Source organism: Molossus molossus, unplaced genomic scaffold, assembly GCF_014108415.1.
Source record: "Molossus molossus isolate mMolMol1 unplaced genomic scaffold, mMolMol1.p scaffold_m16_p_4, whole genome shotgun sequence".
Lineage (NCBI taxonomy): Eukaryota > Metazoa > Chordata > Mammalia > Chiroptera > Molossidae > Molossus > Molossus molossus.
The window spans coordinates 4,486,432-4,556,805 of NW_023425377.1; the positions used below are offsets into that span (position 1 = coordinate 4,486,432).

The following is a 70,374-nucleotide window of genomic DNA, read 5'->3' on the forward strand; positions in this document are numbered from 1 at the left end:
ACTGAATAACTGAAGTCCTCGTGGAAAACCGTGCCTTCAGGGGTGTTGGCAGATAAGCTACTTAAAGCTCCTACTATGTGCCAAATGGTCTTCTGGGAGCTAGACACACAGTGGTCAACAGACACAGGCAGGACCTGTGACCTCCTGAGCGGACGGGGGCCAGGAAACCACAGACAACTACACATTACCACCACGCCAGCGGCTTCTGGGGACAGTTCTGGGGCTGTGCGTCAGGCTGGCCTAATGGGGGGGGCTTCCTCAAGAAGTGCTCTTCCAGGGGCTGAGATGTTGTGACCTAAAGAGCATTTCGAGTCATGGAAACACTTTGTGCATGGCTGTGGGTGGACTAAACAGTGGGCCGTGCGGTGGATGGTTTCCCCCAGGTGCGACATGACCAGGCATTCGCACTGTGGCTGTGGGTGGAGCGTGGGTGGAGGGAGGCAGTGCGGAAGCCATTTCAGTGGTCCCGATGGAGGGGGTGGCAGCGGGATGGAGATGACTGGGCTGGTGGAGAGGACGCCAAGACTGACCCTCGGCCCTTGGAGTCTGAGAAGGGGAAGCCCGGGAGAGCAGCAGGCGCTGGGAGAAGGTCAAGGGGCAGTGTGGACATGGCAGAAGCGGTGCCTTTGAAACACCCAGGTGGAGGCGTCGGGAAGGCAGCAGTGGGCGGAAAGCTCCCAGAGAGCCTGGGCTCCGGGTGCAGGTCTGGGAATGAGCTGCCGAGAGATAACTCTCCGGCTAACTTCAGTTTCAAGGGTGTAGCTGAGGCCGCGAGGGAGAGAAGTCACTGGGAGAAGAGGAGGCGCGGGACGCAGCCACAGGGATGGCTGGGAGAAGACAGGGAGCTGCAAGAGGGACTGAAGGGCACGGGTAGGCAGGAAGGGGACACCAGGAGGGGGTCTTGGAATGAGGGGAAGAGCAGGCTCAGGAAGGGCAGTGGTCCACGAGGAGAGTCCATGGCCACCTTCACCTCTCTGGAGTTGTCACCACCCTGTAAATAGGACAGGTTACCCCAGGACAGAGGAGTAGAGATGCTCAGAGGGGACCCCTGCCTCACCCAAGGTTATGCATCCCAGCAGAGGATGCTGCGGGGTCAGCTTCCCTACTCATGTCTGCTGCATCCTCCCAACCTCCGCCTTCCCTCCCTGGCGTTGGCACACTTTCCCCAGCAAGTGCACTCGTGCTGCAGCATAAGGGCCCTCCCAGACCACGGTCTGAGCTTCACGGAATGGGCTCAGTCAGGAAATACCGTGGCCTCTCTCCCAGGAGGCAGGTAGTGTTGTGTGGACAGCATGGGCTTGTGGCCTGGCTCTTCACCCCTCCTCCCGTTCGTTGGTTCATTCATTCATTCCTTCGACGACTATTTTTCTAGTGCCTCCTATGAGCCAGACACACGTTCTAGTGGAGCGGCCCTCAGTTTCCACCTCTGTAGAGGAGGGACAGTGATCCTTGTTGCAGGTGATGAAGATTATGGGAGCTCATGCAGGCGAAGTACCTCGCACACAGTCGGTGTTCATTAAAGGCTAGTGTTCTCCTTCCCTGCCCTTCCCTGCCCTCTGTCCTGCAGAACCCACAGGCAGCGAGAGGCTAGTGCTGTAGGGCAACACCCTCTGCTGTGCTCAGAGGGCACGTTCACATTCGTGCACACACATGCGCACACATCCCCAATGTCCCCCCATCTCTGCTCAGGACTCGGGGTCAGCACCAACGCGAGCTTGGGACTCAGCCTGTCTGGGAACGCTGAGCACAGACAGGCTGTTCCGCCCCAGGCCCGAGGACCCTCGCACCCCACTGGGTGCTCCGGGAACCCCTAGACTCAGGCTAGGGTCACTCCTTGGTGGCTTTGGGGGCTGCCGGGCCCTTAGTGGCTCTAGGAGTCACATTTTGTGACCAGGAGCAGTATCTTCAGTGTCCTGGGGCCGGGTCTAGACAGCCTGGGAGGGCGGTGTCCTCAGTGGCTGCTCCTCCGAGGGGCCTCCCACGTGTCTCTGGAGGAACCGAAGTCCCCACAGACTCTTGCAGCAGCTCAGAAGGTTGCTGGAGCACTCGGTGCAGGACAGCTTGGGCTTCCTGAGGAGACACAAGCACAGGTGAGGGCTGAGGGCTCCCCAGGGCCTAGCCTCTGGCCTTTGCTTCTTCTACACCAGGAAAGGTGGGGTGGGAGGGGGGCTGACTTCCCATGGACAACGGGAACTTCTTCCCTCAGCCCACAGTGGGGAGCATTCTGGAGACCTGCTTTCAAATCCCACGTCTGCTTCTAACATGCTGTGCGCCCTTGGCCAAGTGCCTTGGCCCCTCTGAGCCTCATATGGAGGTGTGTGAGGTTAACTACTTCCAGGAAATAATATGTATACATATATATATCTCCTTTATAGAAATACCTTTTCAGTTCTTGAAAGGATTAAGTGTTCTACAGTCTGGCTCATAGTCAGAAACCAATTGATGTTTGCTATTTCTGAACCCTAATGAAACGATTTTTGAGCACCTACAGCACTGCTTGCATGAGTTGGGGAAGGTTGAAGGAAGACGACGCAAATATTGAGTCAGGCTTGCATCCAAGTCGGTTGTGAACAACTCCGTCTTTCCAGTGGAGTGTGTGTTCCCGAGGGCCAGGCCCTTGCCTTTCAAACGCCTGCAGTGTGGCCAGCACTTAGGTCACCAGCTAATGTCAGTCTGATCGAAGGAGAGGCCAGCGAAGGTGCGAAAGCCAAACTCTTGGCAGGACATTTTTGTCGCAAAGTATTTGACGTACATTTTCAGAAAGCGGAGGATTTCCCTCACTTCTGGGCATATAAAGCTTCTTCGCCCTGCTGCCTGCTTTTCCTTCAGCCACTGATTCCTTCCTCATCCGTATTGCAAGTCCCTGAGGTCGGAGGGAAAGGCTCAGGAATAGCTTCTGTATTTCAGCATCTAACACCTGCACCTGCCTTTGCAACAGAGCAGGATACGGGCTGACGGCTTTACCCCGGCAACTGGATCTGGCCAAACTGACAGCATTGTTTTGTGTCATTGCATCTTATGCTCACGAGTACCTCTATTTACCACAAGTGATACTGCATTTCCATTTATGATGATGATAAGAAGTTTTTAAATAAACGTCTCTCAGTGAAAACAGGGAGTTGGCTTAGACCTTTAAGTGCACATAATGCAGGCTGGGGAGAACAACGCGCCGGACAGGGAGAGGGCTTACAAGCGACTGCGGTTTGGGGAGTGCCGTCACAGCCCTCGGCCCGTCCCAGCTCGCCTTTAGCTCAAACACAGGAGAAGCTGGGGATGACATCATGTCCCCAGAGACACTGTCAAGTGGATCTGCTGCTCTGGGGCAAAACAAGATCTGGCTTCAACTCTAAGGCCATCCGTTCTGCCTCGTTTCTCACCGCCCTGCCAGGCTGGAGTGGTAGCTCTCCTTGTCCACGCTCAGCCTGGGAGCCATCCATCACTTGGTCCTGAGACCCACTGAGTTCCTCTGGATGACCCATGACGCTCATTCGGCCTCAGCTCCAGCCGTTATCCGTGAAGCCACCAGGGGGATCAAGCTCACTGTTCCTTCTTCCTTCCCTGTAGAGAGGGAGACCTCCCCCTCAGGGTCCCTGGGATGGGACCTGTAGATTTGGACGCTTGACTTCGCAAGGCTTTGTGAAGGACACAGCCAACAGCCACAGCCAACACCAATGGGTCCTTTAATGCTGGAGGCCCCAGCTCTCTCTCCCCAGAAGACCCAGCCTCGCAGAACTCAAGGTCATGCCTCTGGCACTCCAGAGGCTCGGGTCCTTCTCTGTGCTAGCTGTGTACATATTTGACCAAGCAGGCGGTATCTACCCTTGGGTTAACGTTCCAGACGGAGCCGGTAGCTCTGATAAAGTGACTCTCACCGAAATGAGGGGAATTGTCAAAGAAAAACCTAGTTCTAAGCTAGGAAATAATTACTTCCCTTTTCCGAAAGGGTTGAAAAATCACTTAAAATAAGATTATTATGGAAACAATCACATGTTCAAAGTAAAAAAATTTAGAACATAGAAATTAACAAAACAAAGAAAACAAACATCTCAAATAACTCCTCTACTCAGACATGTAGATTTCATCATTAAATATTTGTTTGTTTGTTTGTTTTATATTTTGTTCAGATAGAGTGGGGGGAAGAGAGAGAGAGAGAGAGAGAGAAGCATCGATGTGAAAGGGACACATCAAGTGGTTGCCACCCTCACAACCCAACCAGGGCCGGTGACAAACTGCAACCAAGGTACGTGCCCTTAGCGGGAACCAAACCCAGGTCTCTCTGGACTGCAGGCCGACGCTCTAACTGCTGAGCCAAACCGGCCAGGGCCATCATTAAATATTTTTAAAGGAAACACATTCATACGTCCAGAGACTATAAAAAGACATATGTATGGTTTAAAGAAAACTGAAAAATATTAAATGGATGCAGGTATAACCACCTCAGGCTAAGAAACAGACCTTCACTAGCCCCCGACTTGGTTCAGCAAGTATTTATTTATTTATTTTAACCTCACCCGAGGACATTTTTTGATATTTTGTTCAGATAGAGTAGGAGGGAGAGAGAGAGAAACATCAACATGAAAGGGACACATCAAGTGGCTGCCACTCACACGACCCATCCAGGGCCGGGGACAAACTGCAACTGAGGTACATGCCCTTAGCGGGAATCGAACCCAGGTCTCTCCAGACTGTAGGCCAATGCTCCAACCACTGAGCCAAACTGGCCAGGGCCAGCAAGTATTTATGTATCCCTAAATGATATATTGTGTTGTTCTGGCTGCATTTTACTTTTACAGAAGTGCAATCATGTTTCATGACTTTTTCTGTAGCTACCTTGGTGGTGGTCGTCGTTTAACGTTATATTTATGAGATTAGACCGTGTCACATGTGAATCTGGAGTTCATTTTCACTGTTGTAGAGGATCCCGTTACGAGGATATGCTCCAGTTTATCCATCCACTGCCCTGTTGACGGACATCTGAGCTGTCTCTGGTTTTTTATCATTTCCCTTCTCATGCTCGCTTTGGCCTCATCACATAAATGGCTGAGTTGCCCTTTTTCCTCCTCTGACAGAATTTCTCAGGACTGGGACAAGCCGCTCCTTGAGGGTTGGATGGAACTGCTTTCTGAAGCCAGGTGCTGCCGGTATTCCATTGGTTTCATCTGTTACTAATGCTCGGCGGATCCATCGGATTTTCTGTTTCTTAAGTTAGGTTTGGCAAGTCCTGTTTTTCTAGGAATTTGTTCACAGTGTTTGAGTTTTCCCTTTTTTGGGGCATAAAATTGATCTTATCATTCTTAATCTCTGCAACATCTTTAATAATATTACCCTTTCATTTATTTTTTATTTTTTTGCATTTATCTTCAGATAGAGCAGGAGGGAGAGAGGGGGGAAGAGAGAGAGAGAGGAACATGGATGTAGAGACACATCAACTGGTCACCACCCACACGATCCCAACCGAGGCCGGAGACAAACTGCAACTGAGGTACATGCCCTTAGGGGGAACCGAACCCAGGACTCTCCGGTCCGCGGGCCAACCTTCTAACCACTGAGCCAAACCGGCCAGGGCCAGAATTATTTTGGTTAGTATTCTCCTAGTTTATTTTATTTTTCCTTCCTTATACTTTCAAAATTTTCGCTTCTTTTGCCTAGCTCTTGTTAAAAAATATATATTTGGATATAAAAATCACATCTTACCATCTTCATTTTCTTTCATTGACCAGTATGTTCCATTGACATGTGTTATGACTACTGATCTATTCTGACGAATGTCTTCTGTGTGCTTTTGTGTTTTATATTTGCTTCACCTATTCTGAAATTTCCCCTGTGTTTTCTTGCTTTGTCTGGAGTTGCCTTTTGTTCTCATCCTCTTTCCTCCTTACCATATGGAATCTTACCCTGTTATAAACATTTTGTAACACCACATTTGACACTATTTAACTTAGTGTTGACGCTAATGGAGCTCCTCTGTGACTAAGCTCGCGTCCCTGCCGAGCGAGCGCTGGGAGGAGACACGGCGCTGGCTTCCCACCCGGTGTGGGCTCTGTCACATCATGCACTCAGAGAGGTACTAGTAGGTCATATCACTGGACCCCTCATGGCCCCATGGCCCATCTTTGCCCTGACCCCTCACATGTAAAGCTAAGGGATTTTAATGGGGTTCTAGGAGAGCACAGAATACAGTGTCTGCCCCTCGGTATGTGCCTTGTGGCACGTCACTTTCACTCCCCATCGCCAGCCCCCTCCCCTTGGGAACAGCACCTCGGTTTTCCTTTGGGATTCAAACTACCCTACTCTTTGTCTATGAGGAAGGGTTGACTGCCTGTTCTTTGCCCTGGCTCCAGGTGTGGGTCGGAAAGTATACACATGACCCAGCCAGGGAAACGTAAGCCTGTAGGAAAGGGACATGATTTCCACGGGACCATTAAGACGGTAAAATGTCAGCTTGGCAGGCTGGTGGCACCCTGAGGAGACACAAACTGAGGATGAAGTCAACTCAGTGTGAAATTGAGTTGAAAGCTGGAGAAAGACACATTTCTAATAACATTTAAGCATTTGGATCCAGTCATGCTCGAAGCTGCTCTTGGACTCTTCAGGTCTATGAGCCGATTCTTTTTCTCTACCAATCCCAGCTTCTTTTTTCTTTTTTTAATCCTTACCCAAGGATATTTTTCCATTGATTTTCAGATAGAGTGGGAGAGAGGGAGAGAGAGAGGAACATATGTGAGAGAGACACATCGATTGGTTGCCTCCAGCACGACCCCGACCAGGGCTGGGAACTGAACTGCAAATAAGGTTCGTGCCCTTGACCGGAATCGAACCCATGACTCTGGTCCACAGGCTGACACTCTAACTGCTGAGCCAAACAGGCCAGGGCCCAGCTTCTGCCCCCTTCCCCCCTTTTAAGTCCCAAGTTCTTTTTAACTGGCTTTCTGCAAAGGGCAGTTCACAGTGTCCTGACTACTAATATCCCTAAATAAATGTTCTTTGAGTCTGAATAGCATCTTTTCACATTGAGGGTGTTATAATACGTCCACCAGGGGGCGGGACCCAGTTTCGGTGCTGCTCTGTAGGAGAAGCCTCTCTGAGCCTGGGTTTTCTCATCTGGGAAATGAGTTAGTAAGAGCAATCTCATGGGACTGCTGTAAGGACCACAGATAATGACCACCAGTGCCCTTTTCATTACCCTGTAGTACTGATGTACAGATTCTCACACATAAGTGCTGGACGCACAAGTTCCTCTGCGCTTTCTTGTCTTTGCGCCTCGGCACATGCTGTTCCCATCCCTGGGAAGTCCTGTACTTATTTATTTTCTTCTGGGCTGTTTCACAATTCTGTTCAGGTATCAGCTCCTCTGGGCAGCTGTCTCTGGGGTCTCCCAGGGATACTGATTCCCTCCCAGCTCCTCAGCCCCTCTCTAAGGCGCTTACCTCCTTGGGTTAACCATCAGTTTGTCTATCTCCCAGACGAAAGGCAGGCCTTGGGTCTTTTGTCTTCTCCCCACTATCCAGGTTTATAGTCGGTGTTCAATCATGTGAACTAGTGAATGAAAAACCCGGTAAATCTCAGTTCAGAGAGAGCTCTTCCTGTCTCTGACTTCCTCAATTCCCAGATTGGTGGAAGCAGAGGTCCTCCCCTGGTGGTCTCTGGCAGCCCTCACTCCTGTGAGTTTGTCTTGTGCTGGCTTTATTCCCACAGCTACCTTCCCGCCGCTGCTGGCCTGGAGAGCCAACACCTTGTGTACCAGCCAGGGGCTGGGATGAGGGGGAGATTTCCCAGCTGTGGGTCTCAGATACCTCCATCTCCCTTCCCAAGCCCTCTCCTCATCTGTAAAATGGGGGTAATTCCAGGGAAAGGGCTGTTGAAACCATGAGATGAGATGGGAGAATGAAGTGTTTTGAAATTCTAAGAGAGTCTCCTCTACTGCCCCCTCCCTTGTGTCCTGCGGTGGGCACAGCCATCAGCCGCTCTGCCCCGGAGAGTCACCAAGAACTGGTGATTGAGGGACGGTGTTGAAGTTCTGGGCTGGCCCCTGAACCCTGGCTTGTCCCATACTCAACAACATGGGAGAACCACCACAGCCACAGAGTCAGTTTCGCTAGCACCCTGGGAATGAGGTTACTGGAAAGGTCCCGTCCTCTAGGAGGAAGTGGAAGTGGAGGACATAGAAGGGGAAGTGGCCCTCTGCTGTCCTGCGAGCCAGCCGTGACCCATCAGAGGCCTTTCCTCTTGCCTTAAGCTTTTCCCAAAATCTGGGGTGGCCCTCTTCTCCAGGCCAAATCTAATTTCTGGTTGTTTTAAAATAAGCTATGGGGTGAAAATTTCAGGACACCAAGTGAGCCCAATCATAGTGTTATCTTTATAGACTGTTGTTTTCTACCACAAGCCAATATTGTCCAATACACAGAAATGATCAAACGTCACTCCTCTGGTCATGGAAGACATTATTTCTTCAAGGCTTTCTCATTATTGTCTGGAAGTAAACACAGGGTTTGCCTGTGCCAGAGTCTGTTTTGAAGGGGTGGGCCATGGACAGGTATGAAGGGCAGGGACATCAGCCAATTGTTAAGTCCATAAGGTGGAGCTCTCTTTCTGTCCTTCAGTAGCAAGGGTCAGAGCAACCTGGGCACACTTCCTGCAGGGCCTTTGCAAACACTGTTTATGCACATGACAGAGAAGGTGCCATTTATCTAGAAAAGGCACCCCAAAACTCCCTGGGACTTAGCAGAGAACAGTGGGTAACAGTCACAAATCAATGATCCCCTTTTTGTCTTCTCCCTATGACACAGGAAATCTAGGTGAGGATCAGGGTGCTCCTAAAAGGAATCTAGATTGGGGACCTCCCAGGGCACACATCCCTGAACACTGGTGGGTCACAGCCTAGGACCAGCCTGGGAGCTCATGGAGGAAGGGGTTGGTGGTGACTCTAATAGCCCCCCTGGGCCCTGCACATAGCTGGCATCCGTGAATTGTGCCGGTGAATGAATGAATGATCGGCCGGTACTAGTAATTACTGAGCGCTTCCATGCTAGGTCCTGAGGGTGTGTTTTGCATCCTTTTTCTAGTGAACCCTCCCAGTGATGCTCTAAGGCAAGCACAGGTGTCCCCATTGCACAGACCAGGAAACTGAGGCTCTGGCGGGTGAGTGATGCCCTGAGTCACTCAGTAGCAAAGTTCAAATTTGAACCCCCAGCAATTGCCTCCCAAGTGCACCCCCTTCCCACTGTGGCATGCTCCTTACTGGACGATGAGTCTGACAGAGTGGGACCGGGAGCTAAGCTGAGAGCTGTGGAGATGGTCAGGGCAGGATCTCCGGTCTCAAGTGACTCATGGGTGAGCTGGGTGCAAAAGTGTGTGTGGGTGGGTGGGTATGTGCATGTATGAGTGAGTGTACTTTGGTGTGCATGGTCAGGGCCATGTGGCACAGAAGCCATTTCTGCCCCTGGAATCAGGGGAGGCTCCATGGAGCAGGTGGCTTTTGAGTTGGACCTGGGGCAATGGGTGGAAATTGAGCAGGGGTGTTGGGGGTGGGGTCTGCTGGCTGGGGGGGGGGGGCAGCATCGCTGTGGGTCGTGCTCTGAGACAGGAGAAGAAGCCTGGGATGCAGCCAAGAGGAGAGCAGACAGCGAGTCAGTAGCCAGAACAGGACAGTCTCCGTGAATAGTTTGCATGTGATCTGGCAGCCCGGGAGTGGCCAAAGACTTCGGAACTGAGGAATGTCAGGAACTGACCGAAAAGTGGTCTCAGCTTGTGGCCTGGACTGGCCCTTCTCCAAGATTTTACGACTGCATGGGTCAGTGAGATTGTACCTGCCGGTGGCAGTGCGTGCCAGGGGGTGGAGGATGAGAGTGTGCCCCTCCGGCGAGGAGTGTGCCCCTGCCACTGGGAGAGCCCGGGCTGCGGGGCGTGGGGAGGCCGTTTCCATGGCTGTCCTCTCGACCGCCCTCAGCCAGCAGGCAGGCTGCACCTACTGTGTGCTTGCTCTGCCAGGTGGGCACTGCTGCCCACACTTTTACACGAGGGGACCAGCTTTTCATGGGGTTAATGACCTGACCAAGTCACGCTGCCGGTGGTTAGAGGAACAGGGCTCTGTGCCACGTCTGCTAGTCCAAAGCCTGTGCTCTGAGCCCCAAGAGCAACTAGGTGACAGCCACTATCCACTGAGCTCCTGCTGCATGCCTAGCCCGGCTCTAAGCATGCTCCGTTAATGCACACATATTATTCTCCTTATTTGATGGAGGAGGAAAGTAAGGCACAGAGAGGTTAGGAAACTTGCCTAAGGTCACACAGCCCATGTTACATGTTACGGCACCTTGAACTTGTTATTTGAAGAAGTGAAGGCATGGGGAGCCCTACTCCCACTCAACCCCTCCCCCGCCTCCCTTTCACCTAATGCCTGCTGTTGAACTGGGTTTTGCAGACTAATAAAATGATGAGCATGCTCATGAGTTAGACACTTGGCACTGCACTTTCACAACACCTGTGTGATACATGCTGCATAGTTATTATATTCTTATCTCCAGCAGATGAGGGAGTCTGAGCCCAAAGAACATCACTCACTCACCCAGGGACTCACAGCAAGCAAGTGTAGAATCTCGAGAGACCCCCTGCGCACCCCCCCTTTCAACAGCCAGGGAATTGAGGTCACACTCAGATCTCCCCAGTCCTGGTTTGAACCCTCCAGCCGCCTCTGTTTGAGACTGGCCAGCTTGCCCAACCCCTCTTTGAAACTGGAATGTCTTAAAACTGAAGGAAACAGTAAAGCCTCTGCTTCCTCCTACCAGTGGGTGCTCAAGGGGGAAGAGCCCGCAGTGCCCAAGGCAACCCCGAGAGCCTATTCCTGTCACTCCATCCCACCCCTGGGTGGCAGGTGAAGTGTCACACTCATTTTCCAGAAGGGGAAACTGAGGCGCAGGAGGCCTGCCATTTGCCCGCCTATCAGGCTCCGCATTGCCAGGCCCTTCTCTGATTTGAGACTTATTTGCTCTCGTCTCTGAATGAACATGAGTCTTGCCTTTCTCCGGACCACAGGCCGACGCTCTAACCGCTGAGCCAAACTGGCCAGGGCGAGTCTTGCCTTTCTGATGGTTCCTCCTCAGTCCCTTCAGAGACTCTTCTCCTGTTCCCTGTCCCTTCTGTCCACCCTTAAATGTCAGTGGCCCCGTCTCCTTGCCGGCTACATCCTCTTCCCTCGTCAGCACCCACAACACTTCCAGGGCCCACCGCTATGTGGCTTTGAGGAAGCGATCCTTCCCACGTGGCTGGCGGCAGGGGAACCAGTAGCCTGGAAGTGATCCTTCCCACGTGGCTGGCGGCAGGGGAACCAGTAGCCTGCTTGGAAAGCAGTTAGGCAAAGTGTAGCAAAAGCCCTAAAATATCTCTCCTTTGACCAGTAATTCTAGGAACTTTGTTTCTAGGGAAATGATCAGAAAGAAACAAAATGTTCCCTGCGTGGAGCTGTCACAGCAGGGTCGCTTGGAATAGCAAAAATGTGGAGACCGTAGCAAAGCACAATAAAACATTTCAGACAATTCCGAAGCGTCTCGTGCCCCCCTCCCCCACCAGCGACCTGCCATGGGCTGGTGTCAGACACCGTTCTCAGGCCTGAGTATTTATTCTCTCCTTTAATCCTTACAACCACCAGGTACTAGTAACATCCCCATTTTACAGACCAAGAAACCGAGGCACGGAGAGGTTAAATAATGTGCTCAAGGTCAGCCAGCTCCTAGGCAGTCTGACTCCACCAGGCACAACCATTCCCAGAGCAGTGGTAGTCATTAGTTACCATCACCAAGTGGTGATGCTGTCTCAGGTGGGGTGGGACAGGACACTGTTCTGAGACATGGAGGGGTTGCTGTGTCTCCTCACTCATGTGTGTCTCCATCTCCAGGGCACTCCTGCCCCACAGTATTCAGGCAGCAACTGCAGGTGAGGGCAGAGGCCATTTAGTAAGCCTCAGAGAGAAACCCTGGGGAGAGCGCCCGAGGGCATGTGGTTTTCCAGCCTGCGAGAGCAGTTTCCACCACCCAGAGAGGAGGCAGAGCCGCTGGGGGCTGGCAGGAGGCTGGGAGTCAGGTGCCAGTGTGGGCCCTGCCCCTGCCCCTCTCTTTGGGGATGAAAACCCTGACTGGGGGTGAGGTGGAGGCCACTGAGGCTGGGGGGGTCTGAAAGCACAGGGGCTGTGCCCTCCCAGCTGGAAAGCAGGACGGGGGGGGGTGGGGGGCGGCTACAGACATGGCAGTACGAGGCATCATGTAGCCTCCGTACCCCAATTCCTCTGCTCCCACAGGGGGTGTAGGAGGTCCCTAAACTCTCCCAGACTTACAGTGAGCCCCAGAATGAGACTGGGCGTTGGGGCCTGCCTGCTGGGGGGGTTCCGGGAGGCTGGGGGCCTGCAGCAGAGGCTCAAGCCAGGGCAGGATGTGGCTGGTCCTGGGCAGTGTCAGAGAGAGCCCAGGAGCAGGCAGTGTGTCCCCTGGGCCCGGGCACGGCGCGGGCGTTGTGGGTGGAGGCCCGCAGGACAGAGGTAGAGAGTGGTCCAGAGGATGCCGCAGGGGCCAGGCAGCCTGGGGAACTTAGCTTGTGGGGGGAGCAGTGAGATAATCTCATATCGACGGGGTTCAAGTTCCAAAGTCACTGTGTTTACAAGGGAAACTGACTGAGCTCCCCTGACCTGTGCATTGTTTTGGTCTGTGGGTGCCTGAGCAGATGAAACAAAGAATCTTATGCCCGGGCTGTGCTCTAAGCTTCTGTCCAGACACAGGCATTGATGTCTTTGGTCCTTCCCCTAGCCCTGGGAGAGAGGTGCTGTCAGCACCATCGCCTGACTTTTCAGATGGGGACAAAGTTTTAGAGAAGGAAGTACTTGCCCAAGGTCACCCGGCCGACAGCACGGGGAGGTCGGCCTTCAGAGTTCTCCCAACAGACCAGGCACTAATGACTCCTCACTGCCTGTGAGTCCTCCCCCCTCGCCCAGCCTTCACATGCTGTTGCTTTGCCTGGAAATACACCTCCATCCTCTGCCCCTCAGCAAAGAAAAGTCCTAGTGTCCTTCAGAGTCAATTGAGACATCACCTTTCCCAGGAGGGAGGGCCCCAGGCCCTCTCGGCCCCACACCAGCCTTGTCCGAGCTCGGCACACGTATTTGTACCCCTCCCTGCTCAGTCTGGTGCCTCCATTAACATCCCCCTTCCCATGCACACCTCGTGGGAATGGCGCAAAGGATGAGTGAGTAGGACTCTGTGAGACTCAGCTGCCCCAGCACTGGAGACATGTGCCTGCTTAGGAATTCCACGTGGCTCTTCTGGTTGCCCAGTTAAAGCCCCATGTGCTCCCGAAGGACAGGGAGGGAGTGCGGGGGTTCAGGGGTCATGGACCTTGACAACGGGAATAGGGTTTCTCTTTGACTTCCCCTTTCAATGTTCCATTGCAGCAGTTGGTCAGTACTTATAAGTATTCTGTGTCTCCCGAGTCAGAGTGGGGAGGCGAAGTCTCCCGAATCCTCTGGCACTGCCCTGCTGCTGACCCCAAAGGTTGTGATGACAGGTGCTCAGCCCTGGAATGAGGATGGCCTGAGTCTCTTCCATGGGCCTGTGATGCCCAAAGCCTGCGACCCTCCCTGCACACTACAGCCTTCTGCCTGATCTGAGCCGGACAAACAGACCTACTGATGCTTTGTAGAGCCGTCTGCCACTTTTTGGCAGCAGGGACAAACTCCCTCAGCACCCCCCACCCCCCACCCAGCCACTTCCTATCTCTGGGCAGGCAGGGAGTGGTCCTCATACCCCAGGGGAGCCTCAGGGGGCTGTGGGCACCCCGCAGTGCCCAGCAGGGTCTCGGGCACACCCCATCCCTGTCCCTCTACATTGCCACAAACAGCCCTTGTGGGTTTCCTGAACACCGGCGTCACCCCAAAGCAGAGAGACTGTGTGACTCATTGCTGTTTCTCCAGGGGCAGTGACTGCCACTCAAGTCTCAGCTCTTTGAGAGATAAGGAAGCTGAGCTCAGAGAGGGAGGTGGTCTTCTCAAGGCCACACAGTTAGTGAGTTACAGAGGTGGTGAGAAGCCCAGGTCCCAGCTACCGGGCCGGGCTCTCTTGGCAACCCTGTCTTGCACCTAGTCTGTGCCCCACCTGCTGCTGGTCCCCTGTATTCACAGCTCAGGTTGTGACGGGGACATATTCTACTGAATTTGCCTCCACACTCAGAACGACTCATTAGTATTAAAAACATGTTCTTCACTGCCCTTGCCAGAAGATTCTTGTCACAAGCACAGTTAGGGGCTTGGCATAATTTCCCTCTCTTGCTCGGCATTTATATATAATTAGTGTTGGAATGGTCTCTTGGGACCGATCCAAGCTCCGCACTTTTATTTTTTTTTTAATTATTATTATTTTTTTTTATCCTCACCCGAGGACATTTTTCCATTCTTTGTTCAGGTAGAGTGGGAGGGAGAGAGAGGAACAGAGAGAGAGAGAAACATCGACGCGAAAGGAACACATCGAGTGGCTGCCACCCATACAACCCACCAGGGCCGGGGACAAACTGCAACCGAGGCACGCGCCCTTAGCGGGAACCGAACCCGGGTCTCTCAGGACCGCAGACCGACGCTCTAACCGCTGAGCCAAACCGGCCAGGTCCCAAGCTCCGCACTTTTAGACGAGGGACACCAGGCTCAGGGTCAGGGCCTCGCGCTTTGCACAAACTGTTGCTAAGCTCACTGCAGTTCTCGCAGCGAGGCCTCTCTATTCTCATTTTGTAGATGAACAAGCTAAGGCTTGGCGAAGGCAAGCCACCGGCCCAAAGCCACAAAGCCAGCAAGTGCTGGGGCTGGAACTGGCACCTATTCCTTTCCTTTATCCCAGGGGTTGGCAGACGAGAGCCTGTCTGTGGGCCAAATCCAGCCCACCTCCTGTTTTTTTATTTCTTAAATGGTAGCGAAGGAAATGAATAGAAGAATAACATCTTGTGGCTGGTGAAAGCGATAATGGAATTCAGATTTCAGTGTCCGTGTGTGAAGTTTTAATGGAACACGGCCACTCCCATCCGCTTTCTCACTGGCTGGTGTAAGGGCAGGGCTCAGTGGTTGTGACAGGTTACGTATGAGCTGCAAGTCTGAAATATTTGCCACCTGGCCCTTGGCAGAAAAGGTCCGCTGACGCCTGCCCTACACCAGGCCATCTCCCATGGGGCCTGGAGGGTCTGCAGCCTGTGCTCTGCACAAGGGTTTCAGGACTGCAAACCAGAGCTGCTTCTGCTGGCTAACCGGGTGCGCTGGGTCCGGGTTCCCCGGATCAAGGGCCTTCTCCTAATTTGTTCACCTGGAGTGCACTTACCTTATGGGTACAAAGCTACTAGCAGTGGCCTGAAAGCAAAGCTCCCCTCCCTCCCCATCGCAGCTCCACAGCAGGTCCCGGATCTGAGTCAGAAGGTGTCTGTGGAAAGGGCAGGCCTAAGGGAGGAGGGGGCTGGCTTCAAAGGCACCATCACCCAGGGGGTAAATGAGGCGTTCTGTACCTTTCAGGTGACTCCTGGGGTGTCATGATTTATTCAACTTGACTTTTGAGGCTATAAAGGGCTTTCTACCTGCTCTCGCTCTGCTCCCCTCCCCCTGACTTCCTTAGTTGGGGGAGGGGGTGCTGTTCTGGGCGCCTCTGCAAAGAAATGCTGAAACCAGTGTGCCAGGGGGTCAGACTCTGTAAGAACCCAATGGCAGCAGTAAACAAGTTTGGGCTCTTGAAGGGGTGATTACGGGAGACTTCTTTCTGAGAAACAGCTGCTGCTTTTCCCTCCTGTGGTGGTGGGTGCCAAAGCCTCGTGGCCTCATCCGCCTCCTAGACTGAACTTACAGCAGAAGCGAAGGCAGCTCCACCCTCCCCGGCCCCGGCCTCTGGCTCCACCAGGCTGTGCAGTCACGGTGAACGGTGTCTGGGTTGTCGGGGGTCCCGCCTCAACTAGGAGCGTTTCCTGTGCTTTTGACCCAGGTTTCCTCACCTGCCTGGGCTCCGCTGTGACACAGCGAGGGAAGAGGCCTCTTCCTCCTCTAAGACCCTAACACTGAGTCTCGGCCAGCGTCGGGTTCTTCTGTGAGGCCTGCCCCTGGTGCCAGTAATTTGGAGGGAGGACTATTGTGACATCCGATTTAGAAAAGGGGAACCAGTATTTCTGAACTCCCACTAGGTTCCTGGAACTTTCCTCTTTGACACTTGGTTTCTTGATCTCTAAAGTAGGGGCAGTATTACTCACTTCTCAGTGCTCTAGGGGACCTAGAACAAGGTATTCATTCATTCATTCATTCATTCATTCATTCATTCATTCAAGAAATGTCTCATGCCGGGCACAGTGCTAGGCGCTAGGGACACAGCAGTCAATGTTACAGACTCCGTCCTGCCCTCAGAGAGCTCCCCGTCTGGGGGAGCAGACATTAAACATGTAGGATGTGCTAAGACAGGTAAGAAGATGGTCTGGGCTGGCGGCAGGGCCTCGGTGGTCAGGATAAGACTCGGTATTTTATTCCACATGCACCCAGGAGGGGCAGCCATAATCCCATTTACGCTGGGAAATGCTCTCTCTGGCTGCAGAAGGAAGAAGAGCAGACAGAGGGGAGAGCTGGCAGGTGGGGTGGAGGACTCCTTGCCTCCCTTTCAACCTCTTCTCCCGAGGTCTTTCTTAAGCCCTGACTCCAGTCTCTAGGCCCCAAGAGTATCACAGCTGCAGGCACAGGGGCTCTGTGGGAATGAGGAAGTGCCACACCCCACAGAGACTCCTGATATTCCTGGAGTTTGTGCATATTATGTCCCTGCCTTGGGAGGTTGCCCAGGGCCAGCAGGTGCTGGGAGAAGGACCCAAGAGTCCCTGGCAGTGGTCCAGGGACACAGGGGCTTGGAGTCCCTCTGGAGCTTGCTGTGGACCTCAGGTCACTTGCCTCCCTGTGCCTTAGTTTCCCATCTGGTACCTGAGTCTGGACTAAACTCAAGTCTAGGCAGCATTCCATCATGGAAAGAGCCCAGGCTTTGGACCAGACCGCTTAGGCCGAAGTCCCAGCTCTGCCACGGATGAGGCTGTGGGGCCTGCTGCTGGCATCTTCGCTGGCCAGGGGCCACACTTCGAGAACCACTGCTCTCGAACCACGCCCCTCAGAGAAGAGGCCTCTGCTCTGCTCACTGCTGTGCCCCGGACAGTACAGCATAGAGCAAAGCCTCGGTGAGTGCTTGTGAAGTCACGCACTCCGAGTGGTTTGAGTGGCAGGGGCAGAACAGGGGGAGGGGGCTGGGAGTGGTAGCAGGAAGTGGCCAGGGACCAAGTCATGGAGGGCCCCCCATGACAGGCTAAGGAACTGGGACTTGGGGTAGCTGAACATGGCCCCCCAGACAGGTCCACATCCAAATCACCGGAGCCTGAGAATGTTACTTTATATGGAGAAGGGCTCGGCAGATATTATTAAATGCAGGAATTTAGGATGGGAGATTATTATGGATTATGCCAGGGGCCCTAAATATAACCACAAATTCTCTACTGTAAGAGGGAGGGAGAGGGAGACTTGGCTACAGAGGAGAAATGTGAGGACGGAGGCAAGAGGTTGAGGGATGTGAGGAAGGGGCCACAAGCCAAGGAGTGGGGGGAGGGGTGCCCGAGGTTGGAAAAGGCCAGGAAACGGATTCGAGCTGGGGCCTCCAGAGGAGCCAGCCCTGCCGACACCTTGGTCTCAGACTCCATCCAGGCCTCCTGAACCATGGGAGAAGAGATTTGCGTGTTTTCAGCCTCCAGGGTCACAGCTGTGGTTACAGCAGCCCTCGGAAACTCACGCAGCCTCTGTCCAGTAGAAGGCCAGGGTACTGAGCAGGGGCTGGAGCAGGGGCAGAGACTGGGCATCGGAGAGGAGGCAGGTGAGGCTGCCCAGGGCAGAGGTGATGGGAGTGGGGTGAAGGAGGCCAGCTGGGGTCAGGGAGGGGCAGACAGCACATCCTGTGGGGGAGGTGGCTGCCGTCTGACCACAAGCTGGGTCTCTCTCACTCCTGAGTCTCCCCTTGGCTGACCCTGCCGCCACCCCAAGGGCAGGCCCAGATCAGTCCCTTGGAGTTCTGGGCTCAAGCAGACAGCCCCACCCCCTCAGAAGTGATAAGGGTTCTCAGTCAGGTCAACACTGGTTTTTGTCCCCAGATCAACAGCTGGAAGGACATTCTGTTGGCATCAGGGAAGCTGGGAGCTGACCTTAGGGACGGTCATTCAAGGTCCCGATTGCCCTGGCAGCCTCGGTGGGAAAATCCACCTGTCTGTCCTTGGCCTCCCATCCCCCCATCCCCCACCCCCTCACCTTGTGTGAGGTCCTTCAACTGGTTTCCCATCCCCCTCTGCCCCAGCCCCGGGTCTAGTGCACTGCTTCCCTGGGCTGCTGACTAGCCACTGTGCATGACTCAGGCCGGCTCGGCCTTTCAGGGGCCTCGCTGCCTTCCTCGCCCCCCACCCCCGGTGGCTGTGAGCATCAGAAGAGCAGGTGGACACCCACACCCCTCAGCGTGCCCGGCATTCACAGGGCAGTCAGGAGTGGGGGCTGCCATATGTGTCGTTGCTCAGATCTTGGCTTTGGCTGACTCACTAGCTTGTGTCACTTGGGCAATTTAATTAACTTCCCTGAGCCTCAGTTTTCCCATCTGTAAAGTCATGCGGAGAATGAAATGAGGCCACGAGTTGGAAGGGTCCGCCACCATCCCGGATGAACGGGTCTTTCCCATCTGCGTGCAAGGCTCAGCTCACAGGTCTGCCCCCTGGGACAGGCTGCCTGGTGCTCAGTGCATGACGTTTCCATCCTTGGCACGTGCTGCACTGAACCATGACTGGTCTGCTCCTTGTGTACACCCCGAGCAGCTACAGGTGGCGGAGTGGTGGCATGGTGGGGGTCTCGCTGTATCTCCCTCTGCACCCTTAGCTCGGGATAGGATGCCCTCAAGAATGATCAGCACACAGAAACAATGGCAAGGTTGTAAAACCGGCAGCTAGTGGCGCCCTGTGCGGCCAGCGCTTCTTAGTGCTTGCTGAATGTCTCCCTAGGGGCCAGGGGTAAAGCGGACTACTCATCCGGAGACCCCTCAGGTGAGAGCAGGAGGAAGTGTGCGTGACCACACCGAATCCGGCTGGCACCTTCTCGGGAGGCCACACCCCGGATTTGTTCTTTGTTTGCTTTCTGAACTAAATTAGCTTTGCTCTCAAAGCTGCTTCCTGAATGAGGGAGTGTGGCCGGACACGGGTGGGCATTTTACCCACCAGAGCCGGGAGTGACGTCTCCAGATCTGCATGATGGAGAGACACCTTCGGGTGGCTTGGGGGACGGATTTGAGAGGGAGGCTAGAGGCCAGGAGGTTAGCAGTGGAGGGCCCAGGACCCGAGTCTGTGAGGGGACACTCCACACCTGGCGCTGCAAGGGCCAGAGGGGACATGCGGCCAAGTCGTCCAGTTGGATAGCCTTCCCCCACAATGATCCGCAGAGACCAGAACCCAGAGGGTGTGGCTCTGTGGTGCCCAGCCAAGCTTTTCTTGAGACTGACACTCAGGGCCTGAGAAGGAACTAGTATCCACAGGGGTGGCAGAGCCTGCTGGCACCCCTTAACTTGCGTACCCTTCTGACAGCTCTGGGAGGGGAGCAGGGCAGGCCGCATGAGGACGCTCGATGGGATGAGGCAACTGAGACAGGAACTTGCTCAAGCCAGAGTGAGTGAGGGCTGAGCTGAGAAATACCCCACATGCCATTTCTACATTTGCTCAGCACGGTTCACAGCCCATGATGGGAAGCTGATCAATGTTTGTGGGTGAATGAATGGGTCAGTCACACAGACCAGCATGCTAGGGTCAAAGGCATGGTCTGGGGAAGAGAAAGGAAGGTGACACTTACTGAGCCCATCTGTGCACCAGGTGTTCTACCCACATCCCGTCACTCAGTGCTCTCCCAGCTCACCCAGACCCTCCTCTCCACGCCGTGCGGGTCTCAGCACCCCTCAAGTCTTTGGTGCAGCTTCCCATTAAACACCTGCATTGGCTTTGTCACCGGTGGATTGGTCTTAGTCTCGTTCTGATCCTGTTTCCTGGATACTCCTTGGAGATGAATCATGGGGCATCCTTCCCCTTAAATCTCCTGCACCCCAAACATCCAGTGTTCCCAAGCCTATTTATTCCATAGCCTCCTAGATTCTGCACTGTTCTCTTCTCCTCTCTCACAGACCAGTGCCACAGCCCCCGTCACCGATGTCCCATCTCATCTTTCTTATCCACATCTTAGGGGACAACCCGAGCCCTCTTTCCAAAGCACAGAGCTGCCTGTGCTTCTAACCCATTCATCTTCCCCTAAGACCAGTGGTACAGTGTCCAAGCCCCTGCCTTTCCGACTTGGCCGGTCCTCTTTCTCCTCTGACCTGAGTGCCCCCAGCGTAAGAGCTGATGCGTAATAGGTGCTCAGTGGATGAGCTGGGTGCCTCATCTCACCCCCAGTGTTGGCATTTGTGCACGGCCACCTGAGGGCTGTCCTGCGGGATTTAAGTGGACACTTGTGACTACTAGCTACGTCACAGAATTGGGCCTCACACTTAGGACTTCTGATTGTCAGGAAAATGTAGCTAGTAAAAAGGGCCCACAACTTCTGCAGCTGGGGACCTCTGTCTAGGCTCCAGGTCTATGACCCTGACCAAGTCATGGTCCTTTGAAAATGGAGATAAAAAGTTTCACCTCGGGGGGGGGGAGGGGCGAGTTGGCAAGGGCTATGAGGATGATGGCACAACATGAGGTTTGCGAAGCCCTGTGAAGAGAGTCAGCACCTCATGAGCAGCGGCTACCTTAATGGTCACCATGAGTGGGACCTCTCCCTGTGCCCCTGTCTTGGGCACAGAAAGCCAGGGCAGTTACCTGTCTGTGGCTCCCCGGGGTGCCATGGCCTCTCTCCCACTCCACACCTGGAGCTTCAGGGGCTTCTCTTCCTGCTGCCCGGGCTCTTGGCTTTGAGTCCTGGAGAGCCAAGAGCTGTTGAGTCTCAGAGAGGTGGCGTGGGCATTGTGGCTGGCACACCTGCAGTGCAGGAGCTGCTGGTACGCCGTGCGGAAGTCTCTGTTCAGTGTGGCATACAGGATGGGGTTCAGGGCTGAGTTGGCGTAGCCCAGCCATAGAACAACAGCTTCGAAGGTCTTGTTCACAGTGTCATCCCCTCTCAGCCCACGGTAGACAAACACGGTGAAGTAGGGGAACCAGCAGACAATGAAGGCCCCCATCACGGTGGCCAGCGTCACGGTGGCTTTGTGCTCCCTGATGGTGGCTGCCTTCCAGGAGCTGATGTGATGAATCCTCTTGGCCTGCTCCCGGGCAATCTTGAAGATGCGGTAGTAGGTGATGCACATGACCAGTAGAGGCACGTAGAAGGTGACCAGCCCGTCCACCAAGCCATACACCAAGTTGACCTGGACTTTGCAGGGCAGGGTGGTGTGATTGGCCTCACTGGTCTCATTCCTGCTGTTCCACCCCAGGTGGATAGACAGGAAGGACAGGGTGATAGAGACAACCCAAATTAAGACCAGCGAGACACCAACCCGGACTGGGGTGACCAGCACGGGATAGCGCAGGGGGTCTGTGACGGCACAGTACCGGTCAAGGCTGATCATGAAGAGGTTGAGGATGGAGGCTGTGCAGAGCATCACGTCCAGGCTGGTGTAGATGTTGCAGAAGACTTTGCCAAAGATCCACCTGCAGGACAGCTGGTAGAAGGCTGAGAAGGGCAGCACCAGGAGGCCGAGGAGCAGGTCGGTGATGGCTAAGGACACGATGAAGCAGTTGGTCAGAGTGCGGAGCCGGCGGTTCAGACCCACAGCCAGGCAGACGACCACATTGCCAGCGACAGTGATGACAATGAGGGCCGTGAGGGCCAAGCCAACCGAGATCTTGAACACGGCGGAGTCCAGACAGGAGGCTGTGTTGTTAGACTCCATCCTGGGATCCTGAGGCTCCTTCCTCCGCCCACAGCTCTAGGCTGCCCAACAGAGCCAAAATGTCCTGATGTGGGGAGGTTACAATGACCAACTCAGTGCTGTGTTTCTAGGACTAAGTAAAGTAGTCTCTGAGGAGGTGGTGGGCATGAGCGTGAATGAGGACAAAGCAAAGATGGTGGTTCAAACTCCAGTCCTCAGATTGTCCCCTGCAGAGCTGGCTTCCTCCCGGGACGGGAGCAGGTCTCCTCTCTCTGGGTGTTGTATAGAGGCTGAGGCACTGGGGCATGTGTCTGGAGGTGGTTTTGTTTTCATACGGGAGGGATCATGTGAACACATGGCCACATCCTTCTCCATAGCTGACGGCTACTCCCATCCATGTGGCAGGGGTGAAGGACGGCTGCTTCTCCCTGCTGGGACCCCTGGGGAGCAGGAGATGAAAGTGCAAAGGTCAGTGGTTGAGCACTTTGAAACCAGACCAAGAGCATGACCTGATTCAAGGTGAATTGTTCTAGACCTCGACCTTCCTGAAAGGTACCAGGAAGCCTGGAGCCAGTCTGGGGACCTCCTCTTAGGAGGCACTGAGGTCATCAGGATAGGCAGTGGGAGGAGAGGGGTGTCAGGGAGCCAGGGGTGTCAGGGTTCAAGGGCTGGACCATGTGTCACTGTGGGATAAGCTCCACCAGGTGGGCTGCGTCTGCTTGTTCAGCACCGGTTCCCCACACCTGGCCCCACAGGTGGGCATTAGAGTCCAGTGGACAAATCACAGTACGGATGAGTACATACGCAAATGTACAGTCGGCCCTCGCCACTTCGCGCTTCGACTTCCGCAGCTTCACTCTGTCGCGGTTTTTTCCAATACTACACTGCTATACTACTATATTTGAAAAATCCGCCACAGTGAAGCCACGGAAGTCGAAGCGTGAAGTGGCGAGGGCCGACTGCAACGGATTTACTCTCCTGCAGTGCCCTGCACCGCTGTTGAACAGAGTGTCATCATGCCCGGAACCAGGGGCTGACGGACTTGCTCAGGAGACTTCTTTCTGCTCTGCGTCCTGCACCGTCTCTGTTGCAGCCACAAAACTCGGCGCCATGGAGGGGAAGTCGCCTGCACAGACGGTGGCCCATGAGGCAGCTCACTGGGCTTGGGGAAGACTTCACCATGGGCCCTGATGTTTGAATTTCATGTAATTTTCAGGGGCCCCAAAATATTTTCTTTATATTTTCTCCAGCTTTTTTCCAACTATTTCCAAACTATTGGAAAAAATGCAAAAACTATCATTTCATGGGTTGCCCAAAACCAGGCGGAGGGTCAGATTTCGTGCCGTTGTCATTGGCCGACCACACCTAACGGCCACCTGCGCTAAGCATTTCTCTCAATCTTAACTTTTCTTATTCGGCAACACATGTGGTCCTGCATTCAGGCCAGCAGATGCGGACCTCACAACGTCTTTCTAATGGCTGCTTAACAATCCACGGGGCGTGGGGAGGTGGGAGATGGGTGGCCACAGTTTATTCTGTCATCACCCTGTCCTGGGTTTTTGGGTGGTTTCTAGTCCCTCCCTCCCTCTCTTCCTTTCTTCCTCCTGTCCCACTGCAAACATCACTTCAATAGAATGGCTGCACACACAATGCGTCTTGGTGAAATCTCAGAGATTCCCTCCTAGTGGTGATATCCCACAATCCCAACCCGAGCGAAGGCCCTGCTTGACTCCTGGGCCCTTCACGGGAGCACCGACGGCCTCCCGGGAACTGGGAGTCGACAGAGGAACTTCTGGGAAGCAATCTGATTGATCTCCATGTGACATAATTTAAGCCTCTCCCAGGCTCTTGCTTGCAGTGGTTCTGCACCCTGAATATGAGAAGCATCATTTCATCGCAACCACAGTGTTGTTGGTGCAGGGATCACGGCTCCTGGTCACCTTCTGCTGCTCCAGCTGGCTCAGCCACCAGCCTCACAAGCCGAGCCTCTGGGTATTATTTTCAGAAGATCTTTTGATTACATAAAAAGCCCAGACAGCGCGGCTCTCGCCGCTACACTCAATTAACTTTGGAGATGGTAGCAGCAAGAGTGTTTTTTTTGGAGACTCCTTCTTTCTGATCAAAATATTCTCTGAGTTTCCTTAATGGCCCGGTCTAGGTATTTTGGCATTTGACCAATGTTTCAGTTTAATGTTTAGGGGCTTTCCAAACTGAATGAACCAACATCTCATATAATTAGGAATTCATTCCTCCCTCTTCCTTCTCTCCCTCCCACCCTCCCTCCTTCCTTTCTTCTTTCTCTTCCCTCCCTCTGTTCTATTCAACAAATATTTCTTTCAGAGTCTCCATTGTGCCAGATGCTGGTTGCAGGTGCTGGAGGCACAGTGATGAGCAGAATGGCAGTGGTTTCTTTTTCAAACGAGAACCACATCTGCTGCATTTCTGTTCTACAGCCCAGATACCAGGTGTTTCTGGTGACCTCTTGAATGGAGAGCAACCCATCACATACCCCAAGAATAGAAGGACTGCCCTAGAGGGCCATGGCACTCCCAAGGTCATCGTCGTCATTGTCACCGTCACAGCTAACATAAAAAAACACCTCCTTGGATTTTCCTTTCAAACTTGCAAAGCGATGACATGCTGACTGCAGTAAACCAAGTATCCTGAGGTATACAGGAAGAGCCAAGTATCTGGGCATCACTCACCCAAGCCCTCACGCCGGGAGGTGCCTGTCGCTGGCCATTTGGTGTGATGGAGACTTCCCGTGTCTCTCTCTCTCTGCCCCTACACAGACACAGACACACACAGAACACTGTTTCATACACGCTGTACACATATTACTTAGTAACTCCCTTCCCTTAATCCATTCTATAACTCCCATTGTAGAATGGACGCCCTTCCAGGTCACTCAGATCTAGCTCCTCCTGGGAACCCAGGCTGTGGCAACCTGACCACCGTTGTGCGAAGATGTACAAAGAAGGTCGTGTGGTGGTTTATGTACCTGACCCCAGGCACAGTCCTCGGGGAGCTGGCAACTGCACAAGCAGCGAGCAATTTGGGGGAATGAGTTAATGCTCCTTCGATTGGGTGTCTCCCTCAGCCTAGAAGATGAGTCTGATTTTCTAGGCAGTCACTCACAGTAGGAAAAGAAGCAGTACTCCTTAGGCAACACTGTGCACGAGGCGCCTCTGGGAGAGCCAGGGGGTAGTCCCGAGAAGTGGCGGGTTGGATCCACGTTCTGCAGAAATTGACGTTCCGAGAGGGGAGCCCCAGGGGCAGAAAGCGAGGAGTCTACTTCCCATGCTGTCATTCAATAGCATGTGACCTTGGGCGCATTGCCGCAAGCTCTCTGAGCCTTGGTTTCCTCATTTGTAAAATGGGAGTAATACTATATCCTCCTTGACTGGGTGGATGTGAAAGTCAGTGCAGAAAGTGAAATATGAAAGACAGCACCTGGCACGTGGTAGGTCATATTATTTACGGTAATATAAAGTGATTACAGACGGCCCCCAACTTATGATCTTTCAACTCTAAGATGCTTCAAAAGCGATACACATTCAGTAGGAATCATTCTTCAGCTCTTACGTTTGAACTGTTCCTGGGTTAGTGACATGTGGTACAGGTACGACACTCTCTCCTGATGCACAGCAGAAGGGGGCACGGCCCAGGGTCAGCCCCCCGATCACGAGGGTCAAAAACAACCAACACTACAGCATAGTAGTAAATGCATTTTCAAGTTGCAATATTTTCAACTTACAATGGTTTATTGGGATGTGGCCCCATCGTAAGCCGAGGAGCATCTGTATTTTGTAATAATAAAAATGTTATTTTTATTACTGTCTAACGCCGTGTTCCATGTCTGTCGAGTGCCCTCCACATGCAGAGCCCATGCGGGTTCTGGGGCTGCAGCTATGAGCACACACTCACCGCAGGTTGCTCATCTCATTGCAGTTGTGTTAAGAGTCATATAAAGGGGGCACACAACAATGTGTGGGGGGACCGGCCCTGGTCTGAGGGATACGGAGGCTTCCTGAGGAGGGGATATTTGAGGGGAAGGAGGAAACTCAGTGAAGAGGGGGCAAGTGGGTTCCAGACCAGCCTACTGCTCTGGCTGCAGGGAGCAGGGAGAACAGCCCCTGCAAAAGCTTGGAGGTGGAGATGGTGCCGTTTCCTGGGGGTCGGGGGTGTGACCGGGTGGGGGGTGATGTGACTGGAAGGCCGGAAGGGGCTCCCAGGTCCTCCTCGCCTGCTGTACACCAGGGGTTGTGTGTGGCAGCTGGGGGTAGGCTTGAGCCAGCCCTGCTGACCACCCGTCATCACCGTGCCACTGGGTCCCAGGGAGGCAGTTCCTCATCTCCATGAGCCATAACGTCTCAGCACTTTCCCCTACACTTGGCCTATCACATGTTCCGGGTACCTGGGGCATCAGAGGGGGTCCCAGCAGCAGCTCCTCAGGAGCCCTGCCCCTGTCAGGAATCTCAGCTGGGTCCCAAAAGTGGGGACTCATGTCATTGGGGCAACTTGCACATTTAGCTTTTTCTACACAGAAAGAAACCACCCTTTGAGCACCTCAAAAAAATGGCAGGATTCTCTGTGAGCACGCAACACAAAACACTTCCTCCTACTCAATAGCAGCATCTTTGTCTTTCATCTCTGTGGTTACAGATTTGTAACTCCTTCCCCAAAGCAGGCTAGATGTTTAGTAAAAGCCTGGCAAGACAGTCAAGGACTTTGGGTTGAGGCTGCTCACGAGAGAGAAAGGCTCAGCCAGCCTCCCCGCGGTCCCAGCTTTGGACCCTGGGTGCTCAGGCTGAGGACTTAGGCATCATCCTTGACTCCTGTCTTGTCCTCATCTCCACATCCAACCCATCAGTAAGGCCCGTGGCTTGTGCCTCTGAAATACACCTGTCTGGGCTACGGCTACTTCCCTTGGCTGCTGCCATGTCCTGGTCCCACTCCCAGCCAGCACCTTCTCTTGCCTTGTGACTGTTCTCGATTGGCCTCCCTGCTGCCCCCTGTAATCATTAGCACCCACCCCACTTCCGTCTTGCCCATGCTGTGCTATTCCACCTCTCTTGGCTCACAGACCCCTTGGGATCTGCACTCCACCTCTCTGATCTCCGAGTTTCCCCCAGGCCCCGGTGGGGACCTGGCCACACCGACCTTGCTCCTATGCCTCGGACATGCCGGCACTTCACCTCGGAGCTGCGCCTGGGGTCTGCTGCTGCCCCAGATGTTCATATCGTGGTGCAAACATCTGTTCTGCTGGGGGGCCCTCCTTCACCCCCACAAGTAGGACCACCCTCTGTCGCATTCCTGCACTGGGCGTTCTGCGGAGCACATCCTTCTGGCATTTTTCTTGCTCCCCTGTTTGTTCACTATTTTTCTCTCCCCGCTGGGATGTGAGGGTCCAGGGGGCCAGGCTCCACCCTGGCGGGCACTGCAGCAGGGCTCAGTTCACACTGCAGGATTGACTAAATGCACTCCGGAGACCACGGGCACAGCGTTCCATTTGTCAGGAACTCTGAAAGTGCCAGGCGCCGCTCTAAAGTATTTTACATTCTTTATCCCATTAGATCTCTGCAACAACCCTGTTTCGTGGGCACCATTTGACATCTCCATTTTATAAATGAGGAAATTGGGCTTTGTAGTACTTTGCGACTTGGCCGAAGTCCATTCCCAGCAGTGGGTTGTTGGCACCTGTGGGAAAGGCCTGGGGAGGGAGTTTTCAGGGCAGGGGTTGGACTGGGCCAAATGAAAATTCTGCGTGTGTTCTTCTGGGGAGGTGAGACCCTACTTGCCAATGTTTGCTTCAAAGCCCAAATCTCTGCTACCTGGGGACAGACTGCTGGGGGGGGAGGGGGGCAGGGGCCAGGTGGAAGAGGTACTGGGCTGGGAACCTGGACTGGAATTTGAGTCCCTGGTATGACTGACTCTGAGTTGCTGTATTACCTCTAACAAGTTGTATACCCCCGATTCCTCAGCAGAAAGGTGAGGAGATGGGCTTAGAATCTCAAAGGTTTCTGCCAGCAACCGTGTGTGTGTGTGTGTGTGTGTGTGTGTGTGTGTGTATGTGTAGGGGTAGGAAGGAAGGAGTCATGAACCCCTGGAATAATAATATGGGAGAGATCAGGGTAGAAGCAAAACTCAGTGATCGCCGGGTATTCAGGAACCCCTTCCTGAGCATCCCAGAGAGGCATCCCTGCTCTCTTTGCATGCCTCCAGTGATGGGGGACTTACTATCTTATTTGCCAGCCAGTCGCAGCCACTTAAAGACATTATAAAGCCCTACACACTCTTTCTTTTGGTGTCCTTAGCCTAGTGCATACCAGATAAATCGTCATACAGGCACATTCCACGGAAAACGTTACTTGTATGTAGCTGATTAGTATCACAAGCTGCCATCAACTAGCTGTCACTGCAGTTTTGTGGTTTTCCCTTTGTGCTTAGGTCTGGCACACGCATATGTATATGTGAGGCTCCAGAGGAGAAGTCACTTTGCTGGGCAGCCCTACAGAGCCCCTTGTTCTCTGGGTTTCTCCTTCTCCACCGTAACAGCCCTCAGGCCCTCCACTGAGCTCATCCGCATCCCCATCGCTGTCATGGCCATCACCACGCCACCCCTGCTGCTCCTCGTGCCCTGACCACTGCCATCATCATCGGCACCCCGCTGCCATCGCCACCACCGCCGCCACCTGAGCTGCCCCGCCAGCCCTGTACCTTCCTTCTTCTGTTGCCCACCCCCCACCCCAGCCTCACGCCAGGAAGGATCTACCCTTCCAGCAAGGTACAGCTTGCTCTTCCAGGCAAAAGTCCTGCAGCTGCTGGGTCACCTCGTCACCTTAACAATATCAGCAGCAAACAGCTAACACTGGCCAGGGACACTGATACACACTGGTCATCGTCTGCAGTCCTCCCCGCCCCCCCACACCCATGGCCTTCCACATGCCCGCTAGCTCCCTCTGAGTTCTGCAGAATCTGTGGGGCAGTCAGGATGTCACCCAGGTAGCTGGTTCTAGAAGCTTCTTGCTCTTGAGGGAAACTGGGCTCAAAACAAATGCAGCCCAGAGAGGTGAAGGCCGAGGCCGAGGCCACACAGCTGGTCCGAGTCGGGGAGCGCGCTCAGTTTCCAGCCCCTGACCACTGCCTGCCCCTTACCTCCTGTTTCCCAGACCTCATTCCTTCACGTCCCCCCTCCATGCTTTTTGTCCAACCCATAAGCTACCAGTTCAATTTTTTTTACTTAGCGTTTTTCTTCAAAGCGATTGAATTTATTGCAAAATACACCGTTTATTGTTACAGCAGCCACCAAGATTACTTTCGCTCGAATATAGGTCACCCTGAAAATGCATGCCACGAGAACACAAGCAGTGTGGCTCAATGCCCTGTGGCCGCTGCTGCCCGAAGAGCCCAGCCGAACTGCCTCCTCGTCCAAAGGCAGGCTGGCCATGCTCCAGGGGTGTAGAGACCACCACGCCCACCTCAGGACCCACAGGGCTGCCTGCCCCATGCTCACCCCAGGAAGCCAACACCGTGGATGGAAAGGAGCCAGGGAGCTCTCTGAGGTTCGGTTTTCCCATCTGTAAAATGGGAGGGTACAGCATGAAGGTGAAGGGGTGGAACCGAAGCATGGTGGCTCCTTAGATGTCACTGCCCACCCTACGGGCATTCTCTGGTCTTTGCTCAGAAACCCCGCTGTGCTTGTGAGAGACAGTGCACAGGGTGGGGGTGGGGGGCATGAGCACTGCAGATGGGCCGGGTTTCCTGGGGAGCAGGGCACAGGGCGGCTCATGGGCAGCCCTGACGGTCTCAAGGCCCGTCCTCCTAGCCCACCCCGCACCCACCCTCACCTCAGCCCCCAGCCCCTGACCAGAAGGACTTTCGCAGCTCGGCCTGGTCCTGCTCCCAGCTCTGCGTCTCCCCAGGGAGGCAGGTCAGCCAGGCGACTCTGCTCTCAGCCCAGGTTCCCTTCCTGCGAAATGGGGAAAATAAGCCCGCCACATGGGGTGCCGAGAGGCTTGTGGGGGTGAAGAGCAAGAAGCTTCTAGATGCTCTGGTCGGTTTTGCCCAGTGGTTAGAGCATCGGCCTGTGGACTGAACGGTCACAGGTTTAATTTCCGGTCGAGGGCATATACCTGGGTTGCAGGTTGGGTCCCCAGCCCCGGTTGGGGTCATGCAGGAGGCAACCAATCTATGGTGTCTCTTTCACATCAGTGTTTCTCTCTCTCCCTCCCCTCCTTCCACTCTATCTAAAGATCAATTGAAAAATATCCTCGGGTGAGGATTAACAACAACAAAAGAACAGCTTCTAGAACCTGATACCTGGGTTACACTCTGGCCCCACCCCTCTGGCTGCAGCAGCTGTAGGGAGCAGCAGCTGGTGTCCCCACCTCAGGTGCCTCTGCTGGCGGAGGGCAACGAGCCCCCGTGTCTGACTGCTGTGAGGAGGGGCGGGGGCACTGACAAGAGCTCGGTGGGTGTGAGCTCTCCGTGATGCCAAGCACTCAGGGCAGGGCCTGGCCCAGACGTGGGACCTGCCTTCCTCCCGCTCCCCACTCATCTGCTCTCCCCTCCTCCCGTCCTGCCCTCTGTGCCCCAGCCCCAGAGAGGCTCACCCTTTCTTTAAGTTCCCACGTGCTCTGGGAGGGTCATTCTCCCAGGAAAACTGGGCAGTTCTGGAGCTGAAAGTGGCCAAGGTGTCCAGTCCTTCCTGGAGCTGTTGACAATTCTTTCTGCTGTTCTTGGAGGCTGGCCACCAGGTCAGAGTGGCCATTTGCTCCTGAGATTGTACCCTGGGGCTGGCGCTAATCAGCAGCTCTGCCTGCTCTGACCCATGACCAGCTTGGCTCCAGCCACCTTTCCGTCACTGCCAGGGTGCCAGGCCCAAGCCCTCCAGGCACCGCTGTCACCTAGAAGCCAGGGTCAGGAGGGGCAGAGTCGGGAAAGCCCTGGGAAGTCAGCCAGTGCGCCCTGTTTAGTTCTCAGATGGGGCAGGGCTGGCCAGGTCCACACAGCGATGAAAGGGGTAGTCATGGCTGGAGGTCAGTTCTTCCCGCTCTTATCAGACAGTGAAAACAGAAAAGAGATCCAAAGAAGTTTTGAGATGTGCTAGAAAGGGCCTCGGGGTGCTGGCCCTTGAGACTGAGGACAGGGAAGTCTCGCTGAGGCTGAGGCTATGCGAATGGGGATCGGGCAGGGGAAACAGCCCTTGCAAAGGCCTTGACGGGGGACCAGCTTGCTGCTTTGAGGCCAGTGTGGCCAGAGCAAAGCGAGTGGGGAGATGCAGCCCAGGTGGGTGGCGCGGGACCATGCCCAGCCTTGTCCACCTCTGTCGGCTTTGCATTGCCGTCTAAGGAAGGGAATGGCACAACCAAGTTTTAAGAGATGACTCTGATCTGAATAGACAGTTCTGCAAACAAGAGTCACAAATGGCCACCAGACACCCGAAAAGATGCTCAGACTCATTAGCCATCGGGGGAGTGCAGATCAACCCCACAGTGATACCACTTCACACCCACCGGGATGGCTAGAATCCAAAAGCTGCATAATAGGCCCTGGGGAGGATGCCGAGAACATGCAACCCGCACACACTGGTGGGGATGTAAAAGGATGCAGCTGCCCTGGAAGACAGTCTGGCAGTTCCTCAGAAGGTCAGGCAGTCACAGATGACCTGGCAATTCCACTCTCAGGTGTTTCCCCACAGAAATGGAAATACGCGTCCTCGCAAACACCTGGACAGCAACGTTCCTCGCCGCATTATTCACGGTAGCCAAAGAGTGGAAACTACTCAAATGTCCGTCAGTGGGCGGCTGGGTAAATGAACTGTGACATGGTCACACAAAGGGGTACTATTATGGCCACGAACAGGGACGAAGTGCTGACACCTGCTCCGGTGTGGAGGCACCTTGAAAGTATTACGCTAAGTGAGAGAAGCCAGTCCCAGAAGGCCACTGACTGTGTGAGTCCAGGACATGGAATGTCCAGGATAGGTCCATCTCTGCAGGGGTGGGGAACTTTTTTCTGCCAAGGGCTATTTGCATAGTTATGACATTATTCTCAGGCCCTACAAAAGTATCAACTTAAAAATTAGGTTGCCATATTTGGTCAGGCTGATTTGGTGCGGCATATGATGTTAGCTGGTGCTGATTTTATGCGCCATATACGGCCCGTGGGCCGAACGTTCCCCACCCCTGAACTATAGATACAGAAAGTAGATTGGTGGCTATCTGGCCTTGAGTGGGAGTGGGGGGTGGATAGGGAGTGACAGCCAATTGTGTGCAAAGTTGCTTTCTGGGTGATGAAAATGTTCTGGAAATAGGTAGTGGAGATGGCTGCACAACTCTGAAAGCAATTTACGTGTGCACTTCCAGTGGGTGATTGATAGTATGTGAATTCTATCCCTGTAACGCTTTTCTGTTTGATGTTGCTGGTGGGGGCAGAGTCCCGGTAGGGGGCCAGGCAGCCAGTAGTGCCATCGCTGGTTCCAAGTGCCCGGCACCAGGAGGCACTGAGTGAGGACCTGCGGCTGCTCCCTCTTTGGGGACGCCTTCTTTCTGACCCAGGTTTCCCAGCCGCAGCGCTGCTGACATTTGGACAGGGTCATTCTTTGCTGTAGCTTCCTGTGCAATGGTGGGATGTACAGTTGCATCCTTGGCCCTGACCGGCTAGATGTCATCACCCCCATCCCGGTTGTGACCATCAATAATACCTCCAGACACTGACAAATGTCCCCTGGGGGAAAACTGTTCACAGTTGAGAAGCACTGTTCTACCTGCTCTTGCTCACCTGGTGAATTCCTGCTGATTCTTCTAGAACCATTTCTGATATCAGCTCTTCTGGGGAGCTTTTGCCCTTCAACCTGTGAAGTCTCAGTTTCCGAAACACCCCCATCAAGGCCCCGAGGACACTGTTTACAACCACTCTCCTCCACCCCTCTGGAGAGATGGCATCTGGGAACCTTTGGGTTCCCTGCACCCAGCACAGAGCCTGGCACTCTGGAGGTCACTGCCGAGCCATTTCCGCACCTGTACAGTGCAGAGACGCAGTTCTCCTGCAGGGTCCTGCCACGGGTGCTTAACTGTCAGCTCACGGGATCTGCTGACACCCCCACCCCACCCCACCGACTGTGGTTAGAAGTATAGGCTCTGCATATAGCTGGCCTGGGATTGAATCAGGTGTGACCCTGGGCTGGGCAAGGGGCTGACTTTATCTGACTCTTGGTTGTTTCTCTGTAAAATGGGGAATTGACTGTACCTACCTCATAGGGTTATCATGAGCACCTAGTAGAAACACAATGGATGTCAGATATTATTTAGTATTCCTCTTCCTTCTAAGGGGCTAGCCAGGCCTCAACAGAGAGGGTGGCCCTATCATTGACAAGTGTCCATGTGCCAGCCCTGTCCTGGGTGCTGGCCAGGAGGAGGTGGCTGTGGGTGGGCGATATTGTCACTAGAAACCAAACAGTTCCCTCCCTCCCTCCCATTCTCCCTCCCTTCCATCTTTCTTTCTTTCTTCTTTCTTTCTTTCTTTCTTTCTTTCTTTCTTTCTTTCTTTCTTTCTTTCTTTCTTTCTTTCATTCTTTCTTTTTCTTCCTCTCTCCCTCCCTCGCTTCCTTCTTTCTTCTCTTTCTTTCTTTCTTTCTTTCTTTCTTTCTTTCTTTCATTCTTTCTTTTTCTTCCTCTCTCCCTCCCTCGCTTCCTTCCTTTCTTTCTTTCTTTCTTTCTTTCATTCTTTCTTTCTTTCTGTCTTTCTTTCTTTCGCTTCCTCGCTCCCTCCCTCGCTCCTTCCTTCCTTCCTTCCTTCCTTCCTTCCTTCCTTCCTTTCTTCCTTTCTTTCTTTCTTTCTTTCTTTCATTCTTTCTTTCTCTTCCTCTCTCCCTCCCTCGCTTCCTTCTTTCTTCTTTCTTTCTTTCTTTCTTTCTTTCTTTCTTTCTTTCTTTCTTTCTTTTTCTTCCTCTCTCCCTCCCTCGCTCCTTCCTTCCTTTCTTTCTTTCTTTCTTTCTTTCTTTCTTTCTTTCTTTCTCTTCCTCTCTCCCTCCCTCGCTTCCTTCTTTCTTCTTTCTTTCTTTTTCTCTCCCTCCCTCTCTTTCTCCCTCCCTCCCTCCCTCCTTCCTTCCTTTATTTTTTTTTCCTCCCCTGGAGCATATTTTTTTCCACTGACATTTTTAGAGAGAGGAAAGGGGGGAAGAGAGAGAGAGAAACATGGACACATCAAATGGGTGCCTCCCAAATGCACCCCAACAAGAGCCCACGATCGAACCTGCAACCCAGGTATGTGCCCTTAACTAAAAATTGAACCCAAGACCCTTTGACCATCGGGCCGACACTCTAACCACTAAGCAACACTAGCCAGGGCTAGAAGCTAGACAGTTCTATGTCCACTAATTATTAAAGTGTATACTCACTGCATAAAATCTGGAAAGTTCGGGAATTACGGTCAAGGAGCAAATGTCTCATAATGCTGCCACCCACTGGCAAACAGTCAGCATTCTTTGGCTCCGTCCTTTCCAGTCTCTTTTCAAAAGCACTTGCCACAAATGTGTGACCATGCCCTATACATTCATATGCATAAGCAAGTCTCCATTCATGCAAAACTCTTCTGTTGTAGCAGCAACATGGGTGTCTCATGACTTAACTGATCGCTCTCGTTGGACACTCAGGCACTCTCTGATTGTTGATGAATATGTTCGCATTCGAAAGAGGCTTTGTTCCTATTCCTGTCATTGGGTTTGGATGTCCTCCTCTTCTTTTAAAACACTGTTTTGGCAACGAACCCTCGCTAGCCTGACAAGATGCTCATTTTCCCAGCAGCACAGATTTCCTCCCCAGGACTGAGCTAAATCCTTGGGATTGGGTCTTAACCCTGTTTCCCTTCTCTGGTGCACTGGTGGAGATGGACCACAGCTGGCCGCGTTCTCTCTCAGACCCAGCGCTGCGAGGGTCAGTCCCGTTAGTCATCAGCGGGGAATGGAGAACCGAAAGCGCCTGCGAAGCCAGGAGGAGCAGCCCAGGCCAAGGTCAATGGCAATGAGGGTTACCTGGACAAGGTGGTTGAGGAAGGAAGAGGAGTGGGTGGGGTGGGGTGAGTCATCTTGCGCTCTGCTTCCTGTGTGATGCTGAGTAGTGACCTTCCTTCCTTTCAGACCCTTGAGAAATCACCAGGCAAAGGCGCCCCTGCCCCACTGCCAGCCTTCAGACTCACTCTCTCCAGTGACTGTGTGGCAGCTCTTCCTATTATACAGCGGACAGGAAATCTGTGCTGATTGGGTTGGCACCTGCCAGGTGCCAGCCTGGTGCGAGACACCATTCACAGTCACATCTGGGGCTGCTGTGGGACTATTGGAAGTGGTCTGGCCAGGCAGACCTGGGGCCAATCCCAGCACCGGCACTTCCTACCTGGGACCCTGTGGATCACGGACCCTGTCGAGCCTTGTTGTCCTCTTCCATACGTTGGGGATCAGTGGTCCCGGCTTCCCAGGGTTGTTGAGATGACTGTAGCCACTGTGTACACACTGCACCAGGCCGGCATGGGTAGCTGTCAGAGATCTGTTACTTTCTCATTCATTTCCGTTCTCGGCTATCTCAGGGTCAGAGAGGACAACAGGCATATCTGTCTAACTGCCCTTCATAACCTACAGGGTCCTCATTAGTGGGTAGGAAGTGTTACCTTCCTATTACAAATCCAGAGACTGAGTGAGTTTCTGAGATAAAAGCAGGAATCTCTACAGGACATAAAGAAATATGTCTTAGAGAACCACCGAGATGTGTGTGTAGGGGGGCTCCTGCCCTACCCCTACCCACCCCCCTCATTCCCTGGGTCTTGCTTCATGCCCAGTGGGGCCACTGACCGTCTCTAGCAAAGGAGACCAGAGAGGACCTGGTGATGACAGATGAGGTCCAGGAAGACAAAGGGCACCTGGGCTCTGGGCCCCTAAGTTACGGTATGACAGCTGCTGAGGTGGGGATACCGCAACCCACAGGTGCTTTCCTGCCCCACCCCCTTATCCTCACAGCCATCTCCTAGGGGGCATTAGAATGCCCCTTTCATGGGGGAGGAAACAGGCCCTTTTGCTGAAGGTCAACTGCACTGTGCAAGCAGGCGAACGGGGATTCTTAGCCAAGGCCACTTGCCTGGCTCATCTGGAGGCGAATCCCTCACAGATGCTCCCCAAAGCGTCCTGCCGGGAGCGCTGCCTTCAGCTCCGTCAACCTCTGAACATCCGCCAGCAGCCCCGCAGGACGGAGGTTCCCGAGAGCTAGGGGCCCCTCTCGTCCGCCTCCGGACCTCTGCTGGCTTTCCTTAAGCAGAAAGTCCCTTCTTTACGCGCCAATGCCTCAGCCAGACCCGAGGACAAACCAGGGACTGTTGCGGCTCAAGTGGACTTAGCAAATCCACGCCCACGCTGGCAAAGGAGACGCGTACCGGACCCCGCGCACGGTGCGCAAAGCGTCCCCTTGGCCGGGGCGCGACTACATGGGTCACAGAGCAGGAAACTGAGGCTTGCAGGCTGAGGGACTAGCCCAAGGTCACGCACAGCCAGCAAGCAGCAGGGTGGGGACTCAAACCTTGGGTCTGGGGCAGGACTGCCGGCCGTGGGAAACTCCAGCAGGCACCCCGCGGGACCCCACCCCAACCCAGGCTCCGAGGGGAGGCAGAGGCCGAGTTACCTGGTGCTGCTGTCGCCGAGTGTGGCTCAGCCGCGGCGGCGCCAGCGCGGGCTAGTCCTTTGCCCTCGCGGCTGGGTTCTGGCTCCCTGGCAGGGATGGAGAGGATGGCCCGAGCCCCGAGCCCCATGCCCGCACCCACTTCCTGGTCTCCGCCCCCAGCTCGCTCCTCCTCGCTCTCCACAGCGCCTTCCTTTCCTTCCTCTCTCAGTCTCTCCTCTCTCCCCCTCTTCTCCCACCCTCTCCCCGCAGGCACCCTTGGCGCTTCTCCCTTTCCACACGCTGTCTCCCTCACTCTCGTCCACTTTCTCTTTTCCTTTTTCCTGGACCTTCCTTCCTTTCCTCTCTGGCTCTGACACTCCCCCTGCCCCTTTCTGTCACACGTTCACTCTCTCACTTTCCCCCCAGCTCCTGCCCACTGCCCCGCAGCCAGGCCTGGGACCTAGAACCCAGCTGTGCGATGATTGGCTGAGTGGAAGGGGACTCCCAGCTGTGGCCCAGCACCACAGCTAGAGGGTCAGCCCTGGGAGGGCTAGACCACAGAATTGGGTGGCACTCACGTTGGGGCTCAGCTCCCAGCTACCTGGAATCAAGGCTAGAAGAGAGAGAAAGAACTAATTTTCAGGGAAAAGCTTGGATCATTCTGGGATCAGTGGAACTTCAGAAAATAGAGCAGATTTGTCTTAGTTAAAGGAAGGGATGAAGAGAAAGAAGAGGTAGGGAAGAGGGTCATTTTGGGTAGGGGAAAGAACACCCATCTTCCAGATGAGAAAATAGAGGCTCAGATGGGAAAGCCTAGCTCTTAAATACCAAAATGGCCAAGCCGCCGTGTGACCCCTGCGGTACTTCAGTGACAGGAGCCAAGGGTGTTGTGTGAAATCTGGAGTTGCCAGCCCAGTGGGAGGCGCAGGCGGTCAGATGGCCCGCTAGTTGCTTAGGGAACCTGACACGTGGAGAGGAGTTTCTGGAGAAGCATAGCAAAGGAGAGTGAAAGGAAGCTGGTTCGGCTGAATTTACATTTCAGACATGTGCTCATAATGATTGACACCTTGTCCTAAGTCATTCTGTCACTTTGGGCCCAGTCCTGTGCTCTGTGCTGAGGTGCAGAGACTAAGGTCACAGTTCACTGGCGCTCAGAGGTCACAGCTTCTGGGTGAGTCTGTGCATCCAAGTCACCAGCATCTTGAAATGACAGCAAGAACCTTCAAGCTGGTCTTGCTCTGAGCCGCTTTCCTTATCTAAGAAATAAGTTTAACAGTGATATCTGCCCCAAAAGAGTTTGGATGGGACTCAGACGGGGGGAGGGAAAGGATGTTAAATTCACTTATTCCCTCAACACATGTTTCCTGGATGTATAATGTGTTAGGCACTGGGTTTACTCTGAGATACAGCGATGAGCAAGATACACAGGATCTGACATGCTAGAGGGATGAGAACGATGATAAAGAAGTCTGATAACTCAGCTGGAGGGAAGGGGGAGCAGCAACCCGTGGAGAAGGAGCAGGAAGTGCAGAGGCCTCGGGCAGGGACAAGCGTGGCCGTGGCGAGGAACGTGAGAAGGTCATCATGGCTGCATGTATGAGGGAGACAGACCGTGGCTGGTGACAGACCCAGCACGGCGAGGCATGTGGGTTTCACCTGAAATGAAATGGAGCCACTGGAGGATTTTAGGAGGGAAATGATCTCCATCCACGGTAAGGGAGGTTTTTGCTGGAGGCAGTTCATGCTTGGTCACCCAACGGGTTGGGATGACATTGGTGGCCCATTTCCAGGTCTGAAAGTTTCCAGTTCTGTATTAGATTTGAAAACTACAAGGCACTTTGATCATATAAGAAATCATCTCTACTAATAGGCTCCCCACCTTGCAAGAGGGCGTTGGGAGCTGACGGCCTCAAATGCCTTCTTGCTCTGAATGTGTGATAAGAATTTTCTTTCAGAGGAAGCCAGAAGAAGCTTCTCATTCTGAGGCCCAAACTACTTTTTGACCAAAATAGAAAAAAACAAAAATGTGCTTTTGTTGGATGAGTAATCTTGGCCAAGTTTGACAGCTTGAAATTGAATAAAACAAACAAGATTGCAACCATTAAGATACTGAATGGAATGGGGTAGTGACAGCATTTACTGAAGTGGTCTGTGGAAAATCCCAATGAAACCCACTGGTTTTTATCACTGGTTATTTCTTGTCTGTGCCCAGGATTCTGGCCCCTCCATTGGCTTTGGGTTTGTGGTGAAGCACATAAGACTGTGGTTGGGGTGAATGGGGTACAGAATTTCCTGGCCATCGCGTGCTCTGAGTCTTCAGAGAGACGTTGGAAAGGCCTCAGGGCTGTGTGTCCCCAGATTGTTGCAGCAGATTTGTGTCCCCCTGCACCTCCAGTCCTCTCCCCCGCACCCGGGTTACTCCCCAGAGCCCGGACTTGGCTGTTTCCCCAGGGTAGATGACATGATGCTTCTGTTCTGGCTCATGAGACAGGAAGGAACACAGTTTATTAAATACCTACCATCTTCTGCATACCGTGCTGGGTTCTTTGTGTACATCACCTCAAATCATACTCACCACAGCCCTGCGAGGTAAATACTATTCTTCTCCCCAGATTATAGATGAGGAAGCTGAGGCCCAGAAAGTGTTTTCTCCAAGGTCCCGCAGCTATTTGGGGGATTCGTTGGGCCAGCTCCAAAACCTCTGCTTTTTAGCCCTCTGCTTTCCTGGCCCCTCCACTGGCAAACTAGACTCTTCTATGGGAACCCAGAATAGGAAGTGATGCATTCGGCCTGGGTCTCCGGCTCAACAGACCACCCTGGGGATGTTGGACTGGTCAACCTACTTAAGGGCATGAGCCAACTCCTTAAAATGAATCTCTTTCCCCCTATACACCCATGCTATTGGTTCTGCTTCTCTGGAGAAGGCTAATGCACAGAATAGGAGCTGTCAGCATCTCCTAAAGCAAGGACAGGAGCAGTGATTTAGAACAGCTAGAGAAGGTGTTGACTGACACGCGCAGCCCAGACTGGGACTCAGGAGTCATAGTGGGCTGGCCCCCCGGGAGCCTGGCTGGGTCATTAATTGGAGTTCCCAGGAGGCAAGGAGTTTGAACATGAGAGTCAGGAGGTTCGCCTGGGACCCAGGCAAAGACTCAGGCAGCTTGGCCCTGGTCCAGGCAGGTGCAGAGAGAACTGCTGTTGTGCGCTGCAGGGACTTCCGCCCCTTTCTCCTTGCCTTTTACCCACTGTAAAGGCTGGGAAGTCAGATACTTGCTTTTCCAACCTCTGTGACAGATGGGATTGTCATGTGACCCAGTGTGGCCAATGAGACAAAGCGGGAAATCTTTAGGGGGTGTGGAAAATTTCCCCCCAATAACAGGCAAAAGGACATGGCAAGGTGCTCTCCTGCTGCCCTGCCTGCTTGCTCCACAACTTTCTCCTTGTGATCCTGCCGCTGAGGCAGCCTTGTTGTGACCATGCGGGAAGAACCACGAGAACTGCAAAGAAACTCAGAATCCAGATGTGGTCGGGCTGCTGGACAAACCCAGGAAACACCAACTTCCCAACTTTTCACTTGTGAGATCATGAAACACCCACCTTGAGTCAGGACTTCTGTGATTTTCAGCTGAACACATGCTGCTTCAAGGAGGAAATCTACAGATGTGCAGAGACTATGCCCCGACCCTCATTCTCCTCTGTTGGGACATTCTTCCTCCCTAGTTCCCACCTGCTCTCCTGCTTAGATACGACTTTCTCTGCAAGCCCAACTTTACTCTCCCGGGCTGGGTCACATGCCCCTTTTCAGAGCCTCTTAGACCGGTGCACTATCACTTCCGTACACATCACTTGGTCTTGTAATGACCTCTTCCCACAGATGGGTGTTCTGTGGGGGCGAATAGAAAGGGGGAAGAAAGGAAACCCTCAGCACATTTCTGCTTGTGTCTCATTTGCCCAGACCTACCACATGGCCTCCCCTAGTGACAAGGGAGGCTTGCAAAGTGACAGTGTCACCCTTCCAGCCTCCACAGTAGAAAGCGGGCAAAGCAGAGGGCTGGGAATGGAAGTGGCTGGGAATGGAAGTGGTTGGGTTGACCATTAAGTAGCATCTACCACAGATGACAAGGTACTCTACTAGGCTCTTTAGAAGTTTAACTATTGTTTTTTTAAAAAATCTAAGTGAAATACTTCAATTATTTTTCATTGATTCACAAAGTAATAAAGCTTGTTGTGAAAATTCAAACCATATGGGGTAAGTTTCCTGAAATCTTATTCCTCTAGAGATTAGCTGATGAATAATTTGATGTGGATCTCATTCCACTTTTATCTATGCTTAAAAACATTTTTGGCATTTATTTGTGAAAATGGGATTATATTGCACATACTATTCTGACATCTACATTGTTTAAAGGAAAAAGAAACCACGTAAGAGTAGCATGAACATTTTCCTATGTGTATACAAACAGAGATGTAACTTGACCCTTCTGAACAGTGGCATTGTTTCTGTATCAGTTCTCACAAACGTGGTGACTAAAATCAGCATACATTCATTATCTGGCAGTTCCTGTGAGTCAGGAGTCGGAGCGGAGCTTAGCTGGCTCCTCTGCTCAAGGTCTCCCGCTAGACTGGACTCAAGGTGTGGGCAGGGTTGGGTACTCTCTGAAGGCTCGACAGGAAGGACCACTTCCACGTTCACGTAGTCCTTGGCAGGATTCAGTTCCTTCTGGGTGGAGAATTCCTCAGTGACTGTTCGTTGGCTAGAAGTCAACCTCGGTGCCTTTCCATGCGACCCTCCCCAACACGGCAACTTGCTTCATCAGAGCCAGCAAGGCAGAGAACCTGCCAGCAAAACAAAAGTCAGACTTCTGTAATCTAATCACAGAAGTGATAGCCTGTCGGCGGTTGAGGTATTCCATTGGTTAGGAGCGAGTTATAGGTCCCACCCACACCCAAGGGGAGGTGAGACACAGTGAGGAATCCCAGGAGCTGGGGATCACGGGGCCACTGTCTGACATGGCATCCCACTTCTTTAACTATTCTCCTGCTGATGAACACCTAGGGCATCTCTAGTTTTCTCACCAATGTAAACAGTGTCATCAGCCCTGAACTTGTATCTTTATGAACTGATCAGAGACTTCCTTTGGAAAATTCTTCAAGGTGGAATTTCTAGATCTAAGGGCAAATAGATTCATGGATAAGTGCTGTGCCAAAGCTTGAACAGATGTATATGTTCACTGAGCATTTAACAATCTGTTAAATATTCTCCAGTATGATAGGTGAAAATGGGTCTCTGTGTTCTAGTTTGTAATTCGTTGTTTCTCAGTAGAGTTTAGTATTTTTTTTTATATTATCAGCGACTTGTTTTGGTTAGGATTTCTTTGGTGACCAGGAACACAACACAAAGCCATTTGAACTAGCTTAATTTTTTTTTTTTTTAATGGAAGAGGGTACTGTGTTTTTTGTTGTTGTAAGAACACAGAGCGACTCCATATTTGCCTGATTCCATTTCTCGAACATTTTCTTGGCAACTCTTGAACACTTTCTTTCTTCCTAATTAATTGTGATTAATTTGTTCAGATCTTCCCTCAAGCAGTAATGGGATTTTTATTGGCATTACAACAAATTAATAGGGTAATTTGAGGAGCATTCACCTAAAACCCCAGGAACATGATCTGCACTCCTTGTACCGAACCCTCCTTCTTCATTGCGCTTTGCGAAGCTTCACCCTTTCCTTGCTCTTGGTCTTGCCGGCTTGTCTGTGGATTAATTCGTGGTATTCTGTGGTTTCTCTTGCTCTTTTGAAAGATGTCTTTTTCCATTACGGTGACTGAGCATTTAGGATCTTGGGTTGGACTCCCTCTTCCCGGCATCTATGGCATGAAGCACTTGCTTTGGAGCCCCGCAAATCTGGGGGTGAATCCACTTGTGTGTGTGACCTTGAGAAATCCCCCAACTACCCGGAGCCTGAGTTTCCTGGTCTGAGACAGAGAAGAAGTGGCATCTGCTCCCCGGGCTTCCTGTGAATATGAAGTAGGATGTTTTAGTTAAAGCTCTTAGGGTGCTGTCTGTAGTGTGCAAATATGCAATAAACGTCTGCTATTATGATTACTTAGTAATATTACTGACATAAATATTTTATAACTGTAAGCAATGTACTACCATGGTGGGTATTTTATTATTATTATAGACAAAACCTGTTTCTAACCCCCTCCCCCCTGCCTATCTCTTTGGTAGCTGAGGGACCTTTCTGCACACTAAACACATGTCGAATACTCAGTTTAATGACCTTTTAAATTCTTGAAAGCTCAGACTGAGAGCAGATGGAGACTGGAGCTGGGGGAGGGGGGCGGGACATTTTCGGAGAGATTGGGGGGATATAGGGAAAGATTCCGGGGGAAAAATATATATATATATGTTTGTGTGTGTGTGTGTGTATATATATATATATAGAGAGAGAGAGAGAGAGAGAGAGAGACCAACCAGATGTGTGATCCCGGCCCGTGTCTTGCCAGGAAAAGCGTGCGCTCCTCTGATCCTGCTCCAGCCCAGCTCCAGGGAACAGGTCTTCCCTTCCACACTCACCTCACAGGGCACCTGTCCCCAGGGAGTCTTCAGGTCCACCTCCACACGAAGGTCTGTACCTGCCGAACTGTTGGTGACCTTCCTCGTGGGTTCTGTTTCCCAGCAGAGTCAGGAGTTTCTCTGGGTCATGAAAGGTGGGGGGCCCTGGCATTTCTCAGTTCTCCTCCCTCCCTGAGCTACAAGATGGGATGCAGCTCACTCCCGTTTCAAAGTTGCGGCCAGGACTGTGGAGGAAAAGTTCAGTCCCGGGGCTGGGTGTCGCCCCTGGCCCAGCCACATTGCTGTCTTTTTAGTGTATCGCCGGTCTGTCCCAGGTCCCGGAGCACTGCTGGGCTGCTCTGGGTGACGGCTGTGCGTGGACCCCAGAGGCCCCTGCGTTAGGCAGGCCGCAAGGCCCGCAGTCCACTCCCTTCTTGCATAGGCTGCGGCTTCCTTCCAGGGCCGGTGTCCCTGACGTTGCCGGTGACCCAGAAGTGCTCCAGGTGGCAATGCGCTGCTCTTGTCCTCTTTCCTTCGGAGATGAGCCATCTTTTCCCATTTGATTCTGTTCACCGATCACTGAGCTCTTATCAGACTTCAGGCTGCGGGGGCGGGGTTCCTCACAGAGCTTATGGTCCTGTAGGGAACACAGCAAAGAAGCAGAGTTACAACCCAGCAAACAGATCACACAACTTAGGACAGTGAAGGAAACTGGTCGCAGAGTGTGGTGAGGTACTATGAGAAGGGAATGTCTGACGTGGAATATTGAAAACACGGAAATAACATAGATGTTGCCATCCAAACAATGCACTACTAGGCAGCCATTAAAAGGGTGTTGATATCTCTAGTGGCCGGTATGAAAGGCTGCTCAAGATACGCCGGTGTCAAAGGTCACCAGGAGTACGACTGCAGTCAAAAGGCAGGCTTAGTTGTCTGGCTGCAGTAAGAGAGAACCCCGGAGGAACTCCAGGGTGGGTTGTGTTGTGGAAGTGTCTCGGAGAACGTGGGCCTGCCTTGGGTGGTCCCGAGGCGGGATTGAGGAAGCGGATACTGTCCAGGAGCAAGGGCAATTTGGTCACTGGGTATCTCAATGCATTTTAGTGCAGAGGCAGCAACAAAGTGGCATTCGCTCGCATGAGCCAGGGAAGGGCTGTTGAGCAGGTCTGTGGCCTCCGAATGGCTTTGTCTGTCTTGTTTGAAACGCAGATGCAGCATGGCCCAGTCCCAGCCCCACACCCTCGGGCTCAGTTTGTATTCTGTGGGCATTGAGCATCGCCTGTGTTCAGATGGGAACATCATGATCTGACTGCCGCAGAGCCGTTTTTACGTTCTCGTTGGCAATAGGGGAAAAACTGGCTTCAGACGTTGGAAAAGTGCGTGCACGCGCGCGCCACACACATGATATGTGTCTGTATGACAGAAATTAAATAAATAATTTCTTAATAGTGCTTTTTTTGGCAGATGTTGACCCTTGTGATATTTTTAAGACTTAGGAATTTCGCATAAAAATAAGACGTTCTGGCTTTTCTTGAAAAGAAAAAACAGAAAATTTGGCAAGATTGGGCTTAAACCGATTTCTTTTCTAAACTGAAATAGACCAGGGTACTCTGGAAAGGAAGGTATTGGAACACCCAGGCCCTGCTTGCTGATATTTAAAATGAAGAACTCTCATCGGGAGTTTCCTGATCTGATGCTGCTTGGAATCTCCCCAAAGAAGAATTTATTAGTAGAGAAAGAGGAGTCTGCGTTCATGGGAAGAGCTGAGTTCATGTGGCTAAAAGCCCCTTTGGACCCAGCCACTCTGGCCTGGGGTGGTGCTTCAGGAAGAGCTGAGTATATAGGATGTGCCCCAAGAGTGTTGAAATTTGGTGCCAAGGATATGGCTTCGGTAGGGAGGGTCTGACCAGCCAGACAAGTGTGTACTGGACTGTGCAAGACCGGTGTTCAACAGCGACACCTTCTGGCAACAACAGAGGCAGCAGCCCTGGTGTGTGATTAAATTCCACTTCTCTCTCTCCATGGTGTTTAGATGTAGGACTCCAATCCTGTCTCATAGCGTTCAGCCTTTTCCTCAGTCTGCTCCAGCCACATTGTCTTACTGTTTCATGAACATGTTAAGTTCATTTCCACCTCAGGGCCTTTGCACTTGCTGCTTTCTTGGCTTGAATTACTCTTCCCAGAACTCTGTGTGGCTGGATATCTCTCATCATTCCAGCCTTCCCTAAACACTCTGAGCAGTCCCTCTCCTTTCTATCTCATCAACTTGTTTTATTTTCTTCTTTTATTATATCATACTCTGCACTATTTCTATTTCCTCACTTATTTGCCTATTTATTGTTTATCTTTTTTCACAAGAATCCAAGCTCCAGGTTTGTCTGGCCTGTTCACCACCAGCTCGCCAGTGTGTAAGAGAGTGCCCGACACATAGTAGAAGCTCAGTAACTATTTGTCGAATAAATGGTGATTTACTTTAAGCCTTTCACCGAAGGCCCATTCACAGCTGCCCGCGCCCCTGTGGCGGAAGGGGCGATCCCTGTGCTGTCCCCAGTGGAGTGGACTTGCCGTGAACTTTGTCTCCGCCATTTTTTATCTGAATGTTTAGAGACCTCAGTGGTCTCTTCTCTAACAGATATGTAATGAGTTACCCATACAGGATGTTGGTGACTCACTTTAGGGGAAGGGTAAATCACTTTTCATGTGCTTGTAAAATCTGGAAGAGGTCGGGTCTGTGAGTTAGCAGCTTCCAGACACAGACAGAGAGAAAGCCCCAAAAAGTATGTGTTTTTTTAATTTAATTTAAAAAATATTTTTCTTTTTTATTGATTTTAGAGAAAGGGGAAGGGAGACGGGGAGAGAGAGAGAGAGAGAGAGAGAGAGAGAGAGAGAGAAACATCAATGAGAGAGAACATTGATTGGTTGCCTCCTGTATGCCCCCCAATGGGGATTGGACCCACAACCTGGGCATGTGCCCTGACCCGGAATCAAACCGGGGTCCTCTTGGTGCATGGGTTGATGCTCAACCAGTGGCCCACTCTGGCCAGAAAGTATGTTGTTGGTTTTTTTTTTTAAACCTCCATAAGCACAGAACCAAGATTCCCTGTCCTGGCCTCACCTTCCTGGAAGTTTGACTCAGTGCTTGTGGACACCTTGGGGAACAGTGGGAGGTCCCAGCACTAGCGGTTCCCCAAGAGCAGCTGTGGGGAAGGCACTGAGTGTGAGCAAAGCTGGGACCGGCAACAGGATCTGGGGGCAGGTCACCCCGGTAGGGCAGCAGAGGACATTCAGCTTCTCTTCTGTTCTGGGGAGCCTGGCTCACCTTCCCTGAGCAGAATTAGCTCCCACTGGATCTGGCCCACACATCTGCGAATGTCATCGTCTGGTTGTGTTGATACTGTTTATTCACGTCTTTGCTCCTTTGGGATGGAAGGACCACGAGTTTTCCACTGAGGTCGCCAGGCAGCACTAGGCGGACTCCTTCTCCAGGTCTCCCACTGAATGTGGTGCTCACATTGGCGACAGCAATCACTGGGTCATTTGGAATTGCTTATCCACATGGGTGCCTCTTTGTTGACCCTCTAGGTCATATATTTGACCGCTAGGCAGGGGTCACCTATAGTCATCTTTGTGTCTCCAGCTCTTAGCACACAGATGGACGCTCGATAATAGGTTGTTGAGTGCTAAGAGGAGAATAGAGTCTTCCTGGTGGCATTCCCCTTTCCAAGCAGATCCTGTGAATGGACACCCAGCTATTGCTCCGTCCGTGAAACCTCCCTCTGTAACTTGCTGACAGCATGGGGTTTTGTGTCTTTCCCGGAAGTTATTTCCTTTCTTTTGGAGAGTGAAGTCAACAGAAAGATGATATAGGAAATTGTCTATTGAGCTCAAACGTTCACAGATACGAACTCATTTTATCCTCACCATAACCCTTCGACTGATGGAAGGAGCAGCTGAAGCTCAAAGCAGTAAGGGGGTCAGAATTTGAATGCAGATCCCGGAGAGGCTAGAGCCAGACACCTTGGGCCTTAGAGCACCCAAGGGGCAATGACGAAACCCCTCTGACTCTGACAGTGCTCGGGTGATCTGATTGCTCCCATGTCGGTGGGGAGTAAGCTGTTCCAAACAGGCAGCTGGGAGCCTAGCAGGTCCAAGGTTCCTGTGGGGTGGTGTTTGGGCAAACAGGTGGGAAACTGGGCACAGGCTGTTCTGCGGAAGGGCGGAAGCTTCCAGAGGCCCCTAATCACCAGCTAATGATTGACGTAACTGCCAGCCGGGGCCCCAGACTAACAGGCAACAATAGACCTCCTAGTGACCTTACCCACAGATCTTATCTGCCGGCAGGAGGGCACATGTGGCATTCCCTCTGGGACACAGGCGAAATGTCTTAGGGGGCCCAGCACCGCCAGAAGGAGCCCGGCATCCAGTCCCAGTCTGCCCAGACCTTAAGGAGCAAGTGGCCCGTTATCTCCCAGGGCGCCCCACCCCCAGCACCTTCAGGCCTCTGCTGCAGCCCTTCCTCTCGTCCCGGGGATTTTCCTAAAACTCAAATCGAATCTGGACTGTTCCCTGTTCGAATCACTCCAAGGTCTTTCGGCCCTTCCCCTTCCCCAAATCTGCTGGTGTGGGAACCTCTGGCTTCGTGGTGAGCTGAGTTTCCTGTCATTGTGGATTTCAAGCTGAGTCTGGCTGGGGGGGCTTTCTTTGTGACTCTGGGGCCTGCTGATCAGCCCCGCAGAGCAGTGTGGGGTCTCGAGTTAGCCCACCTCCCCTTGGAAGCCGCGTGGTAGTGGGCAAGCTGCGCGTTGGTCTTCCTGGCCTCCCTCTTCTCACCGGTACAGTGGGATGTTGACACCCGCCTCACAGGATCATTGTGAGGATGAAACGAGAGGGGGTTTTGCTGCCCCTGGCACCGCCGGGGCACACACCTGGCAGCTTTGGGGGGATCTGCTGCCTCGTGCAGGGGCCCTGGCCATGGGCCCGACTGAGACCCTTGAGGGTGGGCAGGAAGCCCATTGCCCACTGCAAATGCCCATTCCCTTGTCTCCCTCATTTCCGTATTCCTCGTGGTTCCCCCATTACTTCCTGCCTCCGAGCCTTTGCTTGTGCTGCTCCTTCCACCACATTTCCTTCCCTCCGCGCTTACTCACATGCCCCTGGACCGTCGTGTATTGAGTCTCCGCCCCTGGTCCAGGCCCCGGGACGCAGCTGTGAACAAATCAGATCGGGCCTTTGCTCTCGGGTCGGGAGAGAAGTAAAGATATTTCAACCAGGTGACCTAGATGGCATGAAAGGCTCTAAGGAACGCACCCCGTGGTAACTGGGAAGTGTGACTGGTAGAGCCGGGCAGGGGCTGGCTGCTTTGGGAAGGGAGGTGAGGGGAGGCCACGCACCGCAGAAGCTGGCTCCGGCTAACGAATGCTGAGCAGGAGCTGAGGCGGGCCTCTGGGGAGCTGGCTGAATCTGCAGGAAGAGAGAATGGGACTTAGGAGGGAGGCAGGACACACCTGAGACTTCAGGTAAACCAGCAAAGGGACAGTCAGCCTGAGAAGCTGCCTCCCCTGCTGGCACCTCCCTGAGGCCCTGCTGGATCCTGGACATGACTGTTCTCACCCCTGGGAATAATTTCTGATTGTCTTCTTGGAGTGGCCAAGGCTAGCTCACGTGTTCGCCCGACAATTCCCGGAGCGCATGAGAGAGAGAATCGGTTATCTCAGTCTTCTTTGACCTCCCTGATCTGAAGTCTGGTTTGACACTGAGCACCCAAGAAACGATAAATGTCTAGAGGGGCGACATCTGATAGGAGGCCTAGATGATAAAAGACCAGTGGCTAGAGGGAAGGCTGTGAACATTCCAGACAAAAGGAACAAGTGCAAAGGCCCTGGGGAAGGATGAGCTTGAGGAGTTCCAGCAATAGCAAGAAGGCCCTGTGGTAGGAGCGACAGAGGGAGAGACCAGGAGGAGAGGTGGACAGGGGAGCTGCCAGGCTTTGCAACGTGGCTGCTGCCACAAAGCCTCTCCTCCCCCACCCCCATTTCCCACCTCCCCAAGTTCAGAAGAGACTGCTGGGCTCTGAATTCTCTCCCATCCGAGCTGCACTTTCTTGCGAACACCACACACTCTCCGTCTGATCTGGAGGTTGTGAGTACTCTCAGAGTCCCTGGAGGGCAGGGACAGTGTTATATTTTCATCTCTGTGTTTCAGGGCCCAGAGACGTCTTGGCACAGAAAAGGTCTCAGGGTTGACCAAATGATTTAATCAGCTGCCACAGCGGGGACAGGGCATGTAAGTAATGTAGGGACCTAGGTCAAGAAGCACTGACGTTTCCTACATAAATCTTGTACTCACCAAACAATCAGTTTGTAACTCTATATTAGTTTTTTTTTTTTTTTTGGTATTTCTCAGGCTGTCCCTCTTACCTAGGCTACGCGCCCCAAGTGGGCTGCAAGGCAGTGTGGACCAGTGGCTTGGAGGACAGCCTGGACTCAGACCAAGGTCACACCCCCATTTGCTGCTAATCCTGGGCCTGTTTCTTCCTGTTGTTTTCCCAGTCTGCAAACGGGGTGAGGAGAGAGCCCACCTCATCGGGTTGCCATGAAAACGGACGAAGCAAATCCGCGTGATATTATTAGAGCAGAGCCTGGGTCGCAGCCAATGCTCAGTGAACACGAGTGACTGACTTCTCTTGCTCTGTGAGCCACGCCACCCCGCCCGCCTGGCATGCAGTCAGCACCCAGTGAGAACTTTGGGCTGAGAGAATGGTAACCCCCCTGCTCCCCATCACAGCTCTGTGAGGTGGGAAGGCAGGATTCTTGTCCCTTGTTACCAAGAAGGAGACAGAAGCCCAGAGTGGGGGAGGAGCCCGCCTGGGGTGCACACCAAGTCAGGGCGAGGCAGGAGTCACGTTCAAGCCCCAGACTCCCAGTCAGAGCTCTGCACCCGGTCATTCAGGGCGTGGGTGTGGCTCTGGGGAAACGGCTGAGTCCTCAGCCAGCCAGCAGCAGAGCACAAGGGACTCTGGCTGTCTCCTCCTCTGAGGTCAACACCAGAGCTTTAATGCTTATCAAGATGTCCCTTCCCCACAGTCCTTGCTGGGCACAGAGCCAAATGAGTGATTAGGAGGCGTCTAGCCCTGTTATAGATGTCCTTGGGGACAGCAAGACTGGGAGGGGTGCAGGCCCCAGGAAGCAGAGCACACCGACACCCAGGTTCCCAGTGCTGTCTGAGTGCCACTGTGTTCCCTGCCCAGGCTGTGGCACCAGGCTCCCTTGCATGGTGGGGTTCTACAATACAGATCTAACCGCATCCCTCCTCTGCCCACAGCGCTTCCGAGCTCCCTACCACCCCAGGCCCCGGGCCTGGTGTTCAAGGCCTTTCTCCTTACTCACATCTCATTTACTTGTCTACTTGATTCTCATCCATCCCCCTCCCCACGCGTGACGCTCTGAGTCTTGTTCACTGTATCCACCGTGCCTCGCATGGCGCTTGGACTCTTTGTGCTCAGTGGGTATTCCTTGAATGAGTGCATAAATGAAGAATAAAGGGGCTCTCTGACCCTGGCTTCCTCTCCAGCCACATCTCCTAGCAGCGTCCTCTGTCCCCACCTTGGACTTTATGTTCTGACAGTCCTGAGTCCCTCGCAGCTCTCATAATGTCCTTCTGTGCCACTGTGCCTTTGCACATGCCGCGCTCTGCCTGGAATGTCCTTTCTTGGCTTCCTGACTCTCTCCTAGTCACTCGTCGGGTCTCAGCTCTCTCCTAACCTCTCCTCGCCCTGTCTCCAGCTTCCAGGTTCCTCTCTCCCTGATCCCTCTGCCTCTTTCTTACTGCTTTGGGAATTAATGATATCTTGGACCATGAGCTCCTTAAGGACACCGTGTCTTATTTCTCTTCTGAGTCCCAGAACCTAGTCAGGTCGTCGGACACAGCAGACACATAGTAAATATTTTCTGAAAGGTGCATTAACTTCAGAGTGTTAGGGATCTTTTGGGTTTGAGAAATGTGCCTACTGAGCAGCAAAAGTGCTGATTGATCCCAGGCGGGTGGTCCAGAACTTAGATCACGGAGTTCGACAGACCTGAGTGTGAATCTTGGCCCGGCGCCTACCGACCATGATGCGGGAACAGGTCTCCATCTTTCCACTTGTGAAATGGGGTAATGATAGGGTCTCCTTCACAGGGGTGTTGAGTTATTTCAACGAGAACACTCTTCTGAAACACGGGAAAGAAATGAGAGCCTGGCGTGCAATAAACGCTCAGCACGTGTCTGCTGCTGTTGCTGTTGTTATCTTGACCCTACTGTTGTGCTACATGGAGTAAGCTTCCCAGGGAATAGAGTGTGACGGCCAGAAGTCAGCCCGTTGTTTACCTTTGGCTGCCAAGATAAAGGTCAGTGATGTTCAAGATAAGCTCTATGGATGGCTTCGATTTGAGGGCTGGCAAGTTCGGATCTCTGACCCTGGTAGGAAGTTGGGAGAAATAAAGTGGTCACTGCAGGGCTTATCTCAGCCTGCTCTGAACAGCCCCAGCGGCCGGAGCACCAGGACCCGTCCAGCCTCAGCAAGGAGGCCCCGCAGTGCAGCAGCACAAACAGGACCCGCCTCTCTTATCTAGACCACTGGGCTCACAGCAAAACAGAGGCCCTTTGTGGAGTCAGGGAAATCTGGTCAGCGATCACCCGATCACCCTCTCTGTGGCCGGAGTCTGCACACACTGGCGCTTTCCTGACTTTCCCAACCTCTCACGGGGTCAAAGAAGCTGTGAACAAGACTGTTGGCTCTCGCCAAGTAACACATCGACACCCCCCAGCCATCCGGGCAGGTGCGCGGCAGCCGCGGATCGACGGGGGTCAGTAGCTCTGACTGGCCCTGGCCGGTTTGGCTCAGCGGTTAGAGCATCGGCCTATGAACCAGAGAGGCCCGGGTTCGGTTCCCGCTAAGGGCACGTACCTTGGTTGCAGTTTGTCCTCGGCCCGGCTGGGGTCATGTGGGTGGCAACCAGTCCATGTGTCTCTCTCACATCAATGTTTCTCTCTCTCTCCCTCCCTCTCTTTCTCCCGCTCTGTCTGAAAATAAATGCAAAAATGTCCTCGGGTGAGGATAAAGAAATAAACCAAAATAGCTCATGACTGGGAGCCAGGGTCCCTCCTCCATCCTTGTCTTTCCCTGGCCTGGTGGCCCTGGCACACACGCTCTGGAGGACGAGTCGCAGGACAGCAGTGCCATGGGGGGGTGTGAGCCAGAATTAACCTGTCATTGTGGGGCGCATTGTTACTGCAGCAGAGCCTTGCTGAGCCCCGACGAAGGGAATATCGTTTTCCTCTTTTCCAGATGAGGAAACATAAATTTCTGGACTTGAGGTGACTTGCTCAAGGACATCCAACTAGGAAGTGGCAGAGCTTGGAATGTGTGGTTGGCAGTCGGACTTCTGTTTTTCAGGACTCATTCCAAGCCAGAACTCGGCTTCTCTCGAAGGCGAGGCAGACTCAGGATCTGAAATTGGGGTCCTGGGAGCAAAGAAAGCTCATCAAGAGCTCTCAGGCCTTGGGAGGGTGACCTGGGCAGGTCCGTGAGATGATATAAGCAAGCGAAGGACCCCAGCCTTAGCCTAGAAGATGGGGTTCGGACTGGAAGCTCAGAATCTAGGTAAAAAAGAGACTTAGGGACGGTCTGTGGGTTCCAAAAGGTGAGCAGAATGGATTCGCATGTGGCTGAATGACGAGCTCAGCCCCTCTCTTTACGGAAAAGAGGTCAGGTGCACAGGGAGAGGAGCCTCACCCGAACCTGACCACACTGGCCCTTGATCTTGGGCTTCTAGCTTCCAGACTGTAAAAAAAATACACTTCCGTGGTTGAAGTCACCTAGTCTCTGATAGTCTGAAATAGCAGCTTGAGACCAGGCACAGCCTGCCTCATCCTAGCGGGGCGGGGGAGGGGGGGTGGTCATTTACTGAGCGCCTGTCGGCCACATGCTGACCCATCCCTCAGGCACACATGCTCAGCACTTAGGGCCCCAATACTTTTAGGGACCCACAAAAATATTTTAGTTTCTTTGGAGATCATAAGATAAAAAAATAAAAATTTTTTCACATACAAAGGGGAAATTTGCCCTGGCTGGTTTTGCTCAGTGGTTAGGGCGTTGGCTTTTGGACTGGAGGGTGGCCAGTTTGATTCTGATTCTGGTCAAGGGCATGGACCTGGGTTGCAGGTCCAATCCCCAGCCCTGGTCAGGGTCATGCGGGAGACAACCAGTTGATGTCTCTTTTGCATTGATATCCCCCCACCCACTTCTCCCTCCCTCCCTCCCACTCAATCTAAGCAATCAATGGAAAAATATCCTCAAGTGAAGATTAAAAAAAAACACAAAAAACAGAAATTTGTAGGGCCCACAAAATTCTATATTACAGTGGGAAGGACTCACAAAAGCTAAAGTTTCCGGGGCCCACAGAAGTCACACGTAGCACACCGTGTGCCTGGCCCCAGCTGAGTGCTTTGTGTCTGGGGCAGCAGCCCATGGCCCACGGGCCGAACTGGCATGCTGCCTGTTTTTGTAAATACTGTTGTCTGGGGCTACTCATGCACTTCCAAAGCAGGTGAGAAGGTGTGGCCCACAGAGGAAGGATATTCAGGACCTACCCTATGCTGAAAGAATTCGCTCACTCCTGCTGTATGGCCATCAGTTGAGTTAGCCATGCCCCACGAGACAGAATTTTATCCTCTGAGCGTGGCTAAGTGACTTGCTGAGGATCCCATAGATTTCCACCGAGCACTCTGTGACTTCACAGGAAGTCTATGCTGTTTCCACTACATCCACCACCAGCCAGGACATTGGATCTGCATCCTTCCCTCTATTCCCCCTACATGTACAAAGAGAACTGGCAACATTTAAGCAAAACTTGCTACATCTTTAGTTCAATTTAACTAGTGTTTTCTGTGCCAAGCCCTCTCTGTGCCCCATGGCACTGGTATAAAGATGCACATGACACATTCGGTGGGAGGTGGTTGGACAGGAGTGTGAGTGAGCTGGAGTGACCCTGGGCAAGTGATGTCCACTCTCTGAGCCCCAGTTTGGCCGCCATCATTAAGAGGGGCTCTAGAGGCAGCAGATCTGACTCTGCATCCTGTCCACAGCTAAAGCTCTTTGCCCAGGTGCTTGTCTGTGAAGTTGGGAATCTAATAGTTCCTCCAAACCTCATAGCGTTGTTGCAAGAAGCAAGAATGTTAAACGTGCAAATGCCGTAGGACAGTGTCTGGCACAGAGTGAAAGTTTAGTGATTTTAGCTGTTGTTGTTGTTATGCACTAGGATCACTCCAGGTTACTAGACTTGGTGAGACTGCCTCACACCTGGGTCTGCTGGAGACTTGGGGTTCGTCCCAGCTGTTTCCGACTTGCGGCATGACCTTAGACACGCCGCTTTCTCTCTCCATTCTCAGTGTACCCAGCTGATCTCCGGGGCTCACCCCAGCATTAATTTCCCCTTTTTCTGGAGCTTTCTCACTGCTCTGTCCTTTCTAGACCTCCTTTCCTTCAAGTCCCGCCCAGGGAGGTGCCCGCCCTGGCCCCGCTGCCCATGTGGAATATGTCACCCGTCCCTGCCTGCCAGTGGCTCAGACAGTGAGGTCCTGAGAAAGGTCAAAATCCAAGGGCAGAGCCTACTGACCTGGAAAGGTAAGTAAGACAGGAAATGAGAAGAACCTGTTGTTGCTAACTTAGCCCCAAGGGGTGTCCGTTTGCAGAGAGTGTCAAGACAGGCCCGAAAGGAGGAAGCAGAGCCCTGGAGAGGAGCTCTTTACTTGACGCAGAAGGGGGCCCAGAGGAGCAGGTGCATCACACTCCATAGTGCACAGAGCACAGCAGCAGTCACTGTAACGACACTAGAGGGTCCCTGCGCCTGCACCCATCCAAGTCCCATCGAGTGCAAACAGGAGTTTTCTGCAAAGTAAGGGTTTATTGGTTGAGGAAATGGCACCAAGCCCGGAGTCACCAATGGCCCCCAGGGGTACATCTTACATACAGGAAAAATTATTAATCATGGTGGCTAGAGGAGTTGGGGTCATGATCTGTACTGATTGGCTGGGGCCAGGAGAGTTGATCATTGCATCAGGCCCTGATGCCAGCCATGGCACTGTTCTGTCTGTTTTCATGAGGATGTGGTCCGTAGGGTCTTTTCACTCCGTGGGTCTGGGGCCGAAACACAACTGGAGTCAAGGTGTCATCTTTAGCTTGAGGGAAACTTCCTGTGGTCAGCAGTTCTGCGGCTTTTACCCTAAGACTGATGCCAGCCAGAACCGGGTGTCCGAAGGGCTCCGTGGTTAAGGAAGTGGGCGTGCGAGAGGAGGCAGGTGAGTGTGCTAGGTGAACCAAAGGGAAAGAAAGCAGAAAAGGTCATATTAAAGCCATGCAGTTGCTGCATGATAACATCAGGACACTTCCTTTCTCAAAACCCTCCAAGGACCCTCCTCCTCAGTTGGAACAAAATCCGAACCCTGCTGTCTGGCTTCCAGCCCTCAGCACCGGCCTCTTGCCTGCCTCCCCGACCCCTCTTCTTCCTGCCACACCTCACTCACCACCCTCCAGCCACCCTGGCCTCCTGTCTGTTTTCCTGAACAGTGAAGTTTATTGCCACCACCTTTGTTTGCTGTTATTTGTGTTCTTCGATGTACTTATGGCTGGCCCGTTTTCATTTCCTGACTCTCAGCTGGAAAGTCAGCGAGGCCTACCCCAGCTGCCCTTCAAGGTGGCTTCCCCAGATACCCTTGACCTTGTCCTTTGGGGAACTTTTACTCTGGGATCTCCTGTTTGTTAATGTTTATTGTTTGTGAGATTGTGAGGCCAGGGACCTTGTCCACCTGGTCACTGCTGCATCTGCAGGGCCTGGAGTAGGAGCTTCTCAGCAATACCTGCTGAGGGACGGAATGAGTGACACAGCCATCTTTGAATTGGACTAATCACTTTTTATGAAAGAAGGCTGAAGGCCCAGGAGGAGAAACGATGTTGAGAACTGTGTGTGTGTGTGTGTGTGCACACACATGCCCGGAGCTTGGTGCAGAATAGACAGGAGCTGCTGTCTCCTGACTTGGAGATTTATTTAGAATGGAAGACAGGGAACTTGGAGGGGCCGCACAGTGTCGTGGAAGGAAAGTGTCAGTCATCTAGCATTTAAGGGTGAGTGTAGCAGTGAGCGGTCCCTCCGGGTCGGATTTTAGGACAGTATTCAAGTTGAAGCTGTTGCCAGTGCTGTTTGACGCCCAGTAACCACCCTGCATTGCCCTGAACTTTCCGTGAAAGTCGGTGACACACAGAACCTTGTGTGCACGGTAATTTGGGGGAGAGAAGCAGTCAGGCGGGTGCTTGGGGGAGATCTGGGCGGCCAAGAGCTTTGGGTGAGAATTCAGAGGAAGGAGGAGAGAGGAGCCAGGGCTGGCTGGGAGCAATATGGATGTTTAGGGTGAGAGTGTGAGTTACATTTATTTAAATACCCAAGAATAGGCCGAGCTCCCAGGCTGCGAGCCCAAGGGTCTACAGGGGCTGCCATCTGACTTTATCCCGGGATTTATCGGGGCTAATTTTGGACTTTGTGGAGGACCCCTTACAGCTTGGGCTAACCACTGACCTATGTTGAGACAGAATGGCATCCCACTTCATTGGGGAGAAGTCTCAGGCTGGGCAGACCCTCAGAACACACCCCCAAGAAAAGGGAAGTTGTGCACACAAGTCGGGAGTCAGTCCAGCAGCTCTTGGGGTGTGCGCTCTCTGTTTGAGGCGGGGTGTCACAGACAGTGCCAAGGCCCTGCGAGAACTTCTCAGAGCCTTTAGGCCAAACAGATCCCCTGAGGCAAATGGCCTTGAGGCTGGACAGATCCAGGTGGCTCCCTTCTGGGTATGTTAGAATACAGTGTGATGGGCTGTAAGGCGGCCACACCTGTCCAAGGGGAGGTATAAGGGCAAAAGCCATCAACTCTGCCTTGTGACCTCTTGAAAAGCTCTGCAGCAGACATGGACTCCTAGCTGGGCCTTGAAGGAGGAAGAGGAGTTTGTTAGGCAGCAAAGGGGAGGATGGGCAGGGGAAGTATGTGAGGTAGAACTTAGAGAAGGATGACACAATTTTACTGGTTAGCATGAGCTTTTTAATCTCTTCTCATGTATTTCCATTTCCTGTTAAAATGAGAAATATATTCAAATTTATGCTAATTGCACACCCTGCACTAAGAATAGAAAAAGCCGTAGGCAGAGGCTGCAGAATTGACACTCCTGTGGGAGCTCCTTGCTGTGAACAATATGAGTTCCTGGTTTCCAAGGATGTCCAGACCGGTCCCTTATGCCACTCCTGGGGTGGCTACACTCTGTAGACACGTCACAGACCATGCTGTCACGTGACCTGGGGTTCTGTGCCTGGCTCTAGCACGGGGGACTGTATGACCTTGGGCAAGTCATTTTTTTGTCTCTCAGCTTTAGTTTCCAAAATCTAAAATAGGGTTTCAGATCTGAATTCCTGTTGCCTTGTCTCCTCCAGGGCTGAGCACTTGAACTATCTCCCTGGTAGTTTGCCAACTGGACCCTCAAGTCATCGTCTTCTTCCAGAGGCTGCCTGGCTGTCTGGCCCAAAGCACAAGATCACTCGGATCCCTCTTTCCCTCAGTTGCTAAAAAATCCTTTAAATAAGCAAAAGCTAGCACACCCATCTTCCTCCTTGGTGCTTAAGTTAGCTCCCTGGTGACTTCTCACCCGGGGTCAATAGCCCTCACTTCATCAACCAGGCTGGGTCCCATGACCCTGACTCACTTCAGGGTGATGCCCAGAACGGCCTGTCTCCTTTTCACCTGTGATGAGCAAGGTGAGCCATCCCTTCGTTGGATCTGTTCAGAACCAGTGTTAGAATCCTGGCTCGGCTGTGACACCTTAGGCAGGTCCCCTAACCTCTCTGAGCCTCAGTTTCCTAATCACTTAAACGGGGATGACAGCATGGAGCTCACAGAATTATGATGGAGACATTAAATAAGATATTATATGCAAAGTGGCAGGTTATGACAACTATATATTTGGTCTTTGTCCCTGGTGGTTCCTGGCACAGAGCTCCTAAAACCCTTGGAATCTCTGGGAGTGATGTGTCTTTTGTATGCTAATGAGATAACTGGTAGCTGGGGGGTCCCTAAATAGCTTCCGGATGAGGGCTGATTGCTAGAAAGATCAAGCCATTGTTAGAGAGTTAGAACTTTCAGCCCCACCCTGACCTCCAGGTGGAATTGAGGGGCTGGAGACTGAGTTCATCATTAGTGGCCATTGATTTATGCTTATGCAACAACAGCTCCATAGAAACCCCTCACCTCCGGCTTCAGAGAGCTTCTGGGTTGGTGAACACGTGGAGGGCTGGAGGGCGGAGCATCCAAGGTGGAGATACACTTTGCCCTGTATCTCTTCCGTCTGGCTGTTGCTGGGTTGTAGCCTTTATAACAAACTGGTGATAGTAAGTAAAACACTTCCCTGGACACTGTGAGTCATTCTAGCAAATTACCGAACCTTGAGGGGAGGTTGTGGGAAACTGAATTTATAGCTGGTTGGTCAGTGGTGTAGGTGGCAACCTGGGACTTGCGAGTGGTGTCTGAAGTGGGGACAGTCTTTGAGACAGCCCCTCCACCCCAAGGGTCTGCGCTAGCTGCGGGCAGTCGTCATCGGAGTGGAACTGAGTTACGGGACACCCCGCCGATGCCCAGAGAGTTGGTTGGTATTAGAACCGTTATTGGCGATGGATAAAAAGGTTCACAGATACAGCAAGAACTCAATAAACTGCACTTTCAAACTGCGTTTTCCTCTGAAATGCTCGTCCACCAAGAATACTGCCTGGGTTTGCACACGCCTCAGGGCTTATAAAAAACTTCTACTTACTGTGGAATCTCCTTCCCTTCTCCCAACACCCCTGTGTGCTTGACCTCGTGGAGCCGACCAGGAGACTGAGGCGTAAAGAGGTGGAGTGAGTGGCAGAGCCGGGGCTCCCACCCACTCTTCTGAGACAAAATTTTGGGCTTGCCTGCACCCTGTTGCTCCAGGGGGCAGCCCAGCTCGGGGCAAGGGCCCTGGACCTCTTCTGGGCCCAGGGAAAGGTGTTCTGAGCACGCAGGGTGGCCAGAGAGGTGACAAGAAATACGTTGTCTGAAAATGTAACAACAATAATGAAATGAACTAAAACTCAGTTTGCTTTTAGGTTATCACCGTGTGCCTGAAATGCTCAACGATCTCAGTAATAAAAGATTCCTCCCTGGAAAAAATTATTGTTGGTGTAAGTTCTGAACAATTACTGTGGTTATTGCAGAGTTTTGATAATACATGTCAGCTTCAAACCAGCACATTCTTATTACTTATTCTTTAAAAAATATCACTCTACTTGGAACGAATCCTGCGAACTCCCTGTTATACAGTCGGCTTTGCTACACCCAGATTCTGCTATACGCTCTTGCTTTTTAGAGTAAGTTCATAACGGTCTGAAATTGTTCAAGGTCACTTTGGGAGAGGTTTGCAATACTGTATAGCCTTGTGTCTGAATACCAGATTTGAAGTAAGCGAAAGCACAGTCATTGCAAAGACAAAGAAACTGAACTTGCGTTTCCTCTCTGTCACTATATGTGACCACTTAGAGTTTTATTTGTGTTTGAAGTTTAAAACAGTGAAACGCGGTGCAAACTGTGAGGTGTAATGCTTTTATGTTTGATAGTAAATATTTGTTTATACATGAAAAATATCAATTCCACTTTAGGTCATTATTTTATTTTATATTATTATAATTTAATAACCACATCTTATAGCAGCGAGGATACTAGAAGAATGACCCACTCTAGGTGTGTAATACGGCAGGCACACCCCTGCTGGGGAACCAGATCCCTGGGGAGCTGGAGAGGCCTCTCCTCACTCAGATCAGAACTGCCCACGAGTCTGGGGGACTGAGCCTGTGGAGTGTGGTCACCTGAAGGGGGTGGCAGCTAGGACGGCAGATGAGACCCCGGCTGTGGAATCAGAAAGAGCAGGTTTAAATTCCCAGTAGCTGTGTGGCCTAGAGTAAGTCGGCTCGTCTCTGAGCCTCGGCGTGTTGTCACCTGGAAAGCAGAGACGATCACAGCACCTGTTTCCGGGTGTGGTTGGAGGTGTCAATAAGGTAATGTGGCCACGCTATGCCAGGCTCACTGCTGGGACGCAAGGACTGGCGGCCACTCTTCATGGTACAATTTCTGGAGTCTGAGGCCTGGCAGGGAAGGAAAAGGCAGGAAGCGGAAGGGTGTGAATGTGGGCATTTCCAGTACCACCTGGGGTGGCCATGGTGACCGGAAGAGCAGAGACACTTTTAGGGGCTTAGGTTCAAGTTCCAGTGGGTCTGTTTTCTCAAGAGAAGCTAGGAATGAGGAATTGTTAATGAGATCTCTCATTTTATTTAAAAAAATTTTTTTCTTTATTAATTTTTAGAGAGAGAGGAAAGGAGAGGGGGGAGAGAGAGAAACATCGATGAGAGAGAACATCGATTGGCCGCCTCCTGCATGCCCCCCACTGGGGATCAGGCCCACAACCTGGGCACGTGCCCTGACCAGGAATTGAATTGGCAACCTCTTGGTGCATGGGTCGATGCTCAACCACTGAGCCACATCAGCTGGGCAAAATCTCTCATTTTAAAATGTTGGCTCAAATAGTTTTAAACACTGCAAGGGTTGGACAGAGCATAACTGTGGGCTGAATTTGATTCTCGGGCCACGAGTTAGCAACTACGATCTAAGACAAGGTGGGTCCTGAAACACAGCAAGAAGGAGGCCCACTGCTCTGAGAAGCATCGGGGAGTCTCTCTGCCTCTGTCTTTGTCTCTCCCCTATGTTTCATCTGCAAATTTCAGCAGTTATCTGTGAAAAATAAGGCACCTTGAAAAACCACAATTCTATCATCATCTCTATTACTAGACCATTAACACTATTTCATCACATACCAGCCAAATCGCCAGCATTTCCCCTGTTGCCTCATATATGCATGCGGTACAGTCTGTGTGTTCTAATTCAGCATTTCCAAACCTCTTTTTATTATGCCCCGAGGAGCTATTTAAGGCATTCCCTCCAATTATACCTCCACCCCCCTTCTTCCTTGAAATGTGAGTACCACAGATATAGTGTATGTTTCCTTGTGGTCTGGGGCTTTGGACGGCCTGAGACCTTTGTAACAGCTAAGATTGATCTGGATGAGTCCTAGTCACTTCCGTCTTGTGTGACTGCAGACTCGTATTGTGGCCATGGCATGCCCCCCAGGACACATCTCCTCACTGTCCCACCTGCCTTGGCCTCTGCTGTTCCACTTCATTCACCCTTGGAGTGTCGGGCTGAGCCCCTCCCTGCTTGCCAGCAGTCGAGGAGGGAATTACAAGACGGATCACACGGACACTCCATGTTCAGAGAAGACAGACCTGGGCACCCCCCGCTCTGGTCTCCTGGGGAGACTCAGTGGTGGAAGGACCCAGAGAGTCTTACAGCACGCTTCCTGCCTCATTACTTTGGGGCATCTGGGGCTTTGCAGGGGCAGGGTGGAAGCAGAGGAGCGATGCCTGGCTCGGTCCTTGTCAGACATCACTTGGAGGAACGGTGTGTGGTATTTGCCACGTCCTGTCGACATCACGCAGAGGTTGCCAAGAGCACAGCACTAAATCTAGGCCGCTGGGTTAGAATCTTCCCTATACCACCTACTGTGTGACCCTGGGCACAGTACTCAACCACTCTCTACCTCTCTGTCTCCATCTATAAAATGGGTATAATGATGGCGCCTACTGTACAGGATTGTAATAAGATTTTAATGACTTGATCCTTGAATAAGGGGTAAGCATTATACCATTGCTGGATGCATATTGTTTAATTAATATATTCTTGAGATCAGCTCACTTTTTAAAAATCTTTATCATTGAAAGTATTACAGATGCCCCTCCTTTTTCCCCCCAACTTTATTTTAATTATTATTATTTTTTAAATCGTCACCCAAGGATATTTTTCCATTGATTTTTAGATAGAGTGGGAGAGAGGGAGGGAGAGAGAGAAAGAAACATCGATGTGAGAGACACATTGATTGGCTGCCTCCCACAATGCCCCATCAGTGGCTGGGGATTGAACATGCAACCCAGGTACATGCCTTTGACTGGGAATCGAACCTGCGACTCTTTGGTCCAAGGGCTGCTCTAACTGCTGAGCCAAACTGGCCAAGGCGAGATCAACTCACTTTTTAAAAGTTTTTAAAAACTCAAGTTGAGCTCTATTCTAAGAAATAATTCTTTGTAACAGCACAGATTGGATATGCTAGTTATACATTTTTCAAATTCAGTTTTGAATAAATGCATGACCATTAGATTGAAGACACATTGGGAGAGTGGATAAGTCAGGGCCCTTCTGGCCCTGCTGGGTGGTCTTGGGCAACTGATTTGCCAGGTGAGGAGATCAGGCTAATCTAGAGCACTGCTGGACTCCCCCTCCTGGGCCACAACCTGCCCTCCCAGCCCTTCCCCGGGACAACTCCAGGTTCACCACCACGGCCCCCAGGTGCTGCTGCAGCAAGACAGATTCCTCTTTTGCTGAAATCACAAATTTGGAGCTGTCTTGTCTGACACCCGCCCCATGGGGGTGGCTGTGGAAACTGCGCTCTGGCAGATAATTAACATTTCAAGTGAGAGGAGAGCCAGGAGGCCTGCGTCTGCTGAGACCTTCTGGACAGAGGGCCGCGGTTGTGTGGCCGTGGCCGGGACGAGGCCCAAGGGGGCCCTGGGCACCCCGACCTGCTCTCCAGCACCTGCCCTCTGCTCTGCTCCTCGGGCTGCAGCCTGGTCTCTCCCCCCGTTCAGAGAAAAGAAGACTCTGCCTCTCCTGCGAAAGCACCTCAGTGGCTCCCCGCCACCCCTGCGGTGGGTCTGGACTCGAGGTCCCCAGGCCAGCTGGAGCAGCCGCCGCACCGAGTCCCGGCCCCGCCCTGCACCTGCTGACTCAGCCTGGGAGATGGGGCCCCCGGAGAAGAAGAAGCTTGCCTCTCCCCACTGCCAAGAAGGAAATCTACACGAGACTGATTAGATCAACAAGAGAGAGTAACCAGATTTTGTTACATATGTATGTATGGGACACATGCATAAGCGAGTCAGAGACTCCACATATGTGAGAGGCTCAGAGACCAGAAGGGAATATGGGGTACAGAGGACATTCTGAGCTAAGGATGAGGTCACTGCAGGACGATAAGAAGAGCAGAGGTTCTATAATTGGAAGTTTGCCCTGCCCTACAGATAGGTCATAAACAGTTATTTCTAGCGATGACTCTTGTGGACAAAGCCGCAAATTTAAGTCCTTTAAGGGAGAGGTAAACATTTCTCACGAGCCCTCAGGGTCTTGATTGCCTTCAGCTCAAAATAATCCACATGTCCAAGTGGCGCATGTTGGGGAGGCCTGGGCCAGAAGTCCTGGGGTCCTAGTACATCTCAGAGGAAGCCGTAGGATTTTCTGAGATAGGACGCGGGGTGGGAAAGACGGCGGGAAGTCAGGGATGACTCCAAGGTTCTGGCTGAGCTGCCGGGAGGCAGGAGCGGCCGCACTGCACACAGGGAAGGCCAGGGTGGAGCCGTGTTTGAAGGGACATATGATTCGGTTTACACAGATTGAGTTTGGTAGGTGGTCAAGCGGAGGTGCTGGAAATACAAGGGTGGAGTTCAGCAGAGTGCTCTGGATGTGAACTTGGGAGCTGAAAACAGAGACAACGTCTGAGTCCAACTGAGAGCTCACAGAAGGGAGTGTTGAGTGAGAAAATGACCAAGGACTAAGCCCTGGGGCCCCGACACATTTAGAGGGAGGAAGATACCCTCAGAGCAAAGGAGACTGAGGGGAGAGCCAGGGCGCGGAGGACCAGGAGAGGGTGTGAGGTCAGTTCCCAGGAGCCTGGCTCACACGCCACGCCCAGCAGGCCGAGGGGCTGGCAAGGGAGGCACAGGCCACCATCCCGGGATCTGGCGTGTGGCGTCGTCGTGACTTTGGCAGAACAGTTTTCGTGCAGGGTTGGGGGAGCAAAAGTGGGTGTACGGTGAACAGGAGAATTGGAAGCCACAACACAGACAGCAGGAGCTGCCCCGCAAAGGGGAGCAGAGACAGAGAGGAGATGGGGTGGGTGGAGGGTTGAGAGCCAAGGAGCAGAACCACCAGGGCTGTATTTACTCAGGAAGCATATGGAGGCCATGACTTAGCAGGGGCGGTGCCTAGGAGAGGCAGGCTGGGTGGTGGGAGTGTGTGAGGACGGGGAGCTTTGGTCTCCACCCCCACACCTCCATCAGCCACCCGCATATGGCCTCTCCAAGCACAGCAAGGTCAGTCAAGTACACCACAAGTCTAGAACCTTCTCTGCCTGCAAACTCCGGCTCCTCCTCCAAAGCCCAGATTCATTGGAAAAGCTTCTCTTGGTATTTTTGAGGCAGGAAAGTCAAAGGCAAATGTGTGGAGGTTGGAGGCAGGTGCCCTGGGAAGACACGAGACCCTTTGTCCTTCAGTAACCAGGGATGCTCAGAGAATGCCTAAGAAGTACTGTGTTTAAACATGTCCGGCAGACCCTTTGGGGTCATCTGCTTTTGTAGGGGTCTGCGCCCTTCAGGGTCTTCACTGAGCTGTCTTACCACCTGTTCCTTGTAGAAAACTGACTTACAGTGAAGCAGACGACTCTTGTCCGTAGTGACACAGTGAGTCTGGCCGTGGAGACCTAATGGATTTGCGCTGCGGACGGTTAGATGTGCCCGCCCCACACACTCATCGCATTGCTCCCGATCGCCTCCTCGTCTAGAGTCTGCTCCTTGGCTTCCCCTTGAACCTGCTTTACCATCTTCCTTATTCACTATTAATGAGCTAACTCCTACCTCTGACAAAGTTCATTTTATATTTGTACCACAGTTGTGATTGTACCTGGTAACAAGAGGACCCTTGCCTGACGGGATGGCTCCGTTGGTTGGAGTGTCGTCCCATGCACTGAAAGGTGGCAGGTTGGATTTCTGGTCAGGGCACATACCCAGGTTGCAGGTTTGATCCCCGGAAGGGGAGCGAACAGGAGGCAGCCCATCGACGTTTCTCTCTCATCAATGTTTCTCTCTCCCCCTGCCCCCCTCTCCCTTCCTCTCTCTCTCTAAAAATAAATAAAAGCATACCCTTAGGTGAGGGTTTTTAAAAAAGGAACCTTTAACAATTGTTTACTTTGAAAATGACAGCTAGTGTAATCTGTGACGAGTAAGGAAGGGGGGTGGGAGTGGATAGAGAGGAAACAGAATGTTTGCAAGGGGTAAAATCCCATCCAAATTAGTAGAGCCAAAGGGAGTTCTGCTGGAAAGACCCAGGGTCCTGTATGGAGCCCAAGGAGAGGCAGAATGCCAGTCCTCATCTAAACTAGGAAGGGGGTGGGGACTAAGTTCAGCTGCATGTAATAAAAGTAAGCAGACATTTCTTTCTCTCCTGTAAACGGAAGTGTAGAGGCAGAAGCTCGGGCCAGTGTGACAGCTTCTCAGTGCGATGAAGGACTCGGAGTCCTCGTTTTTGCTCTGTCATCCTCAGCACCCTTCCATCCTCAACGTCACCTCACGGTCTAATATGATTGCTAAAGCTCCAGCCATCACTTCTCTATTCTAAGCATCAGGAAGGAGAAAGGAAAGAAGGCCTCACTTTCTCCCTTCCAAGAAAGCTTCCAGATAGCCCCACACTGCATGTCTGTTGCCCACACTGTATTTGACGTGGCCAGAGCTTAGTCACGTGGCCACACCTACATGCAAAGGAGGCTGGGAAATGAGGCTGGCGACAGCAGAATTAGGAACTGACTGGTTGGCATCCAGCCGGCAGATGTATTTTGGTTGGCCTTGACAATTTTGAATTTTTAAAAACATGCTCAGAGCCCGGCCTGGGTGGCTCAGTGGATTTAGCATCATCCCATGGACAGAGAGATCCAGGTTCGATTCCCGGTCAGGGCACATGCCCGGGTTGCGGGCTCAATGCCCAGTGAGGGGCACGCAGGAGGCGGCCCATGGGTATTTCTCTCTCACGTCGATGTTTCTGTCTCTCTCTTCCTTCCTCTCTCTCTAAAAGAAATCAATAAAAACATATTTTAAAAATAAAATTAAATAAATAAAAACATGATCAGACATTTAAATACAAGATTTGACACTTTTTTAAAAATCCAGATTTCTGGCTTCTCTAAAAAACTCAGAAGGCCTGACAGTCCTGGACTCAATTCCACAGGGGCCTCTGTACCTGGAACAGAAGACGTTGCCCCTTTAAACAGGGCCTTACTCCCCAGCTTGCCCCGCCCCTTCAGGTTAAAGGGCCTATGTCTGAAACTCTTCTTAAAGGGAGGCTCTGTGGGCCCAGATCACCTGCTTCCAGAAGAGCTGTCCTAGGAATAGTACCCACTCCTGGCCCTTCAGTGCCGGCCGCTGGTGGGGGGCTGGGGGCCCTGGGGCAGTCCTCCGGATTGGGCGGTGGCACAGGCATGCACCCCCAACCTATTACAAATGACAATTCATCTGCCTGGGTACTTTGGAGACTCTTGCAAGACAGGACCAGCTGCCAGAGCCTTGAGCTGCCGCTTACTGTGCACCTACTGGATGCTGCATCTACGGGACTCCAAACTCACGTTACCAGAGTTTTTCAGAGTGGGGCCCAGAGGATTCCCATGTCAGCTCCTGTCGGGGAACCTGTTTAAAATGTCAACCCCAGCCCTGGCCGGTTTGGCTCAGCGGTTAGGGCGCCCGCCTGCGGTCCGGAGAGACCCGGATTCGGTTCCCGCTAAGGGCATGTACCTTGGTTGCAGTTTGTCCCCGGCCCTGGTTGGTCGTGCGGGTGGCAGCCACTCGATGTGTCCCTTTCACATCGATGTTTCTCTCTCTCTCCCTTCCTCTCTCTCCCTCCCACTCTGTCTGTACAAAAAATGGAAAAATGTCCTCGGGTGAGGATAAAATAAATAAATAAATAAATAAAATGTCAACCCCAGCTGTGTCTCACAGCTGGGAATCAAACTCCCTAGGCGTGGGGCCAAGGACTCTGCATTTCAGCAGACTCCCCAGGGGCTCTGATGCTGCGGTTGGGTTGTGGCTGCATTAGGGCAGGCCTGCGGTCCATTAGGAGCCTGGGCCAGGGACCTGGCCCCTTGGCTGTGCAAGGGAGGCAGGACCCAGCAGAAGCTTTTCACTCAGGGGCAGCCAGGGGCACCTCCTGCCTGCAGGGTCAACCCAGCGCTGCAGGGAGAGTTAGTTCTTGCCTTGCCTTTCATTTCCTCTAGGTGGGGGAGGGGGCAGGGAGAAGAGAAGGTGCCACACCAGCTGCCACCATCACTCCCGCCTGGCCCAGCTGCTTCAGCCCTCGAGGCGCCACTTCCTCTCCTGTGAAGAGATGTCATCCGCATGCTGTCAGTTTCTACCGTATCTGTTCCCCTCTTCTGCTGCCGGGGGGCTCCCCCCCAAGCCGTGCACATGGCACGTGTAGGCCACTACCCCCAGCACAGGGCCAGAGAACCAGAAGGAGGACTTTAGCTGAAACCACTGGAAAGAGACACATCCTCCACCGTGGCTGGGAGTTGTGGGGAGGTTGGCTGGTGGCCAGCGTGTCCCCACAGAGGGCAGCTCTGCCTGGGAAGGAGGCCCGTGTGGGGGAAAGCGGACTGACAGAAAAGAGGCCAGGAACACGTCAGCTGACATCCTGTAGTCTCTGGCTCCAGCTGGGCTTCAAAGCCAGGTCCCCTTTTACATCCACGGCCAGTGGGTTCCCGCCCTTGGCTCCATTCACCTGCGGTGGTTTCCCGTCGCTGAAGGAGCGACAGAAGCCCTGATACGATGGGCAGCGGCCACCTCTGAAGCCTGGGTCTGCTGCTGAGTACTGTACCCCTTCTCAGCACCTGGTCACTATTTTGGCTCTTTTGGCTTCTGGTGATTGGTGCTAGATAGTGGCCTTTCCCCTTTATGACGCCCCTCCTTACCACGTGGCCCCCAGTGACAGCAGGCAGTTCATGCATGTGCAGTCAAAGACATGCAGCTGTCTCAACCCGTGACTCTTTTCTGATTGGGGGAAGCAGTGCGGGGCTTGATTAGCAATGTCTGCCCTGTGCGCGGAAGCTAGTGTGAGTGCGCGTGCGACGTCCTTGCCAGCAGGGATTATTCTCCTGTTGCTGCTAGTTTTCTCCCCGTCAGTAAGAGGGAACTACAATGGCTAAGTGCTCCATGATTTCCTAAGTCGATGCCAAATCTTAGGTCAGTTTAGCCACTGGAGCATGGGAAGATTTGGGGCCAGAGGTGACTAAGGTGAACTATGGCCAGAGGACACACTCAGGGTGATTCTGAGCAAATCACCCCCCCTCCCAGGCAGCAGTGACTGAATCTTGACGGAGAGGGGGTTGGACTCAGGAGGACATGAGAGCCACAGCTTGTGTTCTTAGTGCACAGAGCTCAGCCTGTGAGCTGCAGCACAGCAAGTGCTCAGACAAGGTTTGCTGAATGAATTCATAAACGACCCCTTTCAGAAGCAGGAGGCGGCTGAAAAATTGAGGGAAAGAGCAGAATCCTGAGAAGTTTCCTGTATAACTCTTCACTCTTTCCTCTCCTCCCTCTCCTCCCTTTTCTCGTCAGAATTTCCAAGCAGACAGCTCCTGTGAGATCATCATCACTGCCTTTTTTTGCGGGAAGGTGGAGGGGGGGGGGGGCCTGATAAATGGGGCTGGCCTTCGTGGCTGGATCAGAGTGGGGACGGGGGCGGGGAGGGGGCCACGGGCTCCTGATCTGCCCTCACCTCCCAAGCCGTGCAGCGGGACTTCCCAGAGTCAATCAGAGGCACTGTTTGCATGCTAAAACCTGTTTTTCTTCGAACTTCTGCAAATTGGACTGAATGTGCTAAATACATAATGAATCTGCTACTTGTGGTGCTTATTGATTCCCTCTTTGATGACATGTAATTTGCTGAACTGATTTGGCTCTGTGAGTTGAAAGGCATTTGGGAGAGATCTCTGATTTGTCACTCACGCACCCTGGACTTTGAGTGAATGCAGAACAATGCATTAAAACAAGTTTCAGGGTTGTGGTCCAGATTCTCTCCCTCTGATGGCACCCCATTTGATGCCGCCAATATTTGACGGAGTTCCAAGGATCTGCCAGGCCCCGTGTGAGCTGCTGGGTCTCACTGGTGAATAGGAGTGCATTTCTGACCTTGCGGGGCTCAGTCTCCTGGGGGGAGGGTGGACAAACAGGCCCACAAATGCTTACAACTCAAAGAGTGGGAGCAGAGAGGAGTACGGAATTAACCTGTGATGGTCAAAGGAATCTTCAGAGAGAATTTGACCTTTGAGCTGTGTCATGAAAGATAGGTGGGGTGTCCAGGCTGGGCAGACAAAAGCAGCAGGCGTTACGTACTGGCCAGCCTGGACACGCCCACTGAGCTGCCCAGGTTTCTGTTGCTCAGAATCAAAAGTCCCCACGTGACACGTTAGACGTGAGTGGCCTTTCTCTCCACTGCCCTTGAGGAATGTGTGCTCCTTCCTCCCTGGCAAGACCACGATGCTGTGGCCATGCCTCCATCTGGGCCACGGGCCCACGACTCCCGTCCCTCTCTCCGTCCCCGAGTTCTCTCCTCAGCCCGGAACTTGTATATCCGACTGCCCCACTAACATGGCCGCTCGGATGCTTAATATACATCTTGTGTACATCAAGTCCCACTCCCCTGCCCCCCCCCCAGACAACTGCTTCCTCCCCATCTTAGTCATTGGTGTCAGCCACCCCTGAGTGCAAGTGTGTTTCCATCTACTTGGTGCTCTGCCTACCTGCCCAGTCCCGCCCCTCTGCCAATCCTGTTGGCTCTCCCTGACCTTGCCCCAGTTCCATTTTGAACCCATCCTTTTCTTTCCAAATTGACTTCACCAACTTAAATCAAGGCGTCTGTCACAAGGATCCTGTAAAGGGTCCTTAAATCCAGTCTTAGACCCCACAACTCAAAGTGCCCTCTGCTTCAGACCCTCCCAAGGCACCCACTGCCCTGAGATACAGTTCAAATCTCCCACGACGGTCTGCTCCACTGGGCCCCTTCCCACCTCCCTGTCCTGACCTCCCACCCCTCTTCCCTCTGTCCAACCCTCGGCTGCACTGGCCTTCCTGTTTGTGGAACTCACGGAGCACATCAGCGCCTTTGTACTGGCGGGTCCTTCTGCCTGGGGTGTGCTCCTCCCCCATCTTTACCTGGAGGCTGCTTCTCAGCGTTCTGGGTCA

At 52.7% G+C, this 70,374-nt stretch overlaps 1 protein-coding gene across 4 annotated transcripts; it reads right to left on the minus strand.

The window, feature by feature from the left end:
• Window positions 1–1,017: 1,017 nt before the first annotated feature.
• Window positions 1,018–36,631, minus strand: HRH2 (histamine receptor H2). Of its 4 annotated transcripts, none has more exons than XR_004956521.1 (4): window positions 36,602–36,631; window positions 20,887–22,375; window positions 7,428–7,536; window positions 1,978–2,070 (listed from the first exon to the last, which is right to left on the minus strand). XR_004956521.1 is itself a non-coding variant. In XM_036241420.1 (3 exons), exons 2-3 carry the CDS (start codon window positions 21,954–21,956, stop codon window positions 1,926–1,928), a joined length of 1,215 nt encoding a protein of 404 aa, XP_036097313.1. In that variant the 5' UTR covers window positions 21,957–22,375; window positions 36,602–36,631; the 3' UTR covers window positions 1,018–1,925. The 4 variants fall into 4 exon arrangements, 2 of the variants coding, with proteins under 2 accessions (XP_036097313.1, XP_036097314.1); XR_004956522.1 differs by lacking the exon at window positions 1,978–2,070 and adding an exon at window positions 5,116–5,229; XM_036241420.1 differs by lacking the exon at window positions 7,428–7,536 and having other exon boundaries at window positions 1,018–2,070.
• Between the last annotated feature and the right edge of the window lie 33,743 nt (window positions 36,632–70,374).

Coding starts and splice junctions, on each gene's coding strand:
- HRH2 (XM_036241420.1), bottom strand. CDS start 21,956: ATGGAGTCTAACAACACAGCCTCCTGTCTGGACTCCGCCGTGTTCAAG. Junction 2,071..20,886: donor CCCCGGGGAGCCACAGACAG/GTAACTGCCCTG, acceptor GTGTCTCCTCAG/GAAGCCCAAGCTGTCCTGCA.